The 70,770-nt window shown below is 42.1% G+C and overlaps 3 protein-coding genes across 5 annotated transcripts; 2 read left to right on the top strand and 1 right to left on the bottom strand.

The window, feature by feature from the left end:
• Nucleotides 1-5,756: 5,756 nt before the first annotated feature.
• LOC147903003 (uncharacterized) lies at nt 5,757-7,206 on the top strand. Its single transcript, XM_087374176.1, has 4 exons — nt 5,757-6,240; nt 6,398-6,592; nt 6,726-6,839; nt 6,971-7,206. The coding sequence occupies exons 1-4, from the start codon at nt 6,055-6,057 to the stop codon at nt 7,025-7,027; spliced, it is 552 nt and encodes a 183-aa protein (XP_087230302.1). The 5' UTR covers nt 5,757-6,054; the 3' UTR covers nt 7,028-7,206.
• Nucleotides 7,207-33,199: 25,993 nt separating this feature from the next.
• On the top strand, nt 33,200-34,770 carry LOC147903004 (uncharacterized). Of its 2 annotated transcripts, none has more exons than XM_087373766.1 (4): nt 33,200-33,472; nt 33,681-33,716; nt 33,801-33,971; nt 34,140-34,770. In XM_087373766.1, the coding sequence occupies exons 1-4, from the start codon at nt 33,239-33,241 to the stop codon at nt 34,356-34,358; spliced, it is 660 nt and encodes a 219-aa protein (XP_087229892.1). In that variant the 5' UTR covers nt 33,200-33,238; the 3' UTR covers nt 34,359-34,770. The 2 variants fall into 2 exon arrangements, with proteins under 2 accessions (XP_087229892.1, XP_087229894.1); XM_087373768.1 differs by having other exon boundaries at nt 34,162-34,367.
• Nucleotides 34,771-37,356: 2,586 nt separating this feature from the next.
• LOC147903005 (Peptidase S24/S26A/S26B/S26C family protein) lies at nt 37,357-60,731 on the bottom strand. 2 transcript variants are annotated; one of them, XM_087373564.1, is made up of 4 exons: nt 60,701-60,731; nt 38,339-38,717; nt 38,073-38,238; nt 37,357-37,938 (listed from the first exon to the last, which is right to left on the bottom strand). In XM_087373564.1, the coding sequence occupies exons 2-4, from the start codon at nt 38,566-38,568 to the stop codon at nt 37,834-37,836; spliced, it is 501 nt and encodes a 166-aa protein (XP_087229690.1). In that variant the 5' UTR covers nt 38,569-38,717; nt 60,701-60,731; the 3' UTR covers nt 37,357-37,833. The 2 variants fall into 2 exon arrangements, with proteins under 2 accessions (XP_087229690.1, XP_087229691.1); XM_087373565.1 differs by lacking the exon at nt 60,701-60,731 and adding an exon at nt 60,530-60,674.
• Between the last annotated feature and the right edge of the window lie 10,039 nt (nt 60,732-70,770).

The following is a 70,770-nucleotide window of genomic DNA, read 5'->3' on the forward strand; positions in this document are numbered from 1 at the left end:
ACTCACAAATAAGGGAGGCTAGGCTTCTAAGAAAGTCGATGCCCTCCCTTTGCTTATGAGAACAATATAAGTTTAACCTTCCACCATAAGTTTCCCACCTCATGATGCCTTCAATCTAATGCAAAATGTATTGCAATGGCCTAGTTGAAAGCTCCTCTATTAGAGAATCCACTTAGCCAAAATTTCTCATAGTTGTTGGTATTCAAAGCATATCCCTTGCCTCTTTTTGGTAGGTTGCTATTCCCATTTGTTTTAGCTCTTGGGACTTTTTGTGAACTCTACTAAAAATCTATTGCCCTACCTAATTTACCTATTGCAAAGCCACTTGCTCTCTTGCTAGGGTCCTACTCAAACTTTTTGTTTGCCTCTCTCCAATCTTTACTTTTTTTTTAATGTTTTAGATGGCCATACTTGAATCATTGCACATTCGCTATCCTGCATAGTATTCTAGGTGAGATGGATCCATTCCATATCCCAAAGTAGAAATGGAGATCCATATCTATGGATTTCATTACAAGTATAACTACTACAAGAGGAGGATTTTATACAATCTATATTGTAGTATATAGACTTACCAAGATGGACCATTTTAGAAGGAGAGATTGATGTAGCCAAAGTTTTGTGAAATAAATAATTGGACTTCCACTGAATGTATTGTTGCCATTAGAGATTCTAGATTCATATCCAAATTTTGGCAAAAATTGATCTTTGAAGAAATAGGGACAAATCTACAAATGAATACTGCTACATTAGAGAGATAGTGAGATTGAATAGAGTATTAGAGGATATGCTAAGGATGTATGAGGATGAGAGACAAAAGAGTTGTGTTGAATGATTTGGGGGACCATTTAAGATTGTTAAAATGTATGGAAACTTGTCTTACAAGCAAGAACTTCATTAGGACATTAAATTTCACACCATATTCCATGTTGGCTTGTTGAAAAAGTAGGTGGCTAACCCTGATTGCATTCTATAGGAAGCTGGAGGCCTAAGAGTAGTTCCATAGGCCATTGTGGATACATAGACAAAGGAGCTTAGCAATAGGACTGTACAAGAGCTATTCCTAAAATGAGATTTTACTCAATTGAGAATGCATGGAAAGATTGGGGTGTTCCATGTGCATAATTTTCAGATTTTGTCTCTAGGGATAGAGCATTTTGAAGGGGGGTCTATGTGAGGCCTTAGCTCACTACATTGTATTTCGTTTTTATGTTTTGATATTATCACATGTATGGCCTGCTGTCATTGGAATGTTTACATTATTCCCTTTTGAAAGGTAAATATGTATGGGAAGACACTTCATTTGGAAAAAGTCTATGTGAGAGAGTTGTAGAATTTTTAGTAGGCTATATATTTCATACATTGCACTTTACATGGTTTAATTGTTTCAATGTGGTGAAGTAATGGTCAAAAGATCATGGAAAAGCACTTTGGATTGGTTTTTCCTTCTTGGATTCAATGTCTTTCTCTAAAATGCAATTTTGAGGCCTACGCTAAATGAATAGAAAAGTTATAGAGAATTTTGAGATGATTCGAAGTTGTCATATTGCTTATTTCCATAGTTCACATCATTTGAAGATAAGGGTGGGCCAAAATGATTGATTTTTTACTGTTGGACAAAAAGAACGAAACTTGCTAAATCAAGGCTATGGATCTATTTCTAGAAAGCAAGACTATACAAGGAAATGTAGATTCCCCATGGATTCACACTTGATAAAAGATAGAATTTTGGAGAAGAGCAGTTCCTTCCATAGATATTTTTGAAGAAGAGCACATGAATTTAGAAGAAGATTTAAAGTTGAAAGAGATTTAGAGTCAAGAACCAAATTCAAGAAGAAGACAGTGAATTTTGAGGCAAACCAAAACTTGAATGAGATTCAGATTTAGATCAAGATTGAGGTTGTAGCTGTAGATTTTGACATTGATATTGTGATTGGGATTTGTCTGCTACCTCTGACTTACATTGAGATTGAGATTATGATTGATTCATATTGTGACTACACATAGAGCACAGTGGTATCGAGCGATAAGTCTATCTTCCTACTCACGTTGTAAGGACTCTTTTTGGAATAAAGAAACTTCCTTATTTTTGAATTGCTATTTTATTTGAAATATTGATTTTTGCGGCTTGGCACCTCACTTTCAAAAAAAAGGAAATGCATAAATTTCCCTTGCATGATTCAAAATTGAGCTCATATAGAAAGTTAAGCACAAACACATAGTTAAGAGACATCTAGGGGTACAAAATATGAGAAAATATAATATTTAACAAAACGAAGAAGCCAATTAAATAAGCATGTAGCAAACAAAATATATATAACTAGGGTAAGCTTTAAAACTAAATATATATAGATAGAGAGAGATACACAATAAACCTAAAAGAAAAGGAGGAGGACTCTAAGGAAAGTATAAATCTAAGGGGTGATATACAAATCTATATATGTGCACACATGAAAAATTAAATGATAAAATAAAGTACAAATAAGAAAAATGAGCATGCAATTGACTATGCAAATTCTCATGATATTCACTGGGCAAAAAACGAAGGCACGACAACATCAAGAAGGGAAACAAACCAATGACATGAGAAGTAGCAACACTAAAGAACCACCGATGTAAGAAGTCCTACAACAGAGAGAAAACACGAGTGGGAAGTGAAGTAGTAACGTGACCAATTGAACAAGAAGGAGGGAAGCAGCCACCTAAGGTTACGGAGCTTCTGAGAAGAGCGTATCTATGAACAAGCTCCAATCACTCACAGGGAAGTGGTCGACTAATAAGAAGTTCATGACTTCATTACAAATGTGCAATGTAGAAAGCAATGCAAGTAGTCACACTGATAGGAAAGATCATCCAGCAAGAAGTAGTAATGGAGTGGGAAGTCCACAGGGGTCCGTGTGTGTCGAGAAGTCCATATAGGTGCCAAGAAGTTCTAAGCGACTATGATCACATCATCCACTCATAAATATGAAAGTGAGTGATCACAAAGTCTGCAATGGTTCCCATGCAATGACCTAAGTGACAATAATGGGGAAACCGAAGCTCACAGATGAGCTTATAAAAAGGACAAGGTAGCTACACCACGATGTTTGGCGATAGAATGCTCAGTAGATCTTTAACTGGTATGGCTTATAGAGAGCACATATGCTTGAACAGAGGCGATAAGCCATGAGGTAGAGGCAGAAGGGCTTGGTCGTCTTGAGCTGGTGGTAATCAACATGGGAAGAGGCAAACAAAGGCAAAGGAAGGGGCTTTCATGTAGTTGGCGACCCGGTAATCACACAAGGTGGTAAGGTTTGAACAGTGAAGGGAGGATAGGAAAATGAAGACAAAGTACAGCAACGCGCAGGTGGTCCTTGTGATATATCCAACATTATAACGATAGCTATAGGATTACGAAGCCAACAAGGAAGCAGTACAATTGTTCAATCAAGCATCTTCCCACAATGGCATAATCGTGTGAAAGGCAACGTAAATGTATCAGTAGAGGGAGAGAACCCATGACAGGCAACAAAAGTCAATCGTATCAGTAGAGGGAGCGAACCCATGAAGGGAGGCACCGAAACATTACATGAGGAGTGTGGTCATCCAAAAGAAGACCAACAAGTTAAGGTTCCACGAGAGAACTGCGGCTACAGGACTTGAAAAAGGGAAGTGGTGTTCATTGGAGTAGGATGAGTAGGGACTCGCAAGAGTTAACCAGAGCAAGCAAGAACTATCTAAGTGCCTTGCAATAAAAGAACCAAAAAGAGCGATCATAGAGGAGCCAATAGACAAAAAGAGCAATCATGAAGGGTATCAAGCATAAGTTGTGTATTTCGAAGCATTACCACGAACCCGAGAGAGTGCCACTGGCAAGAGAGAAAACAACAACTAACAAAGTGCCACTGGCTGCCCCATCACGTAGGATGGTAACAAAGAGCGGGCTATCCCTTTTGCTCTTACAAAGAGCTTTAGTAGCCGCGATGTGAGACACAGTGGAGACCGCATATGTACCAAAGAAGAGCAAGTCCAAAAAGTGACGCGACACCAAACCGGTAATGGAACAAGGCGTACATTCAGAGAACAAGAACTACCAAGGTAGCGACCAAAATCACCTTGCAAAGTGTCATGGAGGAGAGAAAAGGCATGAAGGGGGGAACGTTGTGAGAAGTCGAAGGAGCTGCGACCATTTACAAGTTGTAGCCATTGCCAAGAGAGGTGACACAGCAACAAGTTGGAAGAGAGGTCATTAGCCACAAAGAGCGGTTGGAAGCTTTGTAGAGGCAAGGGAAACAATCGGGGAGCGAGATAAGATGAGTGATAAATAAAGGGATGAGGGATGGAGGTGAGTAGAACCGAAAAAAATATGCGCTAAGTAGTTCCACTAGGCCAAATAAGATGACAAAAAAAGGGGAGTGGTAGGAAAGCAATAATTAAAGAGAGCATAATGCTCTATCAAGAAGGTCGTGTAAGAAGGGAGTGGGTAGTGGTGGTTAGAGGTTGGGCAGTGGGTAGGGAGACAATAAGGGACTAGTACAAAAATAGGTAATGAATACATGAATAGAGGGTCAGCATGAAATTATGGGTGGTTAATTCATTATTAATGAACCATAAACAAAAGAATTAAAAAGAGGGAGCATTAAATCACTTATTAACATTTAATTATGGAACTATTCACATAGCATAATATAGAATGAGTTTAAAAATATGTAGGCAAAATAAATAAATAAAATGTAGAAAATGTAAGCCTATGTGTGTATGTTAGGGGGGGTTGTTTACAATAGCGTTCGAAGAGAGGATTGTCTCTGTGTGTGTGTGTGTGTGTGAGAGAGAGAGAGAGGACACTTGATTCAAATGATAAGCTAGGATTTGATGTTTGATGTCTTAAAATAAAAAAACTTAGGATACAAAAATGGTTTATCTGCTAGCACATAATTCTTCAAATAGCTAGCACATAATTACCCTTGGGTTTCTGGGAAGCTTGGAGGGAAGGTGTGTTGACCAGTAGGCACCTTCTCAACCATCAAGGCAATAATTGAGCTCCTTTGCAAAGTTATAGAAAATATACATGCATAAGGAGTCCTTAAACCCCCTTGCATGTGATATAGGGGGTGTCACATAGTGTGCTCCTTACCATTTACTCTTGCCTTTGCCATTTTTATGCCATATTTTTATGCAACTAGCAACAATGAACCAAATTTTGGTTCTTTGCTTGTTGGTAAATATGTTTGTGCTTTTGGTCCTCAACTGCTGAAGTATATCTTTTTTCCTTCATTTTAATTACTTACACTTGCTTTGTCCCTAAACCTCGCTCTTTTCCCCTTGCCCACCCACTCTCTCATTTATGATCTATACATGGGTGCATGTGCAGATGCGCGTGTGAGTGTGCATGCATGCACTCGATTGTATATAAATTTGAATATGAATATGAATATAAATATAATTATGTATAGATGTATAAAATTGTATAATGTATGTTTATCTCTCTCTCTCTCTTTCTATTTATGGGCCCATGGCTCTCTATGAAGGTCCGTAAGGATGTAAAGAGACCATGTAAGGCCTACATGAGCCTACATGGGGCCTTGGTAAAGATATTTATGAAAGTGTTGGCCGGCGCCAAGATATTATGAGATGGGACGGCCGGGATATTTGGCACAGGGTAAATTGGTACGAAAGGCTTTTCGGTTGGCGAGATTTTTGGGATTGCAAAATTTGGTCATTTATAGTTCCCAGACAGCTAGCCTTGGACAAATTGTTTTCTTCGGCCTTCTCTCCCCTTCACACTATCTCTTTGTGCCGTTCCAAGTCTGTAATCATCGTCAATACCTGTCGCCCACCGATTTTTTCGATAGATTCCTGGCGACATTGCCATCCTTCACCCTGTTTCTGTATCACAGATTTAGCGCCTGGTGCTCTACAATTATATATATTTGCTTCTCTTGCCCTTTTGAGATTGTATTCCTTACTATCTTGCCTCCACGTTCCATCGTGTTCCGTTGCCCAACTGCATTTTCGTCACAATCAAATCTCTTGAGTCATATTTCTTGCCCTCCTTTAGGAATACTGAGCCTCATGGACGCCTCGTTCCCCAACTCCGTCATCACAACAACGTGCGACGGCAATTCGACATCAGACCAATATACCGGTGGAGCGTTTAATCCCCCTGTGCGCGAGCGACTTCCTATAGAAGACGAATTAGAGGAATCCGCGGCGAGTATAGGTTCAGCAGTCCAGCAAAAATATGAAGCCATGAACCGGGTAATTGTTTCTCACTTTTAGAATGCAAATGCTGGAAGCAGCTCTAAGAGATGCGTGAAGATATCTACTCATTTAGCGAACGAACTCGACTTTATAATTAGGCTAGATGAGCTGCATGATACTGGATGAAATGTTGCTCACAAATTTGGAATCGCAGGTTAAGAGCGTAAGAGCAGAGTCGACGCTGGGACTCGCCTTATGGACAGATGCCGAGCATTGCTCTTACCTGAATTTGATGGAAGCAATGTTTGTGAGGAAGCTCTTTAACCAAGAATTTTGCTCCGTTGACTTGTGTGGTCAATCGCCAGCGTCATTTACCAACTGCGCGACGATGGTCCGCCTGAATCGTGAGGTTAGAATATAAAGCTAGTTCGTGGGTATGTTTCGTTCAAAGTTCGTTGGAATCTACGGTAGTGCGTTGGTGTATATCATGCGTGCATCGACTGCCCAGGTGCTAATGGGATGATTTTTCTTACGGTTTGCAGCAACGGCGTCCGAGACCCAGAAAGGTCATGATCAACCAATGCGAGCGCACAGCGCGTCCAGTTTTGCGTGCTAAGCGCCGAAGCCGACGGAGGAGATGGCTTCTGAAACTGAAGGTGATTGCGTCGACTCTCGTCCTGGCAGGATGATTCGAAGCTAAAGGGATGTAGACGGCGCCGGCACGTTGAATCTTTCTTACAAATATCTTGAATGTTGGTCACGACGTGATGTGTTCTTTTATTTGCAGGAAGAACGGAGGCTTTACCGTGAACGGGGGGGGAGCTTAACTCAGCCACCCAACTGAGCTGGCTGCCAGCCTCATCATAATTGGTTGTATGTGGGGAAAAGAAAAAAGAGTCTCTCATAAAGGACTAGAAGTGTGAATTCTTTAATCCACTTGTCTAGATGCCACCTACTCATGTTTCCCACTAACCTCGATGGTGAGAAAAAGCCTACAACCTCCATTCTAACAACCAACTGAAAGTTCTGTGTAAGATTTCCTAGGAGAAGCTAAGGATCAATTTTGAATTGAATCATTATCCTCTCTCTCTCTCTTTCTTTTGCATTTCACAAGTGAGAAGAGAAAGTCCATGTTTTTAGCTTTGCCACATTCCTGTCAATTTATGAGACCATGCACTTTGACAAATATTTTCCCCCCCCCATTAAACTAGTTGACTTACATTATTTACAAAAAGGAAAAAATATACAAATTTGGTCCCCTAAATTGGGCAAAATGCCTGCAACCTATGCAATATAGGCTAAAGTTAAACCAACCAAGCTCAACTCATTGAGACTGCATCTTGCCACCAAAGAATCCTCCATTTCCCCATACAACTGGCACTTCACATTGGCCAAAATCACACTTTCCCTTAATCCTACTCCCACCCCACCCTTAAATACTATCTCATTTCGAACATCCCAGATTGCCAACATGACTACATTCAGAATGTGTTACCAACAAGCACCCAAAGTAAAATGTAATCCTTGAATGTGTCCAAGGATAACCAGCCTCCAGTTCATCATGCCCAATCCTTGAATGTGTCCAAGGATCACCAGCCTCTAGTTCGTCATGCCCAATCTGACCAATAGACCCCACCATTACACACCATACCCTTCTAGTCACTCGACAAGCCCACAGTAAATGCATCAACTCTTTGACACCTTTCCCACATAGGGGCACAACATATTCAGTTTGAACCACTTTCTCATCCTACGTCTCAACAAAAGCCACTTATGCATCACCTTCCATAAGAAGCATCCCTGCCTTACTAGACTGCCATAGACTCACAAACCTCTGCTTCCACCACTTCTCCGACAGTCTCATGGCCCATTTTCGATACGTGTCGGGACCACTCTCCCTTGAGATTCATGTTCACCACCTTCGCCAAGACTTTCCTCCATCTTGTGCACCCCATCTAGATTGCACACATTTTAGGGGGACCAATTTTGCTCCAATTTTGTATAGTTTTCCACTATTCGTAGGTCAACTATCACAAATACTATTCAACACAGTACCAATCACTTGGCCATCTCTCTCTCAGACAACCCAAGTTGCACTCTAATAGAAACCACTGTTCTCTAACAAACTCTTCTCAGGTTCCACAGGTCCCCCCACTGCCTAACCCCTTTCTTATAAGCGAACCTCGTCGCTTGTAGATCAATCCAACCCATTGCCTTATCATTATACTATACTGCCAATAGATTTTTTCGCATCAAGCAAAATTTTATAAGGCTTGTGGAAGTTTATATGCTCTTATAAAAATGTAAGCTCAACACTTTCGCCAAGTTTTTAAACTAAAATTTAAAAAAGTGCTAAGTTTAGCCTTTAAGATTGAAATATTATCAATAAATTCCATGAAAAATTGCCATAGTTTTCTACAATAAATAAATACATATGAAAAATTTCCCAGTGTATCATAGTATACCTTTTGAAAGTTAGGCTAGTTCTATACACTTAAGCACTAAAAAAAGACTTACACAACTAAGTACAGTCTGGTATTAACTTTTATTATCTATTAGATTGGTAATAATTTGGGTTTCTATTTATTTGAAGATTAAGCTATAATTCAATATTGCTTTTGCAAATGTGAATAGGTCCTCCGAGGGATTTCCATTTTTCAAGCCTAAACCCTCGAGCTCCAAGCCTAAACCCTCGAGCTCCAAGCCTAAAGCCTCGAGCTCTGAGCTTGATGTGGACATAAATAAGAATTTGACCCATGAACTTGGATCATGCAAGCATACACTCAAACCACCCTTTCTCAAAGAAAGGATGAAATATACTTGGCTCAACACCCAATACAAAACATGGAGCACAAAGCTATACAATGGCAACCATGAAACTAGGAATACTTAGTCCTTGGAATTTGATATATTTCACCTTGTCATCCCTGCAAAAGATATTCTATAGTTAGAATCACACCATGGGACGTAGTATCATCATGGTTTTATGCTTTTAAGCATACTTTAAAGTTCATACACAAATGTTCAATGCAAAAATATTGTAAGCTGTTGAGATATGGTGCCATGTGCACATGAATTAGAGGCTAAGGTATGGTATAGGAAAGAATTAAAGTAGCCACCCTAGGATGTGGACTACATGATGTGGAGATGTGGATCAAGGATATCCACAAGGAGAGATATGGATGAGAGGATCCCACATGTGTTGACTATTCTAAGGGCACTCTCTATGTAAGAGGCCTATCATGTATTATTGAACACACATTTACAATAGATTGAGTGTTTCATACTTTCTGTCTCTCATCACCTATCTACAGACCCATGACTTCAACGACTCCATGTACAATGCGTCTCAACCTTCAACAACGACGACTCAGCCAATAGCCAGCCTCATTGCCCCTCCGCCAGCCATGACCTCTTTGGAGAAAGTAGACAGGCCGACAGGCAACTAAAAATGCTGAGTCCCAAGCAGATTTGGAGCCTTGAGAGTTGCTTCATCTTTTACCTCCGGAGATATATGTGATCTTCTGTCTACTCCACCACCACTAAACGACACTCGTTGGACTAGGTAAGGCTAATTTATGTGCAGCGCTTGGGAGGCTTTTCACTCGGTCTAGCAATAGTAGTGGATTTCTCCTACATGCAGTCAACAGATGCGCCTCCAACTGCAAATAGATGACTATTTAGTGCTTCTCCTCCAAGCATCTCCACAAAAGACTCCACAGGCAACTAAGGCACTCTGTTAATGAAGGCAACATAGCCACCTTTCCTATAAGCCTTTGACAACTCAATGGAGAAATTGAGGTGGTGGAGAACTCCCTTACAGAGGTGACTGCATGCCAATGGGATGCGAGGGAATGGGAGATCAGCCTGAGGTTATGCGAAAGGAGAGGCATCATCTCTTCCAGCGCAATGGCATGCCAGGGTGGACTATTTGACGAGCTCCTCAGAGCATTCTAGGCGCACGAAGTATACGTCACCATCTGATTTTTATTTTTCCCAAGGTCTCAAACCTTAGAAGAAGAAGAATTTAAAAAAAAGCCACGTGGTAGATAAGGCTTTACCTTGGTTAAATTCAATTAAGTTTGGTTAGCCAAGGTGTGGTCACTGGTGTAAAGGGCTGGTTAGCATTGGTTAGTGGTTAAAACTTTGACACGTGTTAAGATTGGGCTTGAACCATGGTCAGCTTTAGTAAAACCATCAGTTTGGAGGGCTAGTTAAGAATGTGCCACATCCATAGCTTGCCACATCAGCATGCACAGTCAACAGTGCCACCTAAGCACAGAGGCCCTTGCTAAGCACAGTGTGTGTGCAACATATGAACCCTTGTGCCACATCATGAAAGGCCTCTTCTTCACAAAAACTTCAACAAGGCGTAACTTGCAATCCAAGAGAAATTTGCACACACTACAAAAAGAAAAAGTGATCGCCTTTTCAAGCTCTACGCACTTGTCAGATCATAATCATTGTATGCAATTAGACACTGCAAATATTGAAAGAAATCAATTGGCAAGACATTTGCAACAAATGACAAATCAAAGCATGAATGCACACATCGCTATCATAAGCATGCCAAAAGCTCAAGTGCATAAGATGACCATAGTACAAAACATGGCATCCACACATAAAGCATTAAAGTCATAGGAGGAACAAAGCATCATGCATCAAGCCACATCAAGCAAAGAAGAGAACGCCATCGACATGTATTAAAAAGCAAAAACCTTGCCACACGTTTGTAAATCAAGCTTGACCACTTGCAAGTAGCCATGTAAGCACTCAGGGGAGGTATTGACATGTAAAAGCCACACTTGACCACTTTATGTAGCAAGGTATGCACTAAGGGGAGGTGATGGAATGTAAACTCACATCTGACCACCTTGCAGTAGCCAATGGATCATGGCGCCAAGGGGAGTGTTGAGAGATGGTGCCATGTGCACATGAATTAGAGGCTAAGGTATGGTATAGGAAAGAATTAAAGTAGCCACCCTAGGATGTGGACTACATGAAGTGGAGATGTGGATAAGGATATCCACAAGGAGAGATGTCGATGCGAGGATCCCACATGTGTTGACTATTCTAAGGGCACTCTCTATATAAGAGGCCTATCATGGATTGTTGAACACACATTTACCGTGTTTCATACTTTTTGTCTCTCTCCTCATATTTTTCTGTACTTGGTTTGATGTTCCATGATCTTATGCTCATTGAGTGGTAGATAAGGCTAGTACGGTCCGCACTTTCATATAAGCAATACTTACCTTGAGAGTTCAAGGCCAGCTAGAGCCTCTCACATCATAATTGTTTGAGAACTCCCACAAACTTGACTAAGTAGTTGCAAACTCTATATCGCAATAGTGAGACTAGCATTATTCTCAAGATTCAAGATCCAGATGTCGTAGTTAACACAACCTCATATGTACATGCTTGGGCCACTTACTTGCTTGGCTAGTTTTCATAGTTTTTCTTGACCTTATCATAGGTCTTTCTCAATAATTCCCTCTAGAAGAGAATTGTTGACTAGTAGTACCATCAACACAAACTTATGGCTCCCAAGATTATGAACATGCAGTATAGCACCAACACAAACATTGTTGAACACAAGTATGAGGCATCTATCTCCTACTAATTTCGGACCTTGATGCTTGTTCTCTGCCTAGTCATATGTTTTCTCTGCTTTGCAAAAGTGCCAGGAGCTGCTTATTTCAAATCTTTATACCTATCTTACTACGTCCATCTAGATTTACTATCCATTGAATAGGATTTACTATCTCTTGAACATCACAATTCCATGGGTCATGTAATTTTGTCTACTAGTTTCAAGAAATAAAGTTGAGAGTCTCTTTTGTTTTTTGGCCTACCCTGTGGGCTAGGTCTTAGTAATTGTGAAAGCCTAAAATTTTTCCTTTTATAGATTAAAGTGTGTTGGAATTTTTTCCTAATGCAATTGGTGCACTTTGAGATCCTCCATCTTGCTATTTGTATCCCTTGAAATACTCCATATTTTTTGCCCCCCCCTCTCTCTCTCTCTCTCTCTCTCTCTCTCTCTCTCTCTCTCTCTCTCTCTCTCTCTCTCTCTCTCTAGTTTCAATTCGACCCCCTTTCCGCTCACCATCTCAGGCAGGCCTCTTGAATGTATTCAACTTGTTAGAGGGGGGTGGGGGGGGAGGCGGAGGGGGGGAAATTGAATTTGGAAAGAAAAAGAAAAGATCCCCCAACCTGATCAGCCAGTGCACTGTATGGCATAACTTTGACCTAACTATGCTTCATTACGCTCTACTCTATTGCCATGTCTTCTAGCTCACTCCCTCTCTTGTAGTTCCCTCCTGCTTGCATTTGCTTACTACAACGTAGCTACTGCTGCTTAGTACTTGCAGCCACCCCCTCGCTTGTATCCTACTACTTGCGTCTACTTGGAGCCTGTTTGTTGGCATAGTAATACACTTCATGGAGTACTTGTTGGTGCAGGAAGCAAGGTTTGTGAAACTGTGCTAACCTCAAAGATTACAAAAGGTGTGTTTATAATACACATAGTGTTGACTTAAGTGGATTTGACATGTAGGATGGGACATCTCTTGGGGGTGCTTGAAGCAGTAATATTGCATGTGATTGGACCCGCAGAGACTAGCTCAAACCTCGTATTAATTTGTTTCAAGCTCTCAAACAGGCTTGTTGTTATACATTGTAAACTACTAGGTATTTCCATACATCTTCTTTTTCACCATTGTTTGTCTTTCTGCCCTACTAATGCTAGCAATGTTCCTTGCCTAGCGAAGGCTTAAGACCCATAAATAATTGATAAGGTAATGCAGTCTTAATTTTGGGAGCAAGATGAGGTAAACAACAACGAGTAGGATCCTACCTAGTCATAAGTCAAAATGTCTCATTGTTACATATACATAAGAATAGCCACCTCGTATACCCAAGATAGAGGACTAATTTCTCAAGAAGTATTACGAATCTAGCTAAAGAGTCTTTGCTATAAGCGAGTTTTAATGAGTCTATGTTAGAATCTCTGATATTAATAAACCTAAGTGTAGCGAGTCACGACAATTGGGAAGTTAAACCAGATCATAATCGCTTGTAAAAATTTGAGATCTTGTCTATTATAAGCTCTCATATTAATATTGTAATGTGGAATCCTCTTTGTGGGAATCAGATGGATCTCTGTTGTATCTCTCATATTTATATAGTCATGAATCCTCTCTTTTTTCAAGCATCTCATTGATTATATTGCTCGTAGAAGCTCTAATTGGGTGTCTACGATGATTTGCGGTTCAAGGAAAGTCAGCACAATTGAATAGACATCCAAGCACTGCTAATTTTTGTGGGGTTTTTTATATTACTCCTAGATGTGGCATACAGCTCAGTCCAAACCAAGGACTTAGACCAGCAAATTCTTGGACAACTTATAATATGAATTTCTGAACATGAATACTTGTAACATTGTTATTTTTGTATATCATCCAAGTCTCCACTTCATCATTCAAGTTTGTATATTTAAAATGAGATAATAAATGATGCAATAATTAATGTTTAAATATTGTTTGTATAAGTGAATGATGTGATAATAAATGTTGGTACAATTTCATGAGATGATAAAGGATGCGATAATAAATGTTTAAATATTGTTTGTATAAGTGAATGATGCTATAAGTATCCATGTTGAATTTGATTGTTTAATATTGTTTAGCGTTATAAAATAATTCTATCTTGTTATCATTTTTAAGGTGAAGTATGAGCATGGAGGGAGAGAACGTTCATAGAGAATGTTCTCCCACCGGATCCTACGCAACCAGAGGAACCTCCACTTCACAAGGGTCCAAAAGCCGCTTTTGTGCCTCAAGCGGCTAATTTAGCAAACCAGCTAAATCACTGCGAGGCTCAAGCTATCTTGCAGGCACAAAGAGATATGCTGGGAAGGGAGTGGCTGGGTATCTTTACCACTGGTTCAATGGATGATGACACCATGCAAGGTGACCCGCTCTCTCTTCGACAAGTACAAAGTCTTTGTCCATCGGAGTTTGTAAGAAAGACCTTATTTCTTTGATGCTAGAAACAAATATGCACAGCCCAAGTTGTCAGACTTGTCGCACAAAACCCTTGCCCACATCCTTCTCCAACAATTTATAGAGGTAGAAGAGAGCATCCCCAACAACCAACAGATACCCATGTTATTCGTTCAGCAGGTATATGTCCACGATGTCTCGCATCGACGTGTGGATTGGGATGACAAGAATCACTTGTCAGAAATAAGAAAGGGACGTTCAACCTCAAAATCTCTTTTTGATTCTAAACAAAACAAATTCAAAATGTATAAGAGTAAAACTTGAATATATATTACCGAGGCCTTTTTAGGGGCTGATGGCCCCTCTAATACATTCAGCTTTTCTATGCAACTTGAGTTTTAAATAATAAATTGTCTTTGCATTTAACCATACTTGGATATGATGGTTGTCTCTTTTCAAAATGTAGAAGAGTAAAACATGGAAGCCTGGTGGTGCAAGACTTGTTTTGGACATATTCAATAACATCTACAATATATTTTCTAATACCATCCCTCTCTCTCTATCCCCAGGATTGGAATTGCATGCAACCACCTCCATACAATTTGGATCCTAGGGATCGATATCTCATTTCTCTTTATCTATAATATGATGTACTCGTGCTCAATGTGAGGACAAATGAACACAAAAAATGAAGCAAATGAATAAAAAAGACTATTAAGAATATGATTAACCCTATGCTTAAGAACACTAACCACATGTTCAAGTACACAAATAACATGGCCATATACTTCACGAGATCCACCTTCATTAGCAAAAACCCATCTCAACTCTCCATAAACCCTTAGCAAGTCCCAAAAAATGAGAACTAAACATTTCTTTAGAAATAAAATCTATGATAAAGGAACAAATGCAGGGGTTACTTTAATTATTAAAGGCTCATCCCTCCCAGGTTTATTGCCTATTACACAAGTACTTCTTGTAGGATCGATTGAAAAAGAGAGAGTGCAGATTGCAAAAGAGTCGATAGATTAGCCGTCATGTCAAAACTAGGATTATGGGAAAACAATGAGTGCAAGGTACAAGTACCTAGACCTAGGACTAAGTGTCCTAGGTGTCACATAGGATTAAGTGATCTATGTGGCCTAAAAGGCACTAACACTACAAGTGCCTATATTTATGCCTACAAGGCACATACCATGGCCTATAGGGCATCACTAGAACCACTAGGAGATGGCCTACAAACCCCCCTCCATGGGATGGGCTGAAGTATTCTAGAAACATCTTAGAATACCTGGTATTTTCTGGTCATGGTGGCACATGTTCATCCAAAAGGATATAGCCACCTATGAATATACAAGGGATGACAGATCATGTAACAAAGGGAACCAAGTGTAAAGCCTATCGAAAGACTTCAAACTTGGGATGAGGAAGTGCCTTTGTAAATATATCGGCTATGTTGTCCTCTATGGGAAGATAGGACAACTCTATGTCTCTTGCTGACAACCGCTCCCAAACATAATGATAGTGAACTTCAATATGCTTGGTACATGCATGAAACACTGGGTTACATGCAATGGCTAAAGCACTCTGGCTGTCAGTGTAGACAATAGTGGAAGATCTCTGGCGAACACCAAGATCTATAAGTAACTATCAAAGCCAAACACACTCTACTGTAGCGGTGAAAGCTACCCTGTACTCAGCCTCACAGCTAGATGTGGCAACTGTTGGTTGCTTCTTACTGAGCCAAGAGATACATGAATTGCCAAGCAAAAGACAATTGCTAGTATGTGACACTCTAGTGTCGGAACATCCTGCCCAGTCACTATCTGTGTAAGCATGCATGGTAAGTGAACCCTGATAACCATAGAAGAGGGCTAAATCCTGAGTGCCTCTGAGATATCTGAAGACTCTCTTCACTGCCTGCCAATGCCTGCCAATGCTGTGAACTGGGCATGTGCATGAATTTGCTGAGCTGAGATACTATATACTACTATAAGTCAGGTTTGGTGTGACATAAATAGATAAGGCATCCAACAGCCTACTGATAAAGAGTGATATCACACGGTGGGCTCCCATCGTGAGCTGAGAATTTGAAGCCAGGGTCCACTAGAGTAGAGATTGGCTTGCAATCCTCAAACTGAAAATGATCAAGGAGCTGTCCAATATACTTGGACTGAGACATCATGATACCTCCCCCAACATGAGCAAACTGAATGCCCAAATAATAGTGGAGCTGTACCATGACATTTCAAAAACCTGCTGCAAATCAGCCTTGAAAGCTACAATTTGCTGAGTATCTGGGCCCGTGATGAGCATATCATCCACATATAAAATTAGCACTAAAAAATTAGATCCACTCCTGTGGACATAAAGAGTGGGTTCTGTGGGACTATTCTGAAAACCAAGGGATAGTAAGTGTGCATGAATTTTGGCATACCATGCCCTGAGTGCCTGTTTCAAACCATAAAGGGCTTTTCTAAGCCGGCATACCTTATTTTCAGAATTAACAACCTCAAAGCCAGGAGGTTGTGTGACATATACTTCTTCCTACAAATCCCCATGAAGAAAAGCAGTCTTGATGTCAAGTTGGTGCACTTGCCAATGATGATGGGCTGCAATGGCAATGACACATCTAATTGTAGTAATCTTGGATGTGGGAACAAATGTCTCCTCAAAGTCAATGCCTTGTTGTTGGGCATACCCTTTTGCAACAAGATGGGCTTTGTATCGATCTATGCTGCCATCAGATTTCCTTTTTAATTTGTACACCCATCGGGTTCCAATGGCATGCTTTCCGAGAGGGAGATCTACTAATTCCCATGTATCATTTTTAGCAATGGAATGTAACTCAACTCTCATTGCATCCATCCAATCTTTGCTGTTAAAAGCATCTTTATGGCATAGAGGCTCTTGATTACAAGCTGTAGCAAGGAGTGCAAACTCAAGAAAGGCACCATGCTGTCTATTCCCTAATCTTGTCCGGGCAGCAAAAGGCTGATCTTGTTTGCTGTCCCTTAATGTATCAAGAAGCCATAAGGGAACTTGCCTTTGGTATCTATTGACAGCTCTTTCTTCAATGACTGCAACAAGAATAATGGGATCATTTTGTGCCGAAAGAGAAACCTGCAAATCAGCATGAGGTGGTGGCTGATTATTGCTTGGTGGAGGGCCTATAGGAGGCTCATGGTGCTGGTCAAAGTCCTCTTGTGAGGATGGCAGAGGTAACCAAGATTCAAAGGCATCAAACATGTCAACATCTGGCTTAGCTTTGCAATCCACAAGAGGAGAAGCTATTGATGGCACATTTCCTTGTGCAGTAGTTGTCGAAATCCCTCTCCTTCCATGCATCGTTTATTCCAAAATCCAGTTTGACCTTAAAGTTGCTAGCTCTTGACAACACTTCCAATATTGTACCGATTTTGGGTGCTATGTTTTCTTGTGTAGTAGTTGCCTCCCTCTCCTTCCATGCATCATGATTCTTGTCGTGTGTAATTCCAACAAATATAGTCATTATATTTACAATATAGAAGTGGTATCCTCCCTCTAAAGTTATGGAGAGTGGAAATAGTGCCATCCCTATCTGGTTGTGGTTGGAGAATAGCACGTGCCATTCTCCCTATGAGGTAGAGGAGAATGAAACTTGTGCCATAAATAATTGTACTAAGTGTGCTCTCTATCACCTCATGGAGAGAGCCACACTTGTGCACTTCTCCACATCACGAGGGTTCTCAATGAAGCATTTAAAACATAATAAAAATCCATAGCCAAGATTCTAAAACTTGTAGGAAATGGACATGAATTACAAAGGCAAAAAATTCTTCATAAAATAGATATAGTAAATACAAATCGAGAGAATGGCAATAGATCCATTTCAATAATCTCATACGAAGTGGTGGCGAATGCCACTAGTACTATTCTTCTTTTAGGGAATGGCAATACCATCATCCCCCTTATGATGTTATGGATAATTTCTCTTTAACCTCATCAAGAGAATGACACTAGTGTCATTCTCTTTATTCTCTTTATCTCATTTCCAATATACAAATCGCCATGGATCTAAAGAAAGAATTTTAATGCATGCTTTGAAAGAACAAATACTATGATAAATTTTAAATCAAATCACACAAAACTAGGAATGGATCATAAAAGTGACAATGTTAAAATATTGAAATGGTTGTTTTGGTTATAAAACAAGGATTGACATGCTATGAACCCCTTTACAAATCTACAAGTGATGCCTAAGTGATGTAAGAAGAAGAATACTAGCAATTTCATGGGTAGCTAGAGGAGGCAAAGGTCCCATAGGTTCACTACCATCATCATCATCATCATCAAGTAGTGGCTTGAACATTGTTTAAAGTGCCTTCTTCATGCCAGACCAAAACTTGATGATAGGATCATTTGTCACTAGATCAGAACAAAGGGACTCAATCTCTATGGCTTGTACATTTGTCAACATTGAAGATACCACTCTTCCTAGAGAGGGATAGTGCATGCATTGCAACAAATCCTTTGGTGAACAAGTCAACAACATATTGATCCTACTTGCAAAATATCTTGATGCTTTCTTTAATTATGTGACCTTTATAGCCTCTTGTGGGTCCCCTGGTGTCTATTCATCCTCATTATCAAGAAAAATGTTATCTTCCAGTATATTTTGATACTTGGCAACTTTGTCAATGTGATCAAATCTGGCAAACCTACCATCTGAGCTTAAGAATATCAAAATACCAAATGTGTCTATCAAACCCATTAGTGCATATCATTTGTGTGAATGACATAGATGAACCTTTAACTCCAAATTGAACACTCAGCAACGTCATCCTTTAGACTTACAATCTCTATCATATTAAGGAACGATAAAAAAACAAATTGTGATGGAGATAGTGTGGTCAACATCACACCTTTAATCAACTTCCAAAAAGTTTCAATGAATGTCTTTGGCAACCCCTTGTGTAGTATCAAGCACATACAAGCTAATAGGAAGGCCATCCTTAAAGTGACATGTTAAAAATTTATCACCTTCCATTTCCATATTCACCCGAGAGACCATCCATGGAAAACAAGTTTCTGACTTAAGGCTACCATATTTTTTAAGATCTATAATCCATTCAACATACCTGATTATAGGTAGTGGGAAGTTAGGTGTTGCTCTACCAACTTGAATCTTTTCCTTAATCCATGTCTTGTAGCATCCTACAAGATCTAATAAAAAAGTGAACTAATGTCAAAATAGTTTGCAAGTTTTGTCCTAGGTCCCAAACAAGGGATTTGAGTGTCGTGAAAGAACACTTTGAGTAGCTCCTCCTTAAGTACTTTGTCTTGCTTCATGACTAATTCCCTTTGAGACATGTCGATGACTTCCTTATCTTGTTCAGACTTTATGAGTACAATATTACCCGACTCTATCTCCTCTTGGATCTTGTTGACACTATCGGAATCCAACCCCAATAAGTGCCTCATATATGTTATCATCGGTTGACAACCTCCCTCCTACACTGAGGTCAAAATTATGATCCACCTTTCATATATACCAATGGTCCTCATAGGTCACCATATGGGTGTCTTTGGTGGCAAAGTTGGCACCCACAGACACTTTGGCAATTGATACAAAATTTTGAAAAATTCAATGGAACATTATCATCAATACATGTAACAGCTGAGTTCCAAGCCAATGGAAAATTCTAATCAATACATGTAACACCTGAGTTCAAATCCAACCTCTATAGACAAACTAGGGCTAATCAAGAATGGTAGTAGTGCCACTCTTACTCTCCACTCTATAGAGAGTGGCGACATCATAGGGAGTGGCACTAATGCTAGTCTTCCACAAGGGACGATCCTTTGATCCTTCGAGCCGCCTCAAGGAGAGAGTGACACTAGTGCCATTCTCACTCTACACTCTATGAAGAATGGCACTAGGGACACTCTCTCTTTTACAAAAGAATGACACTACCTCCATTCCCAAAGAAGTGGGAAAACAAAATTGAAATAAAAAATGAAAGTATATTTGAAACATTTAACAGCAAATACCACAAATAAAAGGTAGGAAACTTTACGTCCCAATTTTGGAAATCCTTATGCCCACTCACAAGGCTTGGGGATGGATTATTTGATCACCTAAAGGCTATCCATTGGGACCTAATATGCTGCAAGATATCAATGTATGGTTGGCTCTTTATAATAGTTTGAGCCTCCATATTGGCCATTGATGATAACTTGCAACTCACACTTTCCAAAGCATTGACCATGTAATGTGTACCTTTCTCCTTGCATAAAAACTCTTCCTTGATGCAAATTCTTCTGCCTATGTTGCATCTCTTATGAAAACTCTTGCCACAAGTATTGTGTTTGGCCAGCAAGAATCCTATAACTATACTCTTGCAACTTTTCTTTTGTACCTCATCCTTCTGCATTGAATTATTTATGCCTTTGTGAAATGGCATGAGGTAGGCACATGTTGTGACATCATGGCGAATTTTCTAACCAATTTATTAACATAGCTAAGTGTCAAGGTTTTGTACACATATTTACTAGGTGCTACATGATGGCATTTCACAACAGGAATGGACACCTCAAACGCAAGTCCAAATGGAAAGTACTCTGCATAATCTATCAAGCCTGTCAAGCTAGTGTCATTTTTCTCAAGTTTTTTTTGAATTGATTTGTAGTTAATAACCAGCTTTATAGTCAATAACCAGCTATTATTTCTTATATGACACTATTTTTTCTCCCCTTCTAGATGCACCACCTCCCATGGTAGATTCATTCACCTTGTCCCCACTAATGGTTGTATCCCCACCAACTTCTTTGTCCCCTGTACTTGTGCCTGACTCCATTTATGCATCTTTGTCTGCCTCCTTATCACCTAGACTTGTTCTTGAACCAGTCCCTAATAAAGAACTTGATTCTCTCCCCACCCTACTAGTCCTTGTATCCTTCTCTCTCCATTTGCTTGATGATATCCATGAGCTTACTCCTTCCTCTTCTATCGCCTTATCTTTCATAGATCTCTTCCTACTCTTGGCACTACCTTTAAATTTTTTTCACTGTGGAAAGCGCATCCAAAATCTTGGAACTGTTCAAATTTTTAGGCTTAATGGTCCATCCCTTAATTCCATGGAGTCATCCATGCTGGATCTCATCCTTGCATGGTCATAACATGTGGGATCTAACAAATACTTAGTGCCGCTATTGTTATGAACCTTGAGGCAAGGGAGGTCATCTATTTCTTGAACTTTAGCTTCCACCATTTCTTTAATTTCCCTAACATCTTTAAATAATGTTACTTGGAGGTTTACAAATTAATGTATCTTATGGAGCCTTTGCATTTCACTATTGTATTATTCCAAATACCAACACTTTCTAGACGAGACCCCATCAACACATTACACTTCTGAGAGCTTTCTCTTTCCATATTTGTAAATTCAATCAGAATTACAACATAATGCAAGAAAATACTGACACCATCACAAATCTTAGATGTATGAATTGAATTACAAAATAATCAAATGAAATGAGTCTTAGATGTATTAGGGAGATTGGCACTAGTGCCATTCTTCCCCTTAGGGGGGACATTGGCATTACTTACATTCTCCCATTTGGGAAGGAAAAATGGCACTAGTGTCATTATCCACCTCGGAGGGGGGCATAATGGCACTTGTGCCATTACTCCCATGCAAGGGATATATTAGCACAAGTGCCATTTTTCCCATGCAAAGATGAGAGTAATAATTCTATGGAAAGGGGGGTTGGCATTGGTGCCATTAGACCCCTTACAATAAGAATAATGACACTATTGCCACTTTGCCCTTCAACGGGGGAATGGCACTAGTGCCATTCTCCACAAACTCACAGGGAGATCGACAAAAGTGTTAGTTCCTACAATCTTACTTTGAGATTGGGAATGTGTCACCTACACATGAGTATGTGGAGAATGGCACCAGTGCCGATTCCCACATGGGGTTGGGGAGATTAGTACCAATGTCATTCTCCTGTTTGTAGGGGAACAATGGCACGAGTGACAATATTCCCCTTCCAAGTTTCATTGCCCCTTGAATAGGACTAGTGGCAATATCTAGCTCCATTATTCCCTTCAATAGGGGAGAATGGTAGTGGAGCCATTCCCCCCATCGCAAGGACAAAAAGGAACTAGTGCCATTGCCCCTAGAGGAAAGACATGGATGCCATTGTCCCCATAGGAAAGACAATGGTGCCATTGTCCTGATAGGAAAGACACTTGACATTACTAGAATTGTCCCCCTTGCCATGCCATAAGGAAAATGGCATTACTGCCACTTCCCCTTGCAATGGGCGGAATGGTACAAGTGCCTTTCTCCACAAGCTCACAAGGAGGTTGGCATTGGTCCCAATGTCCATCCCAATATGGTATTGTGGAGATCTATGAGAGGATGGCACTAGTGCCAATCTCCAAAATCCATAAAGGAATGGTATTGGTGTCAATATCCACAATCCATGATAGGAGTGGCACTAAACAAATTTCCATGAAAGCATAGAGATTGGCAGCAGTTCCATTCTCTTTTTGCAAAGGTATAATGACACGTGCCAATTTCCACCTTGAGAATGCCATTGCCCCTTGAATGGGATCAGTGCCAATCCACTACTTGCAAGGGGGAATGAGGGGATGGATAGGAGAATATGATAGGTGATGTAAGAGTCATATGCCCATATCCATCTCATCTCATTTTGTACTTAGAAGCGGTGGATGAAGCTCTAAATATGTAGGATGGTATGTTGTATGTGAGGGGATGGATGGGAGAATATGTCAAGCGATGGAAGAGCACATATGCTCGTATCCATCTCGTCTCATTTTGTACTTGAAAGCTAGAACCTTATGGGCTACGAGTTATGTTGTTGTGTTATAATTATTCAGATTGTGGATGATTTGGTACACATAATAGCTAGAGCCAACCTTCTGACTTGCAAATAATTTCAAGGTAACATTGAGAAAAAGGAGAGAACAATCAAATATGCGCAATCGAAGTTTATATTTTCAAGTCACAAGGGTTGATCTAGCTATCATGTGCATTAATTCACGTCGATATATTTCAACATCTCTTCATTAACTTTACAAGTCCACCTAGTCCATTGAAACCACTTAAATCACTTATACCACTTAGTCCACTTAAACCACGTAGTCCACTGGAACCACTTAAACCACATAGCTCACTTAAACCACCCTGTCCACTTAACCCACTTATACCACTTAAACCACTTCATTCACTTATATCACATAAACCACTTAATTCACATTAAATCATTTAATGAATTCTAACCACTTAAACTATAGTAATCCACATTAAACTTTACATTAGCTCCACTTAATTCACATTAACTCACTTAACATTACATTAGATCCACTTAGTCCACTTAATTCACATTAACTCACTTAACATTACATTAGCTCCACTTAATTCACATTAACTCACTTAACATTACATTAGCTTCACTTAGTCCACTTAATTCACATCGAATCACTTAACCCACTTAAACCACTTAATCAATTCCAACCACTTAATCCACATCAATCCACATTATGCACTTAATCTAGATCATTATATTTGAAGAAGAATATTACAAAGTTATGTATGAAGTTTACATAATTATGCACTAGGTCCCACATCTGCCGTTCCCTGAGTGCTTGGTCCTGCAGCCTATGAATCTATATGGGTAAGGTCCTCAAAATTAAATGTGTCAATATCCGTAGTGGCATCCAAGTCTCCAAAAGTATGTCTATAGCGTGCAAGCTCAGCCTCCAACGTGTGTATGCGTGCTTGCAAGTCCTCGATCTCTTTGGCTTGAGTTACAAGACGAGCTTGTAACTCCTCAGTGGTAACACCCTATTGATGGAGAGGTATGGTAGATGTTGCCAAGTCAACAAGGTCACTATGTGCTTGGGGAGTTAGCACGTGAGGCCTCAGAGACATGGGCTCTCTGTTCTCTGTTCTTGCTCAATAGTGACAAGATACTGTCCTATCTTATCAGACCAGGCTCTACGTGCTTGCTTCAAGCCATACAAGGCTTTCTTCAACCTGCAAACAAACTCAGGATGAACAGCATGCACATAACCTGGTGGCTGCTCCATAAACACCTCTTCTTGCAAATCACCATGCAAGAAGGCATTCTTTACATCCATCTCATGTAAAGACCATCCCTTTGATGCAGCCATAGCAATGATTGCTCTTACAGTTGCCATCCTTGCAACCGGACTGAAAGTTTCTTTATAATCAGTGCCATATGTCTGTGCATACCCCTTGACAACTAATCTTGCCTTGTATCTGTTCACAGAACCATCTGCATTGTGCTTCACCTTATAAACCCACTTACAGCCAATTGCATTCTTGTCTTTAGGCAAAGGCACCAATTCCCATGTAGCATTTGCTTCCTTGGCATCCATTTCTTCATCCATGGCTTTCTCCCATTTTTCTTTTCCCATGGCTTGCTCAAAAGAAGTGGGTTCTGGTTCTTGTATCACTTTGACCATATAGGCATAGTGAATGGCTATAAATCCATCATATTTCAGCCTATCCATAGGATATCTAGCTCTAGTAGACCTGCGCAAAATAGGATCACTTCCAGGTGCTCTCAAAACATCCCTGGTCTTCCTTACTCCAGGTGTAACAACAGAAGGAATACCCAACTCATCATGAATGCTCTGTTCTGAGCCACTAGCTTCACCATCCACATAAGAGTGACCTGCATTCACATCAAACATGGGCTGATCTACCTTCTCTTTTCCTTTTCGTGATACTGACATACCACTATCTACATTGCCTTGCGGAGATTCTCCTGATCTCAATCTGCTTGTCCATGGTGAAGTATGTGAACCACTGCTAGAGGACACTGCAGGTCCACTAATATTTGTGATTGCTGCTATGAATTCTATGCAGCATTACCATTTTGTGCATCTACATCATCAATCACATTTATTGGTTTATACCAGCTGCTCATCTCATCAAAAACAACATCTCTGCTCATTGTTAACTTACGAGTAGAAGGGCTATAGCATCTATACCCTTTCTGCTGCACAGAATAACCAATAAAGATGCACTTCTCAGCCTTTGGATCCAACTTGGACCTCAACTCATCTGGCACATGAACATAGGCAATGCAACCAAAAATTTTCAAATGAGAAATATCTGGTTTCCTACCAGTATACATCTCCTCTGGCGTCATGCCATGTATTGCTGCAGTGGGAGTCATGTTCATTATGTAAACTGCTGTAGCAACTGCTTTAGCCCAATAATAATCTGGAAGGACTTTTTCATTTAGCAAGGCCCAAGATACCTCTCCAATATGCATGTTTTTCCTTTCCGCAAGTCCATTTTGCTGTGGGGTATGACTGCATGAATATTGCTTCTTTATGCAATGCTCCTACAGGAACCTTGCAAACTCATTTGAGAGGTACTCTCCCCCTCCATCTAACCTTAGGCATTTTATTTGCAGGCCTGTTTCTTTTTCAACCATAGCTTCAAAAGCTTTGAAATGCCCAAACACCTCACTTTTCTTTTTCATAAAATACACCCAAAGTTTTCTACTATAGTCATCAATAAAAGTGACAAAATAATGACATCCTCCAATAAATGCAGCTTTAGTAATCCACACATTAGAGTGGATTAATTCCAATGGCTTCTTACTCTCTTGAACATGCCTAAGAAATGGTTTCCTTGCCTATTTTCCAAATTGACAGGCTTCACATACCTTATGCATTTCTGCAACCTTGAATTTAGGCAATCTTGCAACAATATTTTGGGCTTGCATTGATTTAAGTCGCTGTACATTAACATGACCAATGCGTTTATGCCAAATATCAATATCTGCAACTACACCGGTCCCATATGCAAACATCGCTGCACTCAATTCAGGCATGTCCGCATCCAACGTAAACATCCTGCCCTTCTTCTTTCCTTTCGCTATCAAGCGACCGTTATTTTTCATATCCTCAACAAAGCATCCATGAGGATTAAATCTGACCTGCAAGCCCTACTCAACCATTTGACCAATAGAAACCAGGTTCTTGGTGACGTTTGGGACATGAAATACATTAGACAGGTATTTCTTTTTCCCATCCTGCATAGACAAAGGAATTTTACCAATCTGCACAATAGGATGTGCAATATCATCACCAGTCTCCACAAATCCTGGTCTTTCCATTTTCCTTGCATCCTGCATCCATTCTGCATGACTTGTCATGTGGTTTGACGCACCTGAGTCAACATACCACACATCATTTCTTTCTTCTGCACTTGTCACAGAATTCATCATGTGCTGCACCCCATAAACAGATGCTCATTTCTGTCATCACCCTGTCTACTAGAAGATGCGTAATTGCCTTGCTGCAATTTTCCATTCATAATGTCATTCTGCTTTTTGTAGCAGTCTTTAGCCATATGACCCATTTTACCACAATAGTAGCATTCAACATTGCTGTTTGCATTTTGACCTCTTTGCCATCCACAACAACCTCTTTGGCTCCCCCTGCCTCTAGAGTTAGCACGTCCTCCTCCAAAGGACTGGTTTTCTTAAGTTTGCTGCATATTCTGATTTCTACCATGGCCTCCAAATCGGCCTCCTCTACCTCTGCCTCTACCTCTTCCAGCATTTGAGTAGAAGACAGTTTCTTTTCAAGTTCCTCCTGAAGAAGATGCACCACCATTTCTCTGCTCTTCAGAAATTAGAAGAGCAAACAACTCCTCAAAATCAGGAAATTTTTCACGGACGGCAATGGATGTCCGGAACTGTGCATAATCCTTTCCTAGACCATTCAAGGTCACAGAAACTAGATCATCATCTTCTACTGGCGACCCAATGGAAGCAAGTGCATCTGCAATTTTCTTCACCTTCATGTGGTAGTCATTGATGCTCATATTTTCTCTCTGCACATTGTGCAACTCCTGCTTGAGCTGCATTTTCCTGGCTTGCGTGTTTGTGCTATACATTTTTGCCAAAGTATCCCATGCCTCCTTTGGCGTACTTGCATCCTAAATATGCACAATCATAGAATCTGAAATACTGATAGAAAGCCAGTACATAACTTTTCTGGCTCTCTCATGCCATCCTTTAAATGCATGCATTTCCTGTTGATTGGGAACATTAGGAAGAACTGGTTCTTCTTCATTTCCTATAATGAACTGCCAATAGCCTTTTCCCATAAGGCAATTCGTCATTCTAAACTTCCATGCCTAGAAGTTGTTCTTGTCAAGCTTTTCAGTGACAATCTGTGAAAGAGAATCAGACGCCATTACAGAACACTGCAAAATATTCTATCACTGCAAAAAACCACAGCTTTTGCCTCACGGGCAGATCTGCAAAACTGACGAAAGTGATATTTGACCACACAGTCACTTCCTAGTGATGATTTTGCATCAACAGGCAACAAGGATGATTCTGCAACTCCCAATATCTTTGTGCACAAGCATACGATGCAATTTCTGCGGCAACTTTTCACCGACTTGCAAAGCAGTGGTCGCACAGCAAAAACAGGGCCTTATTCTGAGTGCCTGCAAAGAACTTCCGCCTTAAAAACGGGCCCCGAAATGGCCTCGAATCAGAAAAATAAAGTCACCCTGGGCTTTGCCCTTGCCTGCAGCATATACTGCCCTCTTGCCACACCGCGAAGGGCGTCTCAATCTGAGACAGTGCACTCTTGCACTTCCGGCTGTGCTACCTACAGAGATTTGCTCCCAAAGTCGAAAAAGGAAAGCAACACTGGTCCTCTTACCAGGACACCACGAACTTGGTTTGCTTCCTTGAGCTCCTTACCACGAACCAGGCTCTGATACCATGTGAAGATAGTAGGAGAGAGGGAAGGAGTCTCACTTGTGGCTTTCTCACATACACAATGGGGGAATACACACAAAGATGGAGGCTGAAAACAGTTTTCCTCTTCTTAGTTGTGTAAGCCAAAGGAACTCAACTACAAAGAAATATAAGAACCCTATATGTGGGTCTCAAACCAAACTCAGCTAACTAAGGTGGCATACTAACTAAGCCACGAACTAGAGTACATAAGGATAGCTATCATCCAATTATTATTCGTGGGCGGTGTACCAACCACATCTGCAGCTAACAAGTCGGTGACATAAATGCACAACGGTCACCCTGGCATATCACGAGTGGAGCTCGATATCTCAACATACATAAGCATGACTGATTTTGCTGTTATTGTAGAAACTCTGGTTTCTCAGTGTGAGAACCCTGGAAGTGTTCTTGACTCATAGAGCACTACAAACATATCTCATGCTTCTTTTGATGTTTATGTTGAGTTGTTCTGGCATGACATCTTGCACATTCTACTTGATGAGGTGATATGCATACTTGTCTTTCTTGTCCCATTATTCTACCTGTGCTCGAGCAATGGCAGGATCTGCTACAGGTGCGGACATTGTTAATGTAGCTAGAGATCCCGTTATAGATTCTACTGCTGCTGTTGGTGCTGCGACAATAGGTGGAGTAGAGCTACTGCTGGCTGGATCATCCAATGGTCTAGGTGTAGATCCATCAACATACTCCCATTTGTCTTGAAGTACAAGAATGGTCTCCGTTCGGTATTTCCATGTGCCGTGATTGGAGTTGTCTAGCTTAGCAGAGGCCTCCAAATTGAGGTTGCTAGTCATAGACATGGTGTAAGAAATGTACTCAAAGTGTCTTTGAAATCTCTGTCTAAATCAATTGCAAAATATTGACTGTGTCAAGTAAAATTTGAACTGTTAGTGAAGATAGAACTGCAATATATAATCAAATTTGTTACAAGGCTTGTGGCAAATGATGCTGGGAATAGCCAAGAGGCTTTGCAATGAAGACATGCGTGTGTGAAATCAAAGCATGTGCTATCTACCCATTGAATAATCGGTTAATGCCTCTAAACACTTTAAAGTCTAGTCATTGAACTATGAAATGTCAGGTTTCAGGTAATGTGATGACGTGAGTGTCGGGACCGACTCTGAGTAGGAATTATTTGGCATGGCTTCGATTGGCTGCTTTGGCGTTCTCTCTGCTATGGATTATCTAATCTACTCTGATTTAGATCTAAACCAATCGTCGAGTGATGAAAAAGCAGAAAAAATAACTCCTTTTCTTTGTTTGTTTTAGGTGATGGGTCAGATGCGACGATGTAGAGGTTGATGTGCGTGCAAGAAGTGGATTTGCTTTATGAGTCCAAGCTAATCTATCTTGGAACCTAATTGACTTGAGTTATAGATCATGATCACTCTTAGGATTCATCCATTACGGTCCATAGGAGAGCTCGGTCCATGCGCTTTAACATGGTATCAGAGCAGGTTTAGCTAAGCCTAGACTAGCTTTAGATGTAGTTGAGAATACTTTGTGAGAGTTCTTGAGTGATTTCCGTTCATGTTGGCTTTCTAGTCTCCGTCATTCTTCCACTATGTTCTACATTGAGAGTTGAGAGGTTTGAGAGAGCTTCAACAAAAGCTTCTACAAGCTTATGAGATCCCGTGTGCCTCCACCATTGACCCTTCAGCAACGACTAAGCACCGAGGCTCATCTACAAATTCTACAAGCACCTCTGTAGTGGCTGGCTCTCCACCTTCAACATCTACTATGCCATCACCAATGAAGGCTCCACAACTGACCTTCCACCATCAACGCCCTCACATTAGTGCTACGCCACCACTCCATCGACTGGCTATGAGGCTCAACGCAGCTCTACATAGCGGCTCAACGCAGCTCCAAGTTCCACAGCTCTCTGTGGATAAGCGGCTCCAAGGCTACTCTCCAGCGTTCAATCAAGGGCAGCTCCACAGAGCCATAGCTCTTGCGCTCCCACAACTCACCTATGGCCAGCAGCTCTACAAACTCCAAACCTTGTTGCGCTATGGATGAAGGAAGGCTCTTCAATAACTCAAGTATCCACGAGCCACACTTGCTTCATCGACTTCTGCGCATGCAGCAACTCTATTTTCTTAAGCCCACAGGCCTTGACTTGTGACTTGCCTTGTTGCTCGTCAGAGGCGTGATAGGGAGCAGCAGACTGTGGGACGACATCCATCTTCTTTGCAGCTACCTCACTCTCTCATTCTGCATTCCCTCCTCCAATCATCCCCATCTTCATCGATTTCTTCTACACGACGGCAACTCCACAGACATCCCGTCGCAGTTGCATTGCACATTTCCACAGGTTCCAAACCTTAGACCACATGGAAATGCCACGTGGCAAATAAGGTGGTTAGATTTACCACTAAGGTAAAGGTTCAGGTTCACCATGGTTAGGGTCAAGTAACTATGGTAAAGATTCAGCATGGTTAGGTGTTGGTCAATTAGCTGTGGTTAAGTTTGCTTTGACATGGGTTAATTTAGTTCAGTTAAAAGATTTCCATGTGGCATAGTGCCACCTAAGCACATAGCCCCTGCTAAGCACAGTGTATCTACAGCATGTGAATGCCCCCTGTGCCACCTCATCATGCCCCCTCTTCTCCACAGAATCTTCGACAAGGCATAACTTGCAATCTAGGAGGAATTTGCACACGCTCCCAAAAAAGTAACCAATTTTTTGAGCTCTACGCGCCTATCAACTCATATTTTCTGTATGCAATTAGACACTACTAGATTTGAAAGTATCGTCAACTAGTAAGACCTTTGTACTGGCAATACGCACCCCAACTTATGCACCCCAACTGTTGAGAAATTCACCAGGGAAGGATTTCATACCTGGTCTACACAAATGAGGTATCTCTTGATGCATCAAAAGCTTTGGAAGACTGTAAAAGAAGACATACCCACAACACAAAATGATGTGTGGAAGGAAAAAGACGAAGCAACACTATCATTCATTGGATTGCACTTGGGTCTAAACATAATTCATCATATAGACTCCAAGGATCATGCCAAGGATGCATGGGATGAGTTGAACATAGTGTTTGGTGCAAAAGCCAAAAACCAAGAAATCCATCTTAAGATTGAATTCTATGGTATGCACATGGGCTTCAATGAATCCATGGCACAATTTGTCAACAAAATCAAAAGCATTATGACCCAACTAGAAGGCATAAATGCAAAAGTAGGAGAGAAAGATGCACTTGCAATTCTCCTTAAAAGCATGCCTGCAGAGTACAATGCACTGACAACCACTTTGACGAATTTGCTAGATCCAAAGTTTGAGGAATGTGTATCCTCTCTTCTTGAAAAAGAAAGAGAGTTAAAGGCATCGAAATCTACATCAACACGCAACAACTATAATGAAGAACAAGCACTATTCAGTAAAACATCAATGAAGTGCTACCATTGTGGAAGGACGAGTCACTATCAAAGTGACTGCAGACTGAAAAACAAACCAAAGTTGACGTCACCATTGCAAGAAGCTGGGACATAAGGAAGAAGATTGTAGATTGAAGAACCAACAGGTCAACTACACATCATCATCATCAAGCCATGAGCCAAAAGGTGACATCAATGGAATGTATTGAGAAACAAAAACCTTGCCAGCCTTGCCTATATTTTGTAAATCAAACCTAACCACCTGAGAGTAGCTATGAAAGCACCCAGGGGAGGATTTGATCTTGTAACTCACATTTGACCACCTTGCAATAGCCAAAGGATCATGGCACCAAGGGGAGGTGTTGAGAGTTGTGGTGCCATGAGCACATGTAGAGCAAAGGTATGAGTAAAGGGCAAGCTGCCACATGGCATGGAGGAGATATCCCACATGTGAGCAAGCATATGGATGTAAGTACCCTCACCTATAAAAGGGAGGTAATATCAATCAAGCACTTTGCATTATCTCAAGATTCTCTTTATGAGTCCAAGCTAATCTATCTTGGAACCTAATTGACTTGAGTTATAGATCATGATCACTCTTAGGATTCATCCACCTTAGATTAGTGTTGTCATTAGAGTAGATTAGGGTCCATAGGAGAGCTCGGTCCATGCACTTTAACAACTAAGGGTCTCTACAATAAGTAGATGGGAAGTATAGATGAGCAAACCAATGGAGGAATTAGGCGAGAACCGTTGGGGGGGTATGCACAAATTTGTGGTTCTTCTTTAAAAGCAAAGAATAAGTTTATATAGCTTTGTGATGAATATTTTGCCTCTCCTTATATGCACTCCTTATATGCACTATAGGCATTTGTAACTTTGCCTTACAACAATACAAGTAACATGACAGGTCAGAGCCCCGCTTCGCTGGGTCTCAACATGGGATCTCAAAATGTATTTGATTTCATTTCAAGTTTCAACCCCCCCCCCCCCCCCTCGTAGGCACCCCTTGGCTTGGCTCTATGCTCAATTTACTCAAAGATTCCGCTAGATGAGCGGCCATGTGATGTTGCAAAAAAAAACCCTCTTTCCACACACACACACACACACACACCATCTCTCCACCCCCCCCCCCCAAAACACACACACCTCTCCCCCCTCCCCCCTCCCCACACACACACCCTCTTTCCCCACCCTTGCCTTATATATAATCTCTACGTCTCTCTCTCCCATTCTGACCTATCATTTCTTATTTTGACCTATCGTTTAAGTCGTTTAAGTGCGTTTAAGTGAATAGCATGATCAAGGGCACGACACTTTAACAAGTTTATGGCATGAGAGAAAGAGGCTCAAAATGAAATATTTTCCTTATGCTATTTAATTATTCCATAAAAAGTCATTTAAAATTCAACCTGAGGGGTATTCTCTCTCCTACTCTTTATTACCTATTGCTCCCACTTGGTTACTTCAGTGACTCTTGTTGTTTTGTGTGAGTTTGATTGTGGGTTGACTTTGAAGAGTCATTTGTAGCTCCTTGGGATTGTTTGTAAAAACCTCCTCCTCCTCTCTCTCTCTCTCTCTCTCTCTCTCTCTCTCATTAAGTCATGGTGCATCTAGTGCCTCCATGCACATCAAGTGTTGGCCAACGTTACTAGATGTCAAGTGGGCGAGCAAATGTTGTTGGAACCAAGGGAGAGGAGAGAAAAATGTTCCAAGAAACATTGCAACCAGTTGTGATAACTTTTGGGGTGCCTAAATGCCAAGGAAGAAAACCATAACATGAGAGGTAGCAAAGAGAGAGAGAGCGAGAGGAGAGCATGGAGAGCATGAGGTGCCTGAGTAGTTGTAGTTGTCTCAAACTTGCCACCATCCAAGCCATACCGAAAAACCACCCTTGTCCCCAACATCGCCTTGCTTTCCTTCTTCGCTCTCCTACCCTCTTCTCCCCTCCTCCTCTCCATACCCTTGCACCTCCTCCTCGTTCCTCTGCTTCCGACCCCCCTTCCCCTTTTGAACTTCATGGTGGACAGACCTCACCACCACCTCCTCAGGTCTCTTTCTCACCTTTCTGCTTCCTCACTTTTGCGCTCTCTCTCTCTCTCTCTCTCTCTCTCTCTCTCTCTCGCTTTTCAACGCTTTTCCTTATAGATCCTGCTTTGCTTTTGATTTGTATGAATACGTTCTTAATCATGATCGCCCTTTTGAATTCAACTGAATGATTAGTTTTTAAGCACGCTGTTCATTACGAACCATGCACAGGTTTCCGAGGATAACAGTTTCTGGAACAACTGGAAGGTATTTTCGAGCCCAGCATTTGTGGGTTCGTAAGTGTTCTTCGGGAACTCTAACGAGTGTAACGATTTCATTAATAAAGTGCAGACCAATGCAGCGGAAATGCGAGCCCAGGTTGCCAAGCTTGGTTTGGCAGCAGTACTGGCCTATGGTCTTTTCGATGGAATCACTTACACAACGTTCTTTATTTTAGCATTTCTGGGCTACGAAAAGAGCACAGGAAAGAACCCCGCAGCTAACATTCAGGCTTTGCTTGGGGTGAGTAACATTTCAGCACGAAAGATATGTTTTGTATCATCACGATTACGCATCTTGAATGTGAGCTTCCTCCATAGATTTCATCATAGTGACCTCCTTTTGCGTTATAGGAGTGAATATTTGAGACGGGATAAGCAGTTTTACTAACTTTTGAGTTATCACATACAGATTGTGATATTGATGTGGACAGGCAACAATGTTACAAGACCATTTCGCGTGGCTGGAGCTGCAGCCCTTGCTCCCTTTATCGATAAATGTCTGAAAAAGCTTCAACAGGCTCTCAAGCTGCCAAACCAATTCTTTGCTTTCATGCTAGTAGTGGCATCATTTGCGTCGTTATGTGTGTCCATTGTTGGTTTGCTCATACTATCAAGATGGGGAAAATAATTGGATTTTAGTTATGCATTGTTTACACGTAGTGTTCCCACGGGAGACTGCTTTTTTTTTTTTGCCTCACCTGCGGGGTTTGACCCTATGTTTTATGAGCCCTTAGTTTCTTTGGCAGGCTGTTCTTCTGTGTAATAAGGGACACGCAGTCAACTGTTTTTGTTGTATTAGAAAGAGCACTTTTACCTTTTGTGATGCTTCTTTTGAAGCTGAAGCGACCACTGGGTGCATATTTAGAATCTACATATATGATGTCCTTTCACAATATAACATTGTATTCTGCCAAAATGGATGCAAATACATTTCTATGGAACCGTTTTGAGGGCAGCTGTATCTATGTTACCATTTCTTGGGAACTGGTGGAGAATGGAAACTGTGAGGCATTTGGTATCATTGAGGAGATTCTAAAAGATGTGAGCAAGGTGGAATATGTAATTTATTTTTAAAATGATATTATTTCATGTTTAGAAAATATTTTACATTTTTCGAGAAACATTTTAATGAAGGTTTATCCATGGAATAGTTTAAAATTTGTCTTTTTGACGCACCAATTAGTTTAGCTTTAGTCACTTTTTGGCCTACGACCTCAATGTCTTTGTTTCCAACTTGCATTTTTCCTCTTTAGAAGGGCTAGAGCATGAGTATTCTAATGTGCAAGGTGTCTTTAAAGACACTGTCTTAATAGTTTTTGCTAAACTATTGGGACCTTTGACAATCTATGTTTATTTGTGACAACTAGCTATTAAAGCTAAAGGCGTCTTGAAGAGATGTGGTTAGTTCTATCTCTAGTCCTCATCTACTTCCAACATATCTAGACAAACTTGTAGCATTTGACCTAATACATCTTGCAGTCTAATTTAGAAGAGGCCCCCATATTATTTTAAAACTTTTCAATAAGGTCTCTTGTTGCTAGAATCACTTACTCCTTTGGTTTTGAAGTGTATAGGAGTTTGTGATAAACTCTCCAAGTTCATTGGTGACATGGTTTACTTTGAAAACAAAAGGTGTATAAGGTGGCTAACCAACCCCACTAGTCATAGCTAGATGCCTTAGCTCCTTTACTTGCCATGTTTTTTTGCCAACTCTATGTGCAACATAGCCCTATTTTACTTAAAAATCACCCACAACATAGATTTGGGGCATTCTAAAGTACTAGAGATGCCACCAATTTTCATGAGGTTTAAGGAGAGGGCAAGGGATTTAGATACATTGTTCCTTTAAGCTTTGGTGGGGCATAATTGCTAAATGTAACCATTCCTACAAAAGCAACTCTCCTTTTCACACTTTTTGGAATGACTCTTGAATTGCTTTTTAGGTAAAAGGCTTCTAGTTGTCAATATGGCAGTACTACCTAGGAGGTTTCAAGGGCATCAACAAACTTGGTTGAACTTTGCTTGGCTTGTAAAGTTCGCTCATTTTAGACTATGATAATTCCCCACTCCACGCAATTGGGGTTACCGAGTTGCAAGCTATATTATCCAATTAGGGATATGTTCATTAATAATCCCAATTTCGAAACCTTTTCCCCCCTACAATAAAATCCTTCTACTCCAAAGATAATAAATATGTGCATCAAGATAAACATCAAATTTGTGCATCAAGCTATAGATCTCAAACTTCGGCTTGCAAGAAAGAGGGCCATGCTATGTGGCACTATTGGTGCCCACAAAGGGAATAGAACTTGGTTCAAAATAAAATTTGTAAACTTTGCACATCAGAGTACCTTTGAATGTTTGGGTTCGCAAGTGAAAGAAACCATGCCTTGTGGCATCATTTGATGCCCACAGAGAATAGAATACCTCACCATATTTGGTGTCCAAGGGCGATCGAGGCAAATTAATAAAATACGCACAATAATTGCTCACAAGGCACGCAAACCTCAAGCATTCTCACTAGTGCATCCTCAACTGATTGCTTTATGTTTAGTTGTATTGAACCTTATGACATTCATAGAGCCCAAATTGATTAAAGAAAAGCATTATAGGTGTCATTTACACCATAGATTTTCACAAGATTTTATCAATTATACAAATAATTTCAGACTTTCATGGATCAAATATTGGAAATATTACAAAAGATGAGCACAAGGTATAGGACCTCTCGTGTCTCGATCTTCGTAGATGAGAGAGAGAGAGAGAGAGAGAGAGAGAGAGCGACACGATCTCAATCTCAATCTCAATAAATCTAAGCCTCAACCTCATTCTTCATCTCACTCTCATATGTATGTATATCCATAAACACATGTATGTCTGTGGACCAGTCAACTGAGGATGCACTTTGATGCTTTCCACTAGTTCTGGGACCAACACCATTGGTTGATTGAGGATGCACTCAAAGATGGTAGCCCCTCATAGCCTTCAGCCAATGTTCTAGCAAAATCTAACTTTCGCTTATTTCCCACACATAGGTCAAGTTATCATTGCTATGTTCCTCAATGATATCAAATGTCACGAAATGCATATTGTTGCACCTTGAGATCACAATGGCTGTCCCTTGAGACATTTAGTTATTTATTCCACTTCTACAACCTAAAACATCTAGCTATGACCGAAGAGGCAAATTAGCTCCCTGTCTTCAAACCATAGTTCCAACGATACAAGATGTTTGGTATTTCAAAAGTTTACACACGAGTGTATCATACACGTGGTAAAGGGCAAACATACCTCACATATGGGCCCAAAAAAAAGTGATTTAAGTCTTTCATTTTCGATGTTTGTGTGCGCGCTTGTGTACCATTTGACCTTTTTGAGCAACCCACGTGCAGTAGGAATGTTTGCAAACCCATGTCCATCCACGCTGACACTTTGCAAAGGTATCCCATCTACAATCTGAAATCTGATATTTGAATGTGTTGTATGTTTTCTACCTCCTAAGGAGGGCTTCTGGGGGAGTTAAGGTGAGGCGTAGTATGTTATTTTATCTTGTCAAAATATTAAACGTTTTCAAATGTATCATACTTCAAACATTAGATTGAGCCAAACATTTGGCTGGAACTACGGTTTAGACTGAATTCTCTCACTGCTTTTGAAAGATCGATGAATCATCCATTTTTGAAGTAGTTTGAGGCTAATTTGTGTGAAAAAATGTATTAAATGTTGCCTTCGCTGCATCACAATAAGCAACTATCATATCATCTTTGAAGAGGAAAATATCTGAATGAACATGGTACGGGCAGATGATTTATCACATAATCAACTATAACAAGTACCTAAGAGTGAAAACTGACGTTGAGCGAAAATGGTTTCATCCGGAAAACCAACTGGTAATAGAATCTCTCTGCCACAATGCCTTTCAACTTGCAGTTGGTTCACCCTTGGTAGAGATTTCTCAGAATGGATGAATGGTACTACAAAATATCCGTATCACTCTTTCCAAACATGATCATCGTGCGATGAGAATGTGTCCAGCCGCAGATGGAAGAGAAGATGCCAATAGAAAAACGTTATCTCCTTGGTTTGTTATTGATTCAACCTTTTCAAGGGATGACTCTACCAGCAGGTAGAAATCTCTCCACACGTCCAACTCTATGTGGAGGCCAGACCTTGTGAGTAACTCTGCCTTTGACCAACGCAAGAGGAATCTGTGGAATTCAATCATGGGCAGCTCTCATGAATACAAAGGACTCAAAAGAAAGCCTAAGCTGTGAGCATCCTAGTACACAACTATCGAATAAAAAATGCTGAAGCACCAAAGATGAATGGCTGATCGACTAACCGGTCCAAAAGTCCTGGAGTCCAGGCTAACTTTTCCATTATCACCTTCAACCCAACAACGACCCTTAGGTATTTGCAATATTTCATATGATCCAGGGACATTAACCCAATCCCCTTGAAGTGCTATTAGCCGTTTAACCATCCACTGATTGGGTTCTTCTGGTGACCTGCAGGCAATCAACACTCAAAATTCTGTTACACTTTGTGAAGTGCAAGAAGGTTCTCTCCACGTGCAGAGGATTGAGCTGGCAGAGTTCAAAGCCACACCTTAAAACGACAACATCACCGCGAGAAAATCCATATCTGGCAGAAAGCTTTTCAAAGACTACAATGTCACCATTCAATGCACCCAACAAGTCATTTGTGCCTGGATTTAAGGTTGGCTGCATAGAGCTCCCATGTGTCCGTGCTGCACTGCCAACTGCATCTGTGAAGGAAATAGAAATAACTGCAGCCAGAGCTGATCGTCTCGCCAAGTGCCACAGAAATTCTCCCATTGCCAGCTAGAACCAGATTCCAGGCTCCAATGCATCTAGCCAGCATGAATAGCTAGTTTCATGGCCCTTTTGTTGTCCTTTGAAGCAGCAACAAAAATACAAAAGACTTGTCCTTGCCTAAATACATTCGATTCTGAATCTTGAAAGAGCTGCAGATACCAAAAAAGAAGGAAACTTCATGATCAGCTGGTAACCAAAGAAGGGAAAGAGGGATATTGGCAAAGACAACACAAAGCTTTAACATATGTTAATACTCTGTGCTGAAGCATGGAAATACCATCATCCCATGCAATGATGATAATAATTAGATTACATTCCCAATACTCATGAATTGCGTCCTACACAATATTGCATATTCACAGTGCACAGAGATAAGGACATGGGCCCTAAGCACCAATCAGAGACTCAGGATAAGGAATTGCAGCCTGCTAAAAAGCCCATATACATAGAAGAAAGTTAGGGCTTGCTCACTAAGTCAAGTCTCAATATTTTCCAAAGCTTCTAGCTTAACCCTGACCTTACAAATTTGGCTCGTCAGTTAAGACGCTTGAAACTTCTATTACAATGATCACTACCACAATGCAGGCCCTTACACACATTGATGCTATGGCCTCTGTTCTAGGCGCGGATATCACTCTAGATCCATATTCGGGGGAACACAAGGCTCGGACTGAAGAATTGGTGGACACATGGCTTCACAAGTGGCAAGTCAACTTCAAATTTCACCCATACTCTGACGACAAGAAGGTCCAATTGGTGGTTGGTTATCTCTCAAGGAAAGCCCTCCTATGGTGGAAGGAATTGCAATTGCAACCCACCACCTAGACTGATTTTGAAGATACTGTCAAGAAGGAGTTCTTGGAGGAGAAGGACTATGATATTGTGAGCAAATTCCAAGACCTCGACGTGGTTAGGAACAATCTCTCGTTCGAGACCTATCTACAAAAGTTAAGAGATATGCAAACACGGGCATCAAAGATGGATTCCACCACTTTGCTTGGAATTTTTGTGGCTAGTGAAACCGGCCTCTAATCACTCAGAGGGCAATGGAACTAAACCTTTAATCACTTCAGCACTTATTTACAGCTCACAAAGCATATATCACAACCATTAACCATTGCATGATCACCATTTGGCATTTACCCATTTGTTCACAAACAAAACCACTGAAAAAGGGATGGACGCTAGAATGCCCCTGCTCAACAAACATAGACAAGTGCACCCGATTGGCCCCAAACACCGTGGCACCCCTTTCGGTATTTCTTTATATTTCACAGTGAAATGATTACAAGTTGCATCTAGGAGACCTTCCCTACAACTGAGCACGCAGCCCCAATTCACTAAGCCTTCGCAAGGCTTTCAAGCATAGAACACCATCACATAAGTGCACTTAACCCATAGGCTCAATCCAAAGGCATTCTCTTTTCTGAGTGCAATTCCATTGGCTGTCCAGATGCAATCACACTGCACCCTAGCTGCACTCTCTTTGAGTGGTTTCCAGATGGCATTCACAAAGCTTTTCAAAGCTCCAAAATAAAATCAGCAAAGTACCCAACCAAAGAATGACTCATGTAGCACTGTCTGGGCACCTGTGAACCTAGAAAGAGGCGGCACACGAGGCCAACCAATAGCTTATGGCAAAAAGAAATTACAAAAACAAAATCACAACTCACCAAGCCCTGAAAACTCGAACCAAGTCCTCAATCGCCCTAAGGACATAGTAGCGAATGCCCAATTGCATTCTCGCCAAAGAGAAGTACAAAGGCATGAAGAAAGAGCATTTACAAGAGCCGACCAGCAAGAATTCCACTGAAAAATGCGAAAAGAAGCACTTCTGTCGCAAAGAAGTGGGAGTTCTTGGGCTCAAAAGAAGCGTGCTTCAGAGAGGAATGCATTGAGAAGGTTTTGGAAAAGTTTCATCACCGGAAAGTCCTCCAAAAATGAGAAAAACCAATCAACCAGCACGTGGGACCACTCAAAATTCAATAGAAAGCTATAGCTTTACAAGAGGAGAGGACCAGGAGACTGTAGAAGCAAAAAGGTTTAGAAAAATCCACTTTTGCAAATTCAACCAGCAAAAGAAGTGCTCAGCTCTGCCCGTTCTACCAAACGCACGGAGGAAAAACCATATCACTGCGAAGGGGAGGCAGAGGGGAAGTCGAAACGGAAGTCGAGGAATCCAAACGGGTGAGGAGTTATGAAGAAAAACGGAATTCAGCTGAAGGAGGCTGAAAAACGAGTCCAAAATCTCAACAAAGGGAGAAGATGAGAGAGAAAACCACACATGTGAAGTTTAGAAGGCCTAGAAAGGTCCACGAATGGCAAAGGAGCATGTAGAAAGCAATAGAGCCACCTAGAACTCTAAGGGGGCCATTGAAGGTACATGGCCCTTTAGGAGACCCATTAAAAATGCCACGTCATCATTTCCCAACAACCGCTCTTTTAATTCCTTGGAATGCCTTTGGACCTAGGGATTAATTATGCTTATGTGCTAGACACCATGCCGCGTTTAATTACACATTATTAAGCCCACGCTTGAACTTTTAAAACCAAAGTTGTCACAGTCTTGTAGTACATTAAAGTACTTCACGCCCCCGTGACATACACCTCTCTTGAAACAGCAAACCACAATTTGCTGCTCCAAAACACAAGAGCGAGCATGAAATATACCATGAAAGAGTATACAAGAAAGCCGCAGCTATAGTATACAGAGACAATGAAAATATGGCTAGGAGAGGCATGCATCCATCCATATACACTGCTCAAAATCTATGTGATCCTCGGCGATCGATAGTCAAGATGCATCAATATCATGAAGTCTCACAGCAGAAATACTGTCATCTCAGTATCTTGGATCAAACATACAGTGTCATCAAGCGACCTCATGAAATCATGGTGAGCCCATCTGTACTGAGGGAGTGGAGGTGCTACCCTCTCTCTCGAACACCAAGTAATGCTCCAAACGCTCGCTCTGCCAAACTACCTGTAGGAGCCTGGACCGCAGTCGGCTCTAACTGGAAAGCATCAAGGTAAAGCTGCAATATCCCAGGTGAATCTGTCACTTCATCTTCCTCCATCCATTTCGCATCAAGTGATGGGTAATTTTAAAATTTTACCAAGTAGCGACGGATAACTTTACCCTTGAGCTTTCTATCTCTGTGTGCCAGAATCTGCTCTGGGACTAGAAGTTCATCATGTTCTTCCACTTCAGGCTATACCTCATCAGGTAAATCCTTGGGAACATCTCCATGATATTGCTTTAACAAGCTTACATGAAAGGCATTATGTATCTTCCAATGCGGAGGCAACTTCAACCTGTAAGCTACCTCGTTTATCTTTTTAGAAACTTGGAAAGGACCATAGTAACGCATGTTCAGCTTTGTGTACAACCTTTCCTTGCCTTTCTTATTTTTCAGCCTTGCCTTCTGAAAACGCAGCAAAACCCAATCACCTTCTGTGAATACCAATTCCCTGCGGTGCTCATCTGCTGCTCTTTTCTGCTTGTCCTCACTTCTTTGCAAGGCATATTTGATCTTCTTGTAAGCCTCTTCAAGGCTTTCCACAAAACGATCAGCTTCGAAGATTCTCTTTTGTATGCAAAATGGGAGGTATTTGTTAGAAATTACCCAACAGAGGGTACGCACAGCAGAAGACTTATAGTAATGCCCAGGAGCTCACACAGAGTGCGTGTGGGGTGTGGAATCACAAACTTCTTTACTTAATGTGCGTCACATAGATTAGATGTGCAGACTCATCAATAGACAATGAACCAGCTAGATAGAGAAACCACCAAAATATATTTCCGTCCAAAACTATGGACACAATACAAAAGATATAGATCCAGAGTCCCACCAATGGTGTGGTCCTCTGATCTTACCACAAGGTCCTTCTCCTATCAGCCAGTTATCTCTAGACTCGAGCCCGCGTGCTCCACCTCGAGCGTCTGTAGACTTTCCATCCAGTGTGTTCTTCTCCACCTTACTGCCTGTGAATCAGCCTAGGTGGGCAGCCCCTACCAAGCTTTGTCTGCAGCACACAAGTCCCCTTGGTCCTGAATGTAGGCCCCAAGATAACTGTTCCACTGCTCCAACCTGCTTGTGAATGGCTGCTCCAGAAGATGATGATCTCAGCAACCTTCTGCCCTAGAAGACAGTCTAGGTTCAGCCTCTATCTGGAGCTAAGTCTGCAGCACTCTTTAGGTCTCCTTCACCTCCTGGGAAAAGGCCCAAGGAAGCCCTATCTGCTGCTCCTGTCTGCCCCTCCAAAGCTGCTCTGCTGGATGATAAGTCAGGCCTCAACGACCTCCTTTTATAGGGCACAAGGCCCTCCAATTACCACCGACTGAACCCCCCAGGGCCGACCTGCCACATGGCACTGCGCCATTGGCCAGGTCCTCTTTGCCTTTGTTTGGTCTGGTTCTAGTCCTGTTTTTCGCCATGTACCAGCTCCATAACCTGCCCGTACACCTGCGCTTCTGATGTGCCTGCATTGCACCTTTGTTCCAGCTATTTGGCCATCTGAATCTACTCCGTACCTTGCTCCCAGCCCTCCATACTATCCCATACAACTGTGATGTTAGCATGTACATCTGTTGCAGACACCAGCAGCCCAAAGGTATCATTCCAGGCTCTTCGGGTCACTTGTGTTCCTCCAAGTATGAACCCTGGCTTGCTGCCCACATGACAGCCATGATGCTGTCCATGTGGCAGCCCCTTTCTCTTTCTTCTCTCTTGGGCACATCCTGCCCTAGGTCTCCCTCCCCCACGTTCTCCTCATATGGGGGCTTACAGATGAGGAGGTGACCTTTCCAACAGTATCTTCCTAGCAGCTTCCAGTATTTCAAAAGGTGCTTTACCTGTGGATGTGTGCACCGTATTATTGTAAGCATATTCCAGCAAAGGCAAATTATGCTCCCATTTTCTTTTGTGGTATGAGACAGCATTTAAACATATCCAAGATGGTAGAGTTTTCCTGCTCCGATTGTCCATCAGACTGAGGGTGAAAAGAAGACGAAAAATTCAGCGTAGTGCCCATATTTTTAAACAGCCCTCTCCAAAAGAGGCTGGTCATCCTCGGATCTCTATGATTCAGGCATCCCATGATACTTGAAGACATGCTGCAAAAACAATTTGGCCATTTGATCTGTTGTAATTTTCTTTCTTACTAACACAAAGTGGGCTTGTTTGCTAAACCTGCAAATTATTGTCCACAATCCTTTATGTCCAATAGGAGTACGTGGAAGATCAAACACAAAGTCCATAGCTATGCTTTGCCATGGTCTATCCGGAAATGACAAAGGGTGTAACAACCCAGGTGCCTTCTGCCTGTCAAACTTTACTTTATGACAAACCATGCATGTTCTCACATATTCTTCCACATCTTTCCTCAAAGATGGCCAATAAAAGTATGGCTCCACTGCTGTAATTGTTGCTGTAATTTCCCAATGTCCTGCATATGGAGGAGCATGACTTTCCATTATGACTTTCTATCGCATCTGATCAGTGACACAGAGTCGTCCATGCATCAAAATGAAACCCTCTTTCAACATATAGTGATCATGCCTTTGACCATCGGAAAGCTGATCATAAATAGTTGAAAAATCAGCATCATTAACATATTGATCTTTCATTACATCTAACACATTGTTGTAAGCAATGCTCATTACTAAAACATTGGGTTTCTTGGAGACTGCTTCAGGCTGTGGTTTCTTGGAAAGTGCATCAGCCACAACATTTTTGTTACCCGGCACATGTACAATTTGAAAATCAAACATTGAGAGGAAATTAGCCCATCTCATGTGCTTTTCAGATAATTTTCTCTGCGTGAGAACATATCTAAGTGACTGATGATCTATCTGCACATAAAAATCAGCTCCAAGAAGGTAATGTTTCCATGTGGTCAAAGCATGTATCACTGCTAACATTTTTTTATCGTATGTCTGCAAGTACAATTCAACATCTTTGAGAACTCTACTCTCATATGCAACCACTCTGCCATCCTGCATCAAAGTGCCTCCTATGCTGTTCCCACATGCATCACAAGTTACAACAAAGGGTTTTGCAAGATCTGGCAAGATAATGACGGGACAACTTTTGCTTCAGCTCTTCAAAAGCTGCATTTTCCTTTGGTCCACACCGAAACGGTACAGCTTTCTTCTGTAAAGCATGCAAGGGAGAAGCAATTTCTGCAAAGTACTTTATAAACCTCCGATAGTATGAACACAACCCAAGGAAGCTTCTGACTTCATGCAGATTTTGATTGGCCAACTCCTTATGGCCTCAACTTTTGCAGGATCCATCTTGACTCCATCCACTATATGACCGAGAAAATGAATCTCATGCATAAAGAACTCACTTTTCTTGGTGTTTATTAATAGCTTGTGTCTTTTCAACTCTTGAAACATAATAGTGAGGTGTTTCCTGTGCCCTGCTCATTTTTAGAGAACACAATGATGTCATCGAAGAAAGTGCCCACAAACTTTCTGTGTGCTCTAAAAATTATGTCCATCATTCTATTGAAAGTGGCAAGTGCATTAGTCAAACTAAAAAGCATCACAAGGAACTCATATAAGCCAAATGAAGTGCGGAAGGCAGTCTTGTAGACATCTTCGACTGTATCCTTATCTAATGGTATCCACTTTTAAGGTCAATACGACTGAACATTGAGAAACCTTCCAACCGATCCAATATATCATCAATGCGTGGAATTGGAAAACGGTTCTTAATTGTGACTTTATTCAAATCCCTATAATCAATACACATTCTCCAACTGCCATCCTTCTTTTGCACAAGCAACACAGGGGAACAGTAAGGAGAATTACTTGGCTGTATTAATTCCTTTTCCAAGAGTTCCTTAACTTGTGACATTATCTCTTCCTGTTGTGCCTTATTGACACGATAGGGAGGTATACTAGGCGGTGAGCTTCCTAGAATTATATCAATTCGATGATCCTCGGGCCTCTTGGGAGGTAATTCTTGAGGAAGTGCATCTAAGAAACAATCCTGAAAATCTGAAATAAAAGCAACCCTTTCTCTATCTAGAGCAGAAAGAGTAGAGCCTTCCTGAACTGCTTCGTTGTCCCAAAGATGGCTGTATTTTTGCAGCATTCCCTTCACTAGGGAGAGCCATGCTTGGCTGAACATTAGGCATGGGAACATGTGCTGTGGCTTGCATGCCTGGCTGCATTCCCACATTGTCATACATGGCTTGCCTTCTATGCCCAGTTGGCGGTGAAATCAACATAGCATCAACGATAGAATCTGTACCAAAATATTCAGGTTGCTGCCTCAAATATGGCTGAGGTGGCTGAGCCACATTTATGGACTGCACATTATTATTTTGAGGAGTAGAAGTACCCAAACCAAGGCCTTGTGTTGGCTGCTCATACTGTTGCACTGCCTGTACTTTTTGTACCTCTTTCTCAAGTGCTCTTTTGGGGAATTTCTCTCTCTTGGAAGTCACTTTCTGAGTCATTTTTGATGGCTGTCCCTCATGGGAAACTGATGCATGACTCTGCTGTCCGCCATGAGAAGCTGATGCATGTGTGTACTCACTCTTTCCGTGCTTGTGCTTTCTTGATTTCTTCTTCTTCTTGGCATTTGTTTGCACAATCCGAGCCAAGTTTTGAGTCAGCTGAGTCAAAGCAGTCACTGTACTTGCAAGCTGTGCATTCAACATAGTAGCATCATTTGACTCACTGCTAGAACTAGTATCACCGTTGAGCTGAGTTGCAGCTTTATGTGTGGCCTGCTCAAAAGGCATTTGTTGTACTCCCTATAGCTGTACAGTAGCTGGATCATTAAGGCTTTCCTACCTTCTCCTTTGAGGAGTTGTGAAGCTCTCTTGCTCATGGGTACTCACCATGTTTATGGTTGTAATATTCAACTATAGCATGATAGAGCGGAAGATACCTCATGCACGGAGAGCTGGACACACGGAGTGGGAGCACCTGGTGCTATGATACCATGATAGTGGAAGTGAGAGAAGCAGAGAAAGAGGAGTGCACACGATATACACTAAGTTGTATTGAACATGAACATGAAGATATACATGTGAACCCAAAAAGTGCAGCAAAGATATCCTTCCACCAAACTACCGAGGCCCACCTCTTGAGGAAGAGTGTGTGGTGTATCGGCAATGGAACCAATGAAACCAACCTCTAATCACTTAAGACGGCAGCGGAACTAAACCTTTAATCACTTCAGCACTTATTTACAGCTCGCAAAGCATATATCACAACCATTAACCATTGCATGATCACCATTTGGCATTTACCCATTTGTTCACAAACAAAACCACTGAAAAAGGGATGGACGCTAGAATGCCCCTGCTCAACAAACATAGACAAGTGCACCCGATTGGCCCCAAACACCGTGGCACCCCTTTTAGTATTTCTTCATATTTCACAGTGAAATGATTACAAGTTGCATCTGGGAGACCTTACCTGCAACTGAGCACGCAGCCCATATTCACTGAGCCTTCGCAAGGCTTTCAAGCATAGAACACCATCACATAAGTGCACTTAACCCATAGGCTCAATCCAAAGGCATTCTCTTTTCCAAGTGCAATTCCATCGGCTGTCTAGATGCAATCACACTGCACCCCAGCTGCACTCTCTTTGAGTGGTTTCCAAATGGCATTCACAAAGCTTTTCAAAGCTCCAAAATAAAATCAGCAAAATACCCAACCAAAGAATGACTCATGTAGCATTGCCTGGGCACCTGTGAACCTAGAAAGAGGCGGCACACAAGGCCAACCTGTCACAGTGGCGTGAAATTCTAAGTACTTTAATGTACTACAAGACCGTGACAACTTTGGTTTTAAAAGTCCAAGCATGGACTTAATAATGTGTAATTAAACGCGGCATGGTGCCTAGCACATAAGCGTAATTAATCCCTAGGCCCAAAGGGATTCCAAGGAATCAAAAGAGTGGTTGTTGAAAAATGATGATGTGACATTTTTAATGGACCCCCTAGAGGGCCATGTACCTTCAGTGGCCCCCCTAGAGTTCCAGGTGGCTCTAGTGCCTTCTACATGCTCCTTTGCCATTCCTGGACCTTCCTGGGCCTTCTAAACTTCACATGTGTGGTTTTCTCTCTCATCTTCTCCCTTTGTTAAGATTTTGGACTCGTTTTTCAACCTCCTTCAGCTAAATTCCATTTTTCTTCATAACTCCTCACCCGTTTGGATTCCTCGACTTCCCCTCTACCTCCCCTTCGTAGTGATATGCTTTTCCCTCCATGCGTTTGGTAGAACGGGCAGAGCTGAGCACTTCTTTTGCTGGTCGAATTTGCAAAAGTGGCTTTTTCTGAACCTTTTTGCTTCTACCGCCTCCTGGGCCTCTCCTCTTGCAAAGCTACAGCTTTATGTTCAATTCCGAGTGGTCCCACGCGCTGGTTGACTGGTTTTTCTCAATTTTGGAGGACTTTCCAACAATGAAATTTCTCCAAAACCTTCTCAATGCATTCCTCTCTGAAGCACGCTTCTTTTCAGCCCAAGAACTCCCATTTCTTCGCGACAGAAGTGCTTCTTTTCGCATTTTTCAGTGGAATTCTTGCTGGTCGGCTCTTGTAAATGCTATTTCTTCATGCCTTTGCACTCCTCTTTGGCTGAGAATGCAATTGGGCATTGGCTACTATGTCCTCTTTGTGATTGAGGACTTGGTTCGAGTTTTCACGGCTTGGTGAGTTGTGATTTTGTTGCTGCAATTTCTTTTTGCCATAAGCTATTGGTTGGCCTCGTGTGCCGCCTCTTTCTTGGCTCACAGGTACCCAGGCAGTGCTACATGAGTCATTCTTTGGTTGGGTACTTTGCTGATTTTATTTTGGAGCTTTGGAAAGCTTTGTGAATGCCATCTGGAAACCACTCAAAGAGAGTGCAACTGGGGTGCAGTAGTGTGATTGCATCTGGACAGCCAATGGAATTGCACTCGGAAAAGAGAATGCCTTTGGGTTGAGCCTATGGGTTAAGTGCACTTATGTGATGGTGTTCTATGCTTGAAAGCCTTGCGAAGGCTTAGTGAATTGGGGCTGCGTGCTCAATTGCAGGAAAGGTCTCCCAGATGCAACTTGTAATCATTTCACTGTGAAATATAAAGAAATACCGAAAGGGGCGCCACGGTGTTTAGGGCCAATCGGGTGCACTTGTCTATGTTTGTTGAGCAGGGACATTCTAGCGTCCATCCCTTTTTCAGTGGTTTTGTTTGTGAACAAATGGGTAAATGCCAAATGGTGATCATGCAATGATTAATGGTTGTGATATATGCTTTGTGAGCTGTAAATAAGTGCTGAAGTGATTAAAGGTTTAGTTCCACTGCCCTCTGAGTGATTAGAGACCGGTTTCATTGGTTCCATTGCCGAGATACCACACACTCTTTCTCAAGAGGTGGGCCTCAGTAGTTTGGTGGAAGGATATCTTTGCTGCACTTTTTGACAGCTGAATATTACAACCCATCTATGAGCCACCAAATGAGGAGAGCATGGGGGAGGGGAAATAGGGCTCAGGATGGCGACATGGATCTCCACAGGGGCAAAGATGAGAAGGAATGCAAGGCTGCCACATGAGCAGCACATAGGATGCAATGTGGGCAGCAAGTACAGCATCAAATCAGCAATGTGAGTGCATCTGTACGGGCTTGGAAAGTTATTGCAGCGGATGGAGGAAAGAGATTAATCTAGGACCAAAGGGGTCTAGCAGATTGGTGGGCCAGTCTGCTGTTCCATGCGCTTAGCTGGCAGACTGGGTCAGGCAGTCTAGGGCACATCCAGACCTATAAAAAGGGCCCTCCAAGGGCTCATTCAGTTCATTCAAGAAGTTCAGACTTTGGGCAATTCAGCGTGCTTCAGGGATCAAACTATGGCGGACCACACACTCATGCATCAGTTTCCCATGAGGGACAGCCATCAAAAATGACTCAGAAAGTGACTTCCAAGAGAGAGGAATCACCCAAAAGAGCACTTGAGAAAGAGGTACAAAAAGTACAGCCAGTGCATCAGTATGAGCAGCCAGCACAAGGCCTTGGTTTGGGTACTTCTACTCCTCAAAATAATAATGTGCAGTCCATAAATGTGGCTCAACCACCTCAGCCATATTTGAGGCAGCAACCTGAATATTTTGGTACAGATTCTATCTTTGATGCTTTGTTGATTTCACCGCCAATTGGGCATAGAAAGCAAGCCATGTATGACAATGTGGGAATGCAGCCACGCATGCAAGCCACAGCATATGCTCCCATGCCTAATGTTCAGCCAAGCATGGCTCTCCCTAGTGAAGGGAATGCTGCAAATATACAGCCATCTTTGGGACAGCCAATTTCAAATGTATATAAAAAATTTAAGGATGGTGGTTCTCGTGTCAAGCTTGGTACATATAATGGAGTACAGGACAGGTACAAAGCCCTCACATTCCTTCAACAGTTTGATGCTGCATTTCTTGGGGGTTTGTTTACAGAAGCATCCAAGATGAGGAAGATTGTCACATTTTTGAAAGGCAATGCACTGAAGTGGTACACCAATCTTATGCTTCATGGAGATGCACCTGCTACTTGGCTGGAATTTAAGCAAGTGTTCTCTTCTACTTGGCCTACTCCAACTTTTGAAGTTGAAGTACTTTCACACTGGCATGACTTGTCATACAAACTTTGCAAGAATCTTAATGATTACACCAAGAGGTTTTGGGATGTTTTGCTGCCATTGAGCTCTTACAGGCATGTTTCTTTGAAAGAGCAAATAGAGAGGTACTGTTGTGGATTGCCTAGTGAGCTACGTGATTATTGCATCAAACCAAGGTGGGTTCTATGACTCAATTAATTGAGAATGCAAGGACAGCATATGCATGGATGCAGGAGAAGAATTTGGGCTTTATGGACAGCAAGAAAGAAGACAACAAACGGGCTGCCAAACACCAAGATAAGGACATCAAATCTGAAAATAAAAATTATGGCAAACAACCGTTTCAAAAGGGAGGAAAAGCCCAATTCAAAGATTGTCAAAGGCGTGGACAGCCTAATAAACAGCCCCGTACCAAGTTATCTGATGAAGAGAAAAAGTCACTCATGGAGCAAAACAAATGTTTTATATGTAAAGGAGAGGGACACCGCTCTTATGATTTCCCATCCAAGAAAAGAGATAGGTCAGATGATGATAAGAATGGTGATAAACAAGCTGATCGGAAGGGCAAAACGCCTAAACCTTCCGCAGGACTTCTTCCAGATGTGATTGGGAGTTTGCCACATGCACATGATGAAGAGGAAACGAAAAAGATTGAGATGTGTAGAGCATGGGGAAAAATCAGAAATCAGAATTGTTTGTTTTTCTTTGATTCTGGGGCAAAGGCGAATTTCATAACTCCTGATATGGCAGGAAGGCTTGGCATCAAGCCTGAGGGAATGGAGCCATCCGGCATGTGTGATATGGCCAACCCCGAACTCAACACACCTGTCACTCCTATCATTGGCAAGTTGAGGATGCATATCCAAGGATATCAGGATGCAGAGGACTTCTACATTATGCCTTTGCCAGAGTGCGATGCTTTGCTTGGGATGCCTTGGATGTACAGGGTGGGGGCTGATGTGCAGATGAGAAACAAGAAGATTTCTTTAACTCATAGAGGCAAAAATCATGTACTTGATGTAAAGTTGAAAGGGGAGTCCATCCCTCTAGTTTCAGCTTCTTATATTTCCAATGTAATAAAGCGTCATATTTCAGCGTACTTGATTTTTGTCAAACAGGACAGCCAACCACTTCAGGAAGGCTCTACTCTTTCTCCTTTAGATAGAGAAAGGGCTGCTTTTATTTGAGATTTTCAGGATTGTTTCTCAGATGCACTTCCTCAAGAATTACCTCCCAAGAGGCCCAAGGATCATCAAATTGATATAATTCCAAGAAGCTCACCGCCTAATATACCTCCCTATCGTGTCAGTAAGGCACAACAGGAAGAGATAATGTCACAAGTGAAGGAACTCTTGGAAAAGGAATTAATACAGCCAAGTAATTCTCCTTACTGTTCCCCTGGGTTGCTTGTGCAAAAGAAGGATGGCAGTTGGAGAATGTGTATTGATTATAGGGCTTTGAATAAAGTCACAATTAAGAACCGTTTTCCAATTCCACGCATTGATGATATATTGGATCGGTTGGAAGATTCCTCAATGTTCAGTCGTATTGACCTTAAAAGTGGATACCATCAGAGAAGGATACGGCCTGAAGATGTCTATAAGACTGCCTTCCGCACTTCATTTGGCTTATATGAGTTCCTTGTGATGCCTTTTGGTTTGACTAATGCACTTGCCACTTTCAATAGAATGATGGACAGAATTTTTAGAGCACACAGAAAGTTTGTGGGCACATCCTTCGATGACATCATTGTGTTCTCTAAAAATAAGCAGGAGCACATGAAACACCTCACTATTGTGTTTTAAGAGTTGAAAAGACACAAGCTATTAATAAACACCCAGAAAAGTGAGTTCTTTATGCATGAGATTCATTTTCTCAGTCATATAGTGTCAAAGGATGGAGTCAAGATGGATCCTGCAAAAGTTGAGGCCATAAGGAGTTGGCCAATTTTGAAAAATCTGCATGAAGTCAGAAGCTTTCTTGGGTTGTGTCCATACTATCGGAGGTTTATAAAGTACTTTGCAGAAATTGCTTCTCCCTTACATGCTTTACAAAAGAAAGCTGTACCGTTTCGGTGGGGACCAAAGGAAAATGCAGCTTTTGAAGAGCTGAAGCAAAAGTTGTGTTCTGAACCCGTTATTATCTTGCCAGATCTTGCAAAACCCTTTGCTGTAACTTGTGATGCATGTGGGAACAGCATAGGAGACACTTTGATGCAGGATGGCAAAGTGGTTGCATATGAGAGTAGAGTTCTCAAAGATGTTGAATTGTACTTGCAGACATACGAGAAGGAAATGTTAGCAGTGATACATGCTTTGATCACATGGAAACATTACCTTCTTGGAGCTGATTTTTATGTGCAGACAGATCATCAGTCACTTAGATATTTTCTCACCCAGAGAAAATTATCTGAAAAGCACATGAGATGGGCTAACTTCCTCTCAATGTTTCATTTTCAAATTGTACATGTGCCGAGTAACAAAAATGTCCTAGCTGATGCACTTTCCAAGAAACCACAGCCTGAAACAATCTCCAAGAAACCCAGTGTTTCAGCAGTGAGCATTGCTTACAACAATGTGTTAGATGTGATGAAAGATCAATATGTTAATGATGCTGATTTTTCAACTATTTATGATCAGCTTTTTGATGGTCAAAGGCATGATCACTATATGTTGAAAGAGGGTTTCATTTTGATGCATGGACGACTCTGTGTCACTGATCAGATGCGACAAAAAGTCATAATGGAAAGTCATGCTCCTCCATATGCAGGACATAGGGGAATTACAGCAACAATTACAGCAGTGGAGCAATACTTTTATTGGCCATCTTTGAGGAAAGATGTGGAAGAATATGCATGGTTTGTCATAAAGTAAAGTTTGACAGGCACAAGGCACTTGGGTTGTTACACCCTTTGCCATTTCCGGATAGACCATGGCAAAGCATAGCTATGGATTTTGTGTTTGATCTTCCACGTACTCCTACTGGACATGATGGATTGTGGACAATAATTTGCAGGTTTAGCAAACAAGCCCAGTAAGAAAGAAAATTACAGCAGATCAAATGGCCAAATTGTTTCTACAGCATGTCTTCAAGTACATGGGATGCCTGAATCCATAATCAGTGATAGAGATCCGAGGATGACCAGCCTCTTTTGGTGACACGTCCCAGCACTCCTGAAACCTCTGATCTGCAATCTGCAAGCAAACACAAGAACACACACAACGTGAGAAAACTGAGCAGGCTGCTCACCACCCAACCATGACATCTACGGGATGTGATCCCGAATTAGGAGATGTCCCCTCCGAGCCACGAGCTGAGCTACTGGCACGAACTCCCAACCAAATCCTAACCAGCCTGGTGTCCCATACCACCAGGTGGCGCTGTGAAGCTTGGGATCTGCTGCTAGGCCTTCAGCTATGCTATGATGCAGGCGCGCGTCCGCGACTCAATCCAGGATCAGACCTAGCACCTGGGAACGAAACTTGCTCCCATCGGCTCACTGAGAACTGAACCTCTGGGCCCCTTATATAGACTCAGACCCCAAGCGCCAAAAATAGCAAAGACCCCTAATTGGTTCGTACCCTTGCCACTCAACTCGAGAATCAAGCCTGCCTAGCTCTAAGCCTCCCCAGGCTACCTGAGCTAGTGTTGTGTACCCAGTACACGTCGGATACCAATCCGTGCACATGACATACTTCCCCTCCTCTAAGAACTCACTCCTGAGTTCGCTAAGAAACCCGGGAATGTCCTCTGGAGGTTCTATAATGTCTCCCATGTTGCATCCTCCTCAACACGATCCTTCCACTTGATCTTGTATTCCGTGATAGTTCTATTACGAATCTGTCTCTCACGAAATTCAAGAATACACTCAGGCTCGTGTGGAATAAAAGTCAAATCTGTAACTTCTATTATTTCTTGAGGAGAAACAAGTTGATCATCCGCACCCAATACTTCTTTCAGTCTACTGACATGAAAGACTGAATGTACTTTAACATCAGGAGGCAATTCTAGTCGATATGCAACTGGTCCAATTCTTTTAATAACCTTGAACGGACAACAATATCTGGGGGATAACTTCGGAACCAAACCAGTACTTAGGCTCTTGGATTCCTTGGGAATTCGCAAATATACCATCGTTCCTTCAGAGAACTCTCTAGGTGAACGATGTCTATTAGCATAAAATCTCTCCTGATCTTGGGCACTTCTAATAGACTCCTTGGCAAACTCCAACATTTCCTGCAGGTCTAGCAAGAAGGTCTTTGCAACATCATTTTGGATTCCCTTTAACCCAACCATAACTGGTGACTTAGGTTGAAACTCGTACATAAGCATAAAAGGACTGTAACCAGTACTCGAATGCGTTGCACTGTTATAAGCAAATTCTATCATAGGTAGATAATCTTCCCATGAAGACTGTCTCTTAGAAACATATGCCCGAAGCATATCTTCAACCAATTGGTTGACCTTCTCTGTACTGCCATCGGATTGTGCATGATCTGCGAAACTCATACTTAGAGTAGTTTCTAACTTCTCAAAAACAAGTGTCCAAAAGTTACTTGTAAACTGTGAGTCCCTGTCACTGACTATGTCAGAGAGCAAACCATACAGCTTAAACAAGTGGTCCACAAACTCGTGAGCCAGCTGAACAGCTGAAATAGTTGTTCTAGTAGGTAAGAATCGAGCCATTTTTGTCAGACGGTCAACGATGACCCAAATGGAATCATGACCCTTGCGTGTTCGAGGCAAACCAGTAATAAAATCCATGGAAATATTTTCCCATTTACTACCTAGAATCTGCAATGGCTGTAATAATCCTGCGCTTCTAAGGCGTTTTGCCTTAGTAACCTGACAAACCCGGCAACCTAACCACATAGTTGTCAATAAATGCACGCATCTTAGACCAATAAAAGGTATGCTTCACAAGAGACAGAGTCCGATATATACCCGGATGTCCAACACTAGGAGCATCATGACACTCCCAGAGAATCTTGGATCGAAGTTTCAGAACATCGGGCACACAAATCTTTCCATTCTGGAACAGCAAGCCGTTCCTAATCATCGACTGACCTCCCGCCGCCTATACCGTAGGAGACACAATCCCTGAGTCTTGGTCAACCATGGAGCTCCCATCCTGGACTTTCTGCCAATAAGAACTGAAATGACAATCAATTACGCAAAGCCCTCTCAAGGATGGAAATAGGTCTGAGGATATGTCCGTAAATGACAGAGCATTTACAAACTTGACTCGACTTAAGGCATCCGCCACATGATTCAACGAACCCTTGCAATAAGATATGTCAAAATCAAAATCTTGCATTAAGTCTGTCCATCTAGCTTTCCGTCCCCTCCAAGTCAGACCCATCACACACATACTTGATTGACTGATGATCGGTCAATACAAGAAACTTCGAACCATACAAGTAATGTCTCCAAACCGTCAGGGCATACACTACTGCATAGAGTTCTTTTTCTAGTGTGGGCCAACGATATTGGGTGTCGTCTAGCTTCTTACTCTCAAAAGCTACATGTCTGCCCTCTTGGAATAAAGCTGCCCCAATCGCAAAATCACTCGCATCGGCCTCTAAAACATAAGGCCGGGTAGGATCGGGTAATGCAAGAACGGGTGCTTCCTTGATAGAAAACTTCAAGTTTTCAAAAGCCTTGTTCAATGCATCATTCCAAGAGATTGGTTGGGTATACCTGCGTCCACGACCTTTCAATATGTTAGTCAGGGGTGCCGTGATGTGCGAATAATCACGCACAAACTTCCGTAGCAATACCGTAAATCCTAGGAAAGAACGAAGTTGTTTCACAGTCTGAGGGATAGACCCTTCTAAAACCTTCTCGATACGATCCAGAGCAATGCTAATACCTTCAGAAGAAATCTTGTGTCCTAAGTAAATGACCTCCTTCATAAAGAAGTCACATTTACTCATCTTGGCATAGAGCTTATGCTGTCTTAGAATAACTAAGACAATCCGGAGGTGTCCTATGTGATCCTCGAGCGTACGGCTATATACCAAGATGTCATCTAAGAACACTACAACGAATTTGCCCAGAAAATCTCGGAAGGTGGCAGGAGCATTGGTCAAACCAAAAGGTAATACAAGAAACTCGTAGTAGCCATACCTAGTTTGGAATGCTGTTCTATCTATGTGTGTAGCATAGATACGGATTTGGTGATAACCCGTACGCAAATCAATCTTAGTGAAATACTTCGCTCCGGCCAAACGGTCTATTAGATCATCGGAACGAGGTCGAGGGTATCGATTCGTAATTATCACTTTATTCAATCGTTTATAATCTATACACATTCTTCATGTAGAATCTGTCTTCTTTCTTAAGAGGACAGGTGCTCCCCAAGGTGATTTACTTGGGCGAATATAGCCTATATTCAAATAATCCTGTAGCTGTGAAGCTAACTCGTCCTCCTCAAGCTGGCTCATCCTATAAGGTGGAACACTAATAGGTTGAGCCCCAGGTACTAAGTCTATGCAATGATCTACTACCCGTTCTGGAGGTAAACCTTCCGGCAGTTGAGCAGGAAATCATCTAACAACGTTCTCAATTCACGGTGTTCAAACACACTTAAATCATTCGTGTTATTAACAGAGACAACAAATGAAGAAAGCGGAATCAAAACACACTGATAGACATCAGAATGAGAAGTGTTTAATATATTCTGAAGCTGCATCGCAGATACAATAGGTCCCTGAGAAGAGGGAATGTTATCACACTAAATACAAAATTGGGTGTCCTTATCCAAAAAAGAAAGTATGGTCCTTCCATCCAATCCGAATATCGTGGGTTTTAAACCACTCTATTCCGATTAACAAGTCCACATGCTCCAAGTGCGTGACATAGCATGTAAGAGCCGCTGTGTATTCTTGAATCCAGATAGAAAGGGCTTCAATCTTGCGATCCCAAAACTGCTTCCCAGCTGGAAGCTGCACCTCATAGGTGTGATCGCTAGGTATCATGGACAACCCCATCTTCTGCACAAGTTTGTAATTAACAAAGTTGTGAGAGCTGACCGGGTCAAAGAGAATGTGAACTCTTTGGTCCCTAACTTCTCCATAAACTCGGAAAAGATCATGGGAACCAAATAACAAAGTATTAAAAGTGCAATTACAAGAAAGTGGACAGGTAATGACATTTACAGAAATACCTGTCATCACAACTTGATTAGCTCCCTTGGCTTTGGTACCCGGACCCGCTTGGAGCTTCTGTCCCGGCGCTTGCTTCTGGTTCTTACGCTTAGGACAATCATTCTTAGTGTGGCCCCGCTCCTCGCAAAACAAGCAACGTCCCTCTTTCATTAGCTTCAAAGTACAAAGGAAACGGGCACGATCATTCTTCGCCTAAGTCAAATGTTTCTTGGAGGCGTTGTCTATAGACTTCGTCTCCCCGGTACCAGTGGTAGAGACTGGAAGAACTTCCGCTTGTTCTTCCCACCCGTGTCGGCAACTGTGGTTCCCTTTGCACTGGCCATGGTATCATCATAAATACGCGCGTAATTCATGACCTCTTGCAACGTGGTACACTTGTTGTTCTTGATCTGTAACTTGTAGGAGTCAGGCAAACCATCCACAAAGAAACCTAACAAGGTCACTGGATCCATCTTTGTAGCTCTGGTCTGCAAATCCCGAAACCTCTGAAGATAAACCTCAAAAGTCAAATTCAGCTTGGACATATCGAGGGCTTTGAGCTTGCCTACGATATCGTAATCTTCCTCCTCCTTCAAAAACTCTTTCCTGAAGACCCCTCCATGTTGCAAGCTTGGGTTGGAGTTCCTTCCACCAAATAAAGCCTTTCCTGACATAAACCCGGCTGCAAGCTGTATTTTCTTGTCATCTGGATAAGGGTGAAACTGGAACTATACTTGCCACTTGTGCAACCAAGTGTCAACAACCTCCTTGATACAAGACTTCTGGTCTTCGGGAAAAGGATCTGAAGTGATGTTCGGACCTGACACTGAAGCCATGGCATCCACATGCGTGAGCGCCTGAACAGTGCTAGTCAAAAGTGTGAGTGTAGTCTGAATCCCTTGGAGTTGCGGTGTCAACCCCGTTTGATTCATGTTAACTTGCTCAAACTTTCCATCAAGAGCAGTGGTGAATTCACTGAAGGCTTTTTTCGTAATCAGATCATCATAGAGACCCTGGTCATCCTCCGCATGGTAGTTCAGATCCTGGTCTCCCATCGCAAGCTCAGGCTACAAAATCAGCCATAAAGGATGTGGAGTGAAGGAGCTTGGAAGGCCAAAGGGAAAGGAGAGAGAGTCGTGAGGAAAGGAGGGGGCAGCAGAGAAAACAGAATCCCCCAGCAGGCAGTAAATAACGATCTGCCTAGAGTTTTCGTTAGAGGGGAGAGAGGTGAAGCAGAGGAGCAGCAAGGTAGCGAACTGGAAGGGTAGGAGAGAAGGGCTGTTCCGAACTCAGAAGTGCGAGATAGCAGCCTGAGCTAACCGGTGGTACTAGGTGAGGGCGGGTGGAGGGTTGGCTATGCGCACTCATGGACTGCGGATTAGAGCAGGCGAGATGGCTGCCTTAGCAAAGAGCGCCTCACTGCAGGCTTATAGCAGCCTGCAGGCCAAAAATAAAACAGTCCCCTACTTTTGGTAGGGCTTCTGCTTTTTTAAGCTGTCCAAGCCTAATTTGGACGCAGCTTTCCCCTGCCAAAAAAAACAGTCCCCTACTTTTGGTAGGGCTTTTGCTTTTTTTCAGCTTTCCAAGCCTAATTTGGTCGCAGCTTTCCCCTGCCTGATTCGCATCCCAGCCAGTCCCTCGAGACTGTCATCAGCTGCGCACCTCCATCCTCACTCCAGCCATCAATACCCGCTCCCTAACTCTCATCCTGAAGGTTGCCCGCGGCCTCCCATCACATCCTTGCTCTCTGCTTTTATTCTGAAACTCGCTCCTACTTCTTTCCTGCGCCAACTCCTACAACTAACGAACTGCTCCCAAGCTCTTCCCCTTACAGACTACCTTTCTCATGGCCTCTCTTCCACTCCACCTTGCTTCTTGCGAATTCACCTTTTCTCTCTGTCTCTCCTTCCTTCTTTCCACCATCTAACCGCCACCCTTAGCCATGAACCAATAAAGCACGTGCAGGGTAATAAACATGAATTTCGAAATTAGGGCATACCTGGAGGAACAAATCGTCCAACATGCTTGGAACAGAAGTTCCTACCTCAGAAATTGGCTCTAATACCAACTGACACGTCCCAGCATTCCTGAAACCTCTGATCTGCAAGCAAACACAAGAACACACATAAAAGGATATTTTGTTGTCCCCATTCTACGATGATGTGCTCATCGCAACAATGACAAGAACATAGTGGCCTTGTTCCCAGTCAGGAGATCCAGATCGTTGCAATCCAAATTCTATCATGCTTGGCACAATCTTTGAGCAATATTAGTGTCTCACCTGATGTGGCAGCTCTAACTTCCATGCTTTAAGGGTCTATCTCACCTTCTCAAATAATCATGACACTGGATTGGTATCTGACAATCACCGCACTACATCTAGAATTGGTGTTTATAGCATTAGTTTTCCAATAGGTCATGCCACATGTTCTTGCCAAGCCCAACAGACGTAAAAATTTGCAATAATCTCTGCATCCTAATCTTGTAGCCAGAATGTCCTAGCGGATCCTCTTTTTGAAATGCAGAACTACGATACTACAGAAAAACAAGGAATTTCTATGGTTTCTGGTGGACTGTCCTGTATGTTCAATCCAAGATAACCATAACTGAGAACAGGGCCTTAGGACCCTCCCACTTTTAGAGAGTTCCCCTAAAAAGGAAAAGAATATGACTTTCCAGCAAAACGCTTATGCTGTTATAATCAAAAGGGAAAAAATTTCAGAGTAAGTCATAAATGGTTAAAGTACTTCTCTGGAATGATTCCGCTGAACTCTCTTGACGACAGCATTGTGAAAAATAACAAAAGTAATTGCTTTGCCTTTCGAAACGCCTTGAATCCTTCCGTGGTACTTTAGCCTCTACATGATCTGAATACAAGAAGATTGTCTTCGTTTCCATGCTTGAATTCACAATTTGAGGAACTCTGTTTCAGGCCATTGGCTCACATGCTTTTCGTGTGCCTCTTTCTCTATAGAAAAGGATTTAACCAGGCAGAAGGGCTATTATATTAGTATTGCATTTTAGATTTTTCCAGTTGCAGGCTGCGATGTTCCAAGGTATGAGAGGCACGGGCGTGATAAAGAGGGTATGCACAATACTTATGTAAAACCTGAAGGTGCCAGTGATGTGTCAACATAGGGGGGGAGAACAACACTACAAGACGAGCAACAGGGCACTTTTAAGAATCAGGTCTAGCTCACGTACATCTGTTTTTGTTCTGACACCCGCCCGCTTATTGGCCCTCTACCCAAAGTCCTGCATTCACTCTATGGATGCTGAACGGAAAGCGTAAGTTCACCTCCGGAACAACAAAGGCTCATTCATCATAGAAATTTCAGATGAAGGTGCAAACTTGCAAGATTTGGAGAAGGATACCTTGAATGCGGATAGTAATAAGTCCACTAGACTAGCTGTGAATTGCAATGCAACGCTCCTTAAGAATCAGCAAGGTCTTCGTAAACGGCAGGACGAGAATGTACAACCCTTTCGGAGAAACACTGATAAAACTGCTTACTCAGTAATCCTCACTGACCTCAGTTAAACAACATTCATTAGGCCCATAGACCATTTCATTTCATTGTTGGTTTGAGTGTCTCTTACCCAAAGGGTACCCACTTTTGGGGCACTTACTCCATGGGATCGACCCCATTGTTGGGGCACTTGAGAAATGGGATGGGCCGGTTATCATGGGCACAACCTTTACAGATACATTGCCCTCCCACACAACAAATTTGAACACCATTTCTTGGATCAAAATGCAAGCCATTGGTTGTAGAAATGGGTGCCCATCCATGGGCATCAAAAGTTGGTTGCCCGTGGATGGGGAGATTTTGGGCATGACAAAGAAGAGTGTGGTGGGCAGCATCATGTAAAGCCCTTACCACCCGCCATTGGTCCTCTTTTTTCCCATTGGTTGTGAGGAGTGTGTATGGCAGGCAGAGCCTCAGTGTGTAAAGACCCTTAGTGAAATGCCCTTGGGATGCAATTTGCAGAAAAGAAATGGCGAGCGGCGACAGCCACCGCAAGTCTTGTTTTGTTGCAAATTGCCAACCATGGGCATTTTGCGGACGTTAAGGCTAAGCGAGAGGTAAATTGTAACCCGTGATATTGCTCCATGTTAGTTCTTCTAACATCGACAATGAGATCGAAGCTTCTTCCAATGTCGACAATATAGTGATGTTTGAGGTACTTGTAGGCTAACGTTGATGGGCAAGACTACAGATGCGATCTTCCTTAAAAGAAGAGTCACGAATCCAACAATGTATGTCGTTTTAAATTCGACCACTGACCTTGACGACTAAGGAAGTGTCAAACCAATACATGGAGTTCCTTCCATGCATTCTGTTTACGTTGGCCCAAATATGGTTGAGAGTTGATTCATGGATTGTTGCATGTGTTATAATGAGCTAGTTCATTTTATTTTTTGACATTAATTGATGGAGTTGTGCCATGCTTGGGGTTGTTGTATTATGGTCTATGTTGAAGTTTCCCAATATTCAAGCTGAAGTCATTGGTGGTATTTTTAGTAGTAATGCTTTCAGGATTTGAATGAGGTTGTTGTTTTTGTTCTTGGTGACTTGTAGACTATGGAGTTAGATATAGAGAGTAAGGCTTGCTCGTGCAAAATAACTCTATGTGACAAGCTCTAGCTGTTGCTTGTAACAAGTGTGAATACCAACCCCTTGTTCTTTGGTGATGCAATAGAATCTTGGAATTGGTATAGTGCTTGATTAGTGCCATACGGGTTTCTTGTAAACAAAGTATTTTCGCATCAAGAATACTTGTACCGGAGAGGAGGTTGGTTGCGTGTGAAGGATTGTAAGGTTGGTGTGTTGCAGTATCGCAAACCAAAATCCACCTTCTGTAATTGTCATGTGCATGTGGAGTTAAGACCTTTTCTTCCAAGACTAATGAGCCCACCTTGATGTGTTTTTGTTCAACTTTTGTGAGGTGGAAAAGATTTGATGAATCATGCACTCGTGAGAGAGAATCATAAACGAAGCCATGTGACTTGATTTTTCATTGGTCAAATGTGAGAGAGTCCATAGAAAGGACTTGGGAACGACACACAGTTTGCATTGTAGCGGGTTGAATGGGGAATTGGTTTTAGCACGCGGGGTTGAGATGGTTCTTCCCAATTTGAAACGGATGAGCAATTTGTAGGATTGGATCCATGTTCTTGGGGTGTTGTAAAAATTTTGGAAATTGTTTTCACAACGTGCTTGTGCTCCTACTTTCTTGCCATTAAACTCAATCCAAGCAATGCAAGGTTTGGTGTTTATATCAGAGCCTTTGAACACCCCATTTGATGTCCAAACTGCCAAAGAAAATTTGGAAGAGCATGCTTAGATTGAGTTGAGCGTGCAATCTCCTGGTGCGATCCTTATGCTTTTGGGATCGTTTGGTATGCTTATAGTTTTGCTACAAGATTTGTTCCTAACAGAAGTATATGTGTAGGGCTCTTTAGCAGGTTGAATACATCATCATTGTGCTTGTCCTTGGAAGAAATATGTAGTATAGGTGTGCCACTTCATGTTTTATCTGTGGTGCATAGAGGTATAATTCGTTAAGTGTTCTTAGATGATTGTTGGAATGTTGACCAACTTGAATTCTATTGGGTAGCTCAATGAAGAGTCCATTATTTTGAAGCATCGATTGTTTTAGTTCATATTAGCACACATGGATCCTCCAAAAAGAAGGTAGCATTGCCAACGACATTGAATGCTCCAAGAAAATCCATGAGTCTTTTGTAGGGATGGCTTGACAAAGGCGAACACCAACCCTTCCAGATGCCTCCATTTGATTGTGATTTATTTTGTGCAAAAGCATTATGCAACAATGAATGTGCTTTTGGCCTATGAAGGACACCTCATAGAAGATGACTAGGTCCAAGTCTTTGTAGAGTGCATACAATATTTGAAGCTTTTCTGCTAAGAGGCTTGTGTAATTGCATGTCATGAGGGCCAAGTGTAGGAGGAGTGTATAGTTGCTCATCCAATGTTGTAGGCTACTTTTTCGGCAATAGTTCTCTAGGCAAGTAATGGCAAAGAGGCACTTGGACTACTTGGACTAAACACAATGCAAAATTTGCTACTGGCCGCATTCCCTGACAAGAACCAATGAAGATATGTTTTTTAAGCATTATGTCCTCCAAGATAATGCGTTCCTCGGGGTTTAGTTTTTGTAGCGTTGTATAGTACTTAACGTTGGGCAACAGAGGTTGATCGAATGTATTTATCTTGTTTTTCAAGTTTATTTCTCTCCCAAGGTCAAATGCCTCCATGCCATTTCTTGTGCTTGAAGTGCTTGATGTGGAAGCTTCTTGCTTACGGTTGATGATAACGTTGGGCAGTAGCTTATAAGTATGTTGTTGAGGTTAAAAGAATTGATGTACTTTGTTTTACAAGTTTATTTCTCTCCCAAGGTTGAATTCCTCCATGCTATTTCTTGTGCTTGAAGTGCTACTTGCGGTGGAAGTGTTCTTGCTTTGGTTGATGATAGAAACCTAGGGCACCAACTCAATAAGCAATATGTTACTACCCTCGTCCAAAATCTAGGGTATGGGGGGACAAGGTCCATATAGAATATGCATGAATTTCCTAAAAACATTTCAAAGATGTAAGGGAAAAATATGAAAATCTCATGTCCCCCCTCCCACAAAATATAAGGTATGTATCTTTAAAAATATGCAAGATTTTAAGATTTGTAAATATTTTTCGTAATATGTGAGGCCCAAGGGGGGGAGGTCTTTTGAATGAGGGGGGGGCAAAACAAAAAATACGCTACAATATGAAAACCCATCTCCTTTCAAATTAATGTAGCTTTTTCATGTGTCACCTAAATTTCAAGGTGTAAAGACATATTTAAGGCTCTTTTCGTGTAGAGCACAACCATGCTAATTTGAATAATTTATACTCATGGCAATTGTTAAATTCATCTCATACTCAAGATTTTGATAGGTATTCTTACTAAAGGGAGTTGGTACCCTAAGGATAGAGACTGAGAAGAAGTGATTTTATTGAAATTTTTCCTATTGGTCTCTATTGTGTCTTTTTCATGGTCATAGATGTCATGCCATGTGGGAAAGTCATGACTCAATGAGTGCTCCGAAGAAACAAAAGTTATATATAGCAATCAAGGCTCTTCTCCTTGTGCATTTGTTGCCGTGTATTTGCTAGTGAAGGATGCGAGGCATATCTGCTGCAAGCTTGATTTGCACCAGAGGTATATAATGTTGCCAAATGAAGATTTCAATGCTCAATGGGTCCATTTTCTCTAATTGAGCATGACATTTCAATAATAGAGTGTGTTCACTAGGTGGGCTTGTATTGATGTATAGAAATTCCCATGTAGTGCTTGTATGAGGTAGCGACAAAGACAAATTAATAGCTCACTATGCACAGACGTAAAGTGTGTTTAATAATGCATTGCCAACCTTACATAGGCGCTCGTTGGCGGGGTCATTATTTTGCAAGCTTATGGAGAGGGTTGTTTTGACTACTTGCATTGTGTCTTTGTCCATTTTAGCTATGTAGGATGTACAATAAGGTGCATCTCCATGTGGTGTGTGATGCACCACTGCTAATGATCCATGGTTCATCCGCATGTACATGAACTGCCTCCATGCAAATCTCCTCAATTGCGACAAATAGCTCTACTGGTACTGCCTGTGCGCTGTTGCTGGACTCTTTCTTTACTCCGTTCTTCTCATCTGCAATCTTCTTTCAGCACTCATTCTACTTGTGCCATGCCTTGTTGCAATAGAAGTACTTGATCTTCTTCTTTCTCTTTTTATCATTAGAAAAAGATGGGTTACCAGAGTCCTTACCCTTACCTTTCTTTGATCTGGTCCAGAAAGTCGAATCTTCTCCAGTCCTCGTCTTTTGACGCATCTCCTCCTCCAGAAGCATCGCGCTGAAATCCTCAAAGTTGAGGGGCAAATTTCTGTTTTGCGTATTCAACGCTGTAACAAGACCATCGTACTTTGGTGGGAGAATCCGTATGCACCTTCGTGCTCGATTCTCGCTGGTGATGACCACTCACATTCCCTCAGATCCAACAACCACCAACTCAAAGCAACCTTAATCCAACATATAAATATGTTTCCAATTGATTGAGTAAGATGTCTAATGTTCTTGGATACCCCAATAAGATGACTAGAAAAGTAAGAGCAAAAAGATCAAGTATATTCTTTACACCCCTTAAAAAATTTAAAATACTAAGAAACTTTAAACAATCAACTCATGGAATATCCTTATTCCATATCCACATCTAGATCATCTTGCTTAATTATGTGACCTTGCTTTGATATTCTAGAGTAGAGCACCTACTTAAAAAAGAGGTATAAGAGAGAGAAGTTTTGTAGAAGTAGATAAATTCCTCGGAGGATTCTAGAATTGAGCATCTAATAAAAATGGAGGTCAAGAAGATATAAGTCATCTATCAAGCTCTCAAGTTCCCCCTTTCTTAGCATAACATAAGCCGCAACCTCAATGCAATGGATATCAAATATACAATGCACCACATAAACTAGACCCTCAATGTTATATGGATATGTATTAAAGACACACGTAATATTTCTCATCCATTGGATTTGGGGGTGTCTAGGATCAATACTAGTCCATCTTCTTGCCCAATGAAATATTCTATACTTGTGCATCATCTCCATCTATATTTTATTTTCCCCTGTCAACATGTATGCCAATTATAGAAATGGATAAATTATGGATTATGCTACCAAAATCTGCCAAAATGTAAAGGTATCTCTATTCTTCACCGTTAATAGTACCCTAATGCGTACATAACCTCATTGTGTCAATGATAAATAATTTGCAAAAACAATAGGAAATGTATGTCAAATCCCTTATAAAAACCAAAACTTTATGAATGATGGAGAATTATGCAATTTTGACACCAGAAATGGTAGGGCACGGGCCGTCAGAAAGTATCCATGTTTACAATCATTTTGGGGGTTTCAGGGCATTTCGAGCTCATTTTCGATGTCAAAATTGCATAATTCTACATCCTTCATAAAGTTTTGGTTTTCATATCAAGACTTGGTATTACTAGTCCCAAAATCTACAATCAATCGTGCATCACAGTGGTAGATATGTAATTAGTTTATACATTAGAGATGTTATTAGTTTATATGGTTTGGTTGAAAAAGCTCACCAAAATTCGAGGAGTGCCAAAAAAGCTCACGACAAAAAGCTCACCAAAAAATCACACCCCTATTGAAAAAATAGATTGACATAAAAGCAAGTGAATTTTAAAAGTTTTTAAATGCAAATAAAATTAAAATTATGAAATTTAACGTGACATCATATATAGACTTTCATATTCTCTATGAATACCATGACATTAATAGTTACATAAAAAACATTTGTAAACTCTTATTAATAGTTACATCAGAAGACTTAATTTTTTCTTAATTACTAACTTAATAATTTAAATTAATAAAAAAAATTTAATGCATGAATAAATCAATGCATGTATATACATATGTATGGCCCATGCGTGACATTAATTTACCATAAGAGTCCTCTAAATCTTTCAAGATATCATAACAGTATTAATAAACACCTTTTGAGGGTCTAAAAACTCTAAAATCTAGTAGATATGGCATCATACAAGGCGTTGCACATGCATGCATGGCACGTACATGGCCTTGGTTCATCGATGGAAGGCCATTGGTACATATGGTGGGACCGGTGCACTGCACTTGTCCACATGGCATGGGCATGCCTACAAGACTTTTAGTTGATCTGTCTTAATGTGAGATTCATGTTGTAGCTATTGACGGAGTGGAGGGAGGGGGAAAGAGAGAGAAAGGAAAGGAGGTAAGAGATAGAGGAAAAGGAAGGGGGAAGGGAAGGGAAGGGAAAAGGGAAGGGGAGGGGGAAGGGAAGGGAAGCGGAGAAATCGTTTGACAATGACGATAGTACAATAACCAAAGAATAGACACAATAGAGCAGAATAAAAATTTTGAATCACCAAATATGATACAACTGATGGTGTTGTCCACCCGCGCGCTCTCCAGTAGAGATTCAATGGCGATTTAGATAGACTCTGGATGGAGAATGACTTGAGGTAGGGATATTATCATTCAATGTTAAGGCTTGGGAAGTGGCCTCCTTATATAACCCTTCATAGTAGACCGATTCCACCACACTGGTGGGCTGGCAGTGGCACATCCATATTGACTTAGTACATTGTGTGACTAAGTGTGAGGATGGTGGCACATGTTTGCTTGAATTTCGCCATTGGCCAAGACCACCGACCATTGACCACGCACACGTAAGCAAATTCACATGTGAATGCTCGCGTGCATGCAATGGAGGGACGTTGCCCCCAGATCCCTGGATGCCATCGCTAAGGGTGTTGCCCCCAGACCCCCATCGAGAGTGCTGCCCTCGAACCCCTACTGGGGGCGTTGTCCCCATAACCCCAAGATCCCCCAAACGGCCGAGGAGTATGTTGTTCCTTCTAGCATCTCCTAACCACAAAACGGTCACCATGAGACCTCATCTAGTGTCAAAACTAGGATCCTACCAATGTCCAGTGCTCACACCATGGCTTCTCCTCATAATGGGGGCCTTACAAAAGGGCACTATAGAACATTGGTGGTTACATATGAGAGGTGGGCATTGCACATATACCAACAAGGGGAAGGGGAAGGGAAGAGGAGAGAGAGAGAGAGAGAGAGAGAGAGAGAGAGAGAGAAGAGAGAGAGAGAGAGAGAGAGAGAGAGAGGGGGGGGGAGGAAGGGGGAAGGGAAAGGGAAGGTAAGGGCAAGGGAAGGAAGGGAAGGGCAGGGTAGGGTGAGGAAGGGGGAAGGAAAGGGTAGGGTGAGGAAGGGGGATGGGAAGGGCAAGGTGAGGTAGAGGGAAGGGAAGGCAAGGGCAAGGTGTGGAAGGGGTGGGGAGGGGAAGGGAACGGAAGGGGTAGGGAAGAGAAGGGGATGGTGAGGGAAGGTGAAGGGGAGAGGACGGGGAGGGGAGGAAGGGGAGGGGAGGGGAAGGGGGATGGGGAGGAGAGGGGAAGGAGGAAGGGGATGGGAGGGGTGAGGAAGGGAAGGGGAGGGGAGGGTGGCCACCATGGCCATTGAGCATAGAAAAAAAAAGCAAAAGGGGAGGGGGTGAGGAAGGCAAGGAGAGGCGAGTGGTCTCCCTAACAGCCACTGAGCCTGGCAAAAAAAAATAAAAATTTTAAAAAAAATTGTGCTTGGCGGTCACAGTTGTCCAATTTGTGTATTGGAGGGGAAGGGGGAGGGGCAAAGGGAAGAGAAGAAGAGGGAGAGGGCAACGAGAAGAGAGAGGGAGAGGGGAGGGAAAGGGAAGAGAGGGAGAAGAGAGAGGGAGAGGGGAGAGGAAGAAGAGGGAAGAGAGGGAGAAGAGAGAGGGAGAGGGGACAGGAGGGGAGAAGAGAGAGGGAGATTGGAGGAGGGAAGGAGAGAGGGGAGGATGGGAAAAGCAAAGGGAGGGAGAGGGGAGCGGAATGTGAGATTATTATATAATCCCCAAAACCCTTAAGATTAAAATTTCTCTCTTTTCCCTCTCCCTCTCCCTATCCCTCTCCCTCTCCCTCTCCCTCTCCCTCCCTAGATTCAAACTTCCGACTGTCTTTCCTTGCCGTTCTCTCCCTTCCCTCCCCTAGAATTCAAACTTCTTGCCCCCTAAAAAGGAGAACGAGGAGAAGGGAGGAGAGTGGGAAGTTTGAATTCTAGGGGAGGGAAGGAAGAGAACAGCAAGGAGAGAGAGTTTGACGTTTGAATCTAGGGAAGGAGAGAGAGAGGGAGAGCGAGAGGGAGAGGGAGAGAGAGAGGGGGGGGAGGAAAAAGAGAGGGAAATTTAAAATTTTAAGGGTTTGGGGCTTATATATTGACTCTCACATTCCCCTCCCCTCTCCCTCCCTTCGCTTTCCCCTTCCTCTCTCCTCTCCCTCTCTCTTCTCCCCTCCTGTTCCCTCTCCCTCTCTCTTCTCCCTCTTCTTCCTCTCCTCTCTCCCTCTCTCTTCTCCCTCTCTTCCCTTCCTCTCCCCTCTACCTCTCCCTCTTCCCTCCCCTCTTCTTCTTCTTCTCTTCCCTTCGCCCCTCCCCCTCCCCCTCTCCCTCCAAAACACAAATCAAGCGACCGCGACTGCAACTGCAAAACACCCTTTTTTTTGTGGCCAGTCTCGGCGGTGCGGCTGCCAGAGCATGTATTAGTGAGCCCCCTCCCCTCTCCTTCACTTCCTCACCCCTCTCGTCCCCTTTTCCCTTCCCTTTCCTCAAAATTTCATTCCTTTGCTCTTTTTTTTCGATGCTTGGCAGCCGTGGTGACCGCCGAGCATGCATTTGGGAGGCCCCTTGCCCACCCTCCCCTCCCCTCCCCTTCCTCACTCCTCCCCTCCCCTTCCCCCTTCTAGGCCCCTCCCCTCCCCTTAAACTTTGCTTTCCTTTTCTTTTCTTTTTTGCACGCTCGGCGGCCGCGGCCGCTAAAGGATGCATTAGGGAAGCCCCTTCCCCACCCTTCCCTCTGCTTCCCTTCCTCACCCCTCCCCCTTCCCCTCCCCTCCCCATTTCCCTCCCCCTCCCCATGTCCCTTCCTTCCCTCCCCCTTCTCTCCCCTTCCCCCATCCTCACCCTCCCCTCCCCTTCCCTTCCCCCTTCCTTCCCTTCCCCTTCCCTTCCCTTACCCTCCCGTCCCCTTCCCTTACCCCTTCCTTCCCCTCTCTCTCTCTCTCTCTCTCTCTCTCTCTCTCTCTCTCTCTCTCTCTCTCTCTCTCTGTCTATCTCTCCCTCCCCTTCCCTCCCCTTTCCCCTTCCTCACCCTCCCCTTCCCTTCCCCCTTCCTTCCCTTCCCCTTCCCTTCCCTCCCCTTTCCCTCCCCTCCCCTTCCCTTACCTGTTCCTTCCCCTCTCTCTCCCTCTCCCTCTCCCTCCCTTCCCTTCCCCTTGGGAATTTTTTAGTTACGTTTTTTTAAAGAAAAGAACGTGTTTTTTGTGTGCTAGGTTTCAAGCCAACCCTATCTTATGCTCGTAAGAAGTTGAGGCACGATACTGCACATGCACATAAATATTTGAAGACAAAGCTGGCAATGACCGTAATGCATAGGGTCGTGTGTCGCGCAATTGGTTACACACATGTTAGCAATCATTGGTTAATCAGTCCATACTTCAACGGAGGTAGTATTCATGACATGCTCATGAGCCTACCATTTAATTTTTGAATGGCAAACCATACTGGCCTCATTACATCAGCCGCATCAGCTATTCTCTTCCAAAAGCTAGCAGTGTGAGCCATTTGCTTCATCTCTGTGACTTTAATACGAGCATTTTGTGAGGTTGACTCAACTATCCACTCGCTAGCTTCTACACTGAATAATGTCTTTGTTACAACTCCCTGTAGCTTCTAATAAACGGTCCAACATTATATAGTTTGTTCTAAAATGTGTTTTGTCAAAACT

The sequence above is a fragment of the Dipteris shenzhenensis genome, chromosome 4 (assembly GCF_047967505.1).
Source record: "Dipteris shenzhenensis isolate YYH24624 ecotype China chromosome 4, Dip_SZ_1.0, whole genome shotgun sequence".
Classification (NCBI taxonomy): Eukaryota; Viridiplantae; Streptophyta; class Polypodiopsida; order Gleicheniales; family Dipteridaceae; genus Dipteris; species Dipteris shenzhenensis.

Coding starts and splice junctions, on each gene's coding strand:
- LOC147903003 (XM_087374176.1), top strand. CDS start 6,055: ATGGACGCCTCGTTCCCCAACTCCGTCATCACAACAACGTGCGACGGC. Junction 6,593..6,725: donor TGGTCCGCCTGAATCGTGAG/GTTAGAATATAA, acceptor TACGGTTTGCAG/CAACGGCGTCCGAGACCCAG. Junction 6,840..6,970: donor GATGGCTTCTGAAACTGAAG/GTGATTGCGTCG, acceptor TTTTATTTGCAG/GAAGAACGGAGGCTTTACCG.
- LOC147903004 (XM_087373766.1), top strand. CDS start 33,239: ATGGAGAGCATGAGGTGCCTGAGTAGTTGTAGTTGTCTCAAACTTGCC. Junction 33,717..33,800: donor GTTTCTGGAACAACTGGAAG/GTATTTTCGAGC, acceptor AATAAAGTGCAG/ACCAATGCAGCGGAAATGCG. Junction 33,972..34,139: donor ACATTCAGGCTTTGCTTGGG/GTGAGTAACATT, acceptor TATCACATACAG/ATTGTGATATTGATGTGGAC.
- LOC147903005 (XM_087373564.1), bottom strand. CDS start 38,568: ATGGGAGAATTTCTGTGGCACTTGGCGAGACGATCAGCTCTGGCTGCA. Junction 38,239..38,338: donor GGTGATGTTGTCGTTTTAAG/GTGTGGCTTTGA, acceptor GATTGCCTGCAG/GTCACCAGAAGAACCCAATC. Junction 37,939..38,072: donor ACTCCAGGACTTTTGGACCG/GTTAGTCGATCA, acceptor TGAATTCCACAG/ATTCCTCTTGCGTTGGTCAA.